The 71306-nt window shown below is 46.4% G+C and overlaps 2 protein-coding genes and 1 long non-coding RNA gene across 3 annotated transcripts; 1 reads left to right on the top strand and 2 right to left on the bottom strand.

The window, feature by feature from the left end:
* Positions 1-504: 504 nt before the first annotated feature.
* Positions 505-24208, bottom strand: LOC122686134. Its single transcript, XR_006338629.1, has 4 exons — positions 21861-24208; positions 19150-19337; positions 15452-15546; positions 505-2003 (listed from the first exon to the last, which is right to left on the bottom strand). It is a non-coding gene; the product is annotated as an uncharacterized LOC122686134 (long non-coding RNA).
* Positions 24209-28133: 3925 nt separating this feature from the next.
* ALG2 (ALG2 alpha-1,3/1,6-mannosyltransferase) lies at positions 28134-32653 on the bottom strand. The gene is made up of 2 exons (XM_043891246.1): positions 32259-32653; positions 28134-29609 (listed from the first exon to the last, which is right to left on the bottom strand). Exons 1-2 carry the CDS (start codon positions 32604-32606, stop codon positions 28707-28709), a joined length of 1251 nt encoding a protein of 416 aa, XP_043747181.1. The 5' UTR covers positions 32607-32653; the 3' UTR covers positions 28134-28706.
* Positions 32654-32742: 89 nt separating this feature from the next.
* Positions 32743-40750, top strand: SEC61B (SEC61 translocon subunit beta). The gene is made up of 4 exons (XM_043891247.1): positions 32743-33050; positions 33229-33326; positions 37377-37478; positions 40471-40750. The coding sequence occupies exons 1-4, from the start codon at positions 33048-33050 to the stop codon at positions 40556-40558; spliced, it is 291 nt and encodes a 96-aa protein (XP_043747182.1). The 5' UTR covers positions 32743-33047; the 3' UTR covers positions 40559-40750.
* The last annotated feature ends 30556 nt before the right edge of the window (positions 40751-71306 follow it).

Genomic DNA, 71306 nt, shown 5'->3' on the forward strand with positions numbered 1-71306 from the left:
TCCCTGCAACAGCCTTAGAACTTTGATACCTGTTTCCTGATTTAAGACATGAAAACACTTCCATGAGGTAGGCATTACTGCCTCCATTTCACAGATGAGAATAATTGAGTCTCACAGAGTCTGAGGTCCCAAAATAATTATGGCAGGATGTAAACTCCTGCAGGAGACTTACCATGCCTTTTCCATGATCCCAGAGCTCAATAATCCAAGGGAGCAGAACAGGGGTCTTCCAGCGACTCAGAGATCACCCCGATCACATCACAGATCCGAGAGGCCGTCTCACATTGCCCATGCTTCCTGTTACCCTGTGCCTGGGGCCTGAGTCTTACCCTGAGCTCTGGGTCAGAGAGAATTGCTTCCACACCTAGTCTCAGATGGGATTGGAATGATGGATGAGCAAAGGATCAATAGCCATCTGTCCGGCTCCACTGATAAGCTAATCTTTTCAGTAAACATTTCATTAGCTCCTGCCAGGCTGCTTGCACCTGCTGACGGAGAGGCAGAACGGGGTGTGTGAGGGGCCTCTGCTTCATCATGGGCTTCATATGTCATGGTGGCGGGGGTCTCCTGGCCCCTAAGCTTTGCTAGAACACTGGTACCATGTACCAGGAGAATCTGAAGCATTCCCAAAGCTTTGGTAAATTCGTGGAGATGAATGTTCTTTTTGTCCCCTTTAGCTTTTCCCCAAGGAAGCTGTGACGACCCACCATCTAAATGAGACCTCCCCGGCCCGTTCCATTTTAAGGTCTTACAAATGCCGTCTTCCCTTCACTGGGCTCCTGCCGCTCTTGTTGCACCTACGGTCAGTTGTACAAACAGTAAAGCAAACCCAGCATCTCGTGAGCACTCACTGGGTGCTGCGCACCGCGCTAAGTGTCTTGCATGCCTTGCAACAGCCCTGTGAGGTAGGGCTATTGTACTTGTCCATTTGGCGGGTGAGCAACGACTCTCTGAGAGGTTAAATGGGCGAGCAAGGCCGAGATCCTGGGTTTGTCTACCTCCAAAGTCCAAGCTCTGACTCACCGTGTCACATTTGCAATTTGTGGAATTATTTGACCAACTTGTGGCTCCCTGAACAGACTGAAAACTCTGCAAAGATGCGGAGCATGCTTGATTGCTTCACCACTGTCCTGAGCACAATGATTTTTAAAAAAGGATACAAGGTATTACACAGAAGTTTGTTTAACTTTTATTGGTGGTGATGGTTTAGTTGCTCAGTGGTGTCTGACTTTTGTGACTCCATGGACTGTAACCAGCCAGGCTCCTCTGTCCATGGCATTTTTCAGGCAAGAATACTGGAGTGGGTTGCCATTTCCTTCTTCAGCGGATCTTCCTGACCCAGGAATCAAACCCGGCTCTCCTGCATTGCATTGCTCCCCAGCTAGTGGAGATAAGAAGCTGGTTTTTATTTCATTTTTTGTTTTATTTTTGCCATACAGATTCCATCTTCACAGCTTCTCGGGGAAGACTGCAAATACCACTGGCTTGGGTGATCCCTCACTTAGCTCCACCCCCTGGCTTCTTAAAAGCAAACTCCATCTGTAAAGCCTCCTCATACTAGCAGATAACTCCTACCTTCCCACTGCAAAAAACAAGCTACTCCAGTTTTGCACGTCAGGGGGTGTTCCTCACTTTCAGAATTACGTTGGCTGGCTTTCTCGGAGGTCTGCAGCCTCTCACCTCCTCACAGTCTCCCCTGTTCATTCTCCTCTATTTCGACTGCTTTGGACAGTTCTTCCAAGTAATTTAAAGTTTGGTCTCCAGTTTCAACAAATATTGTTGCTGTTGGATGACTTTCAGGAAAAGAAAAGGGATAAGGTGACATCATGCCATGGGGTGACTTTATGGGGACCGGGCTGAAGCTTTGTGGGGGCGGCCCCAGCAGCTTGTGGGCATGTAGACTGCAGGCTCCCTGGTACCAGATCACGTGCGTCTTCACACTGCGGGGAAGGGACCACGCCAGGCCTCTCGGTGTCTGATTCTAAAGTCCTTGGTCCTAAACGCTACATCACAAGGTCTCCATTAGCCATGTTGTTGAAAGGAAAATAGAAAACACTGATAAGCTAAATAAACAGTTACAATCACCCACCACGTTTCCAGCATTCTTGCCTGGAAAATTCCGTGGACGAGGGAGCCTGGTGGGCTAGAGTTCACGAGGTTGCAGAGTTGGACGCGACTAAGCGAGTGAGCACGCATGTGCGCGCGCGCACACACACACACACACACACACACACACACACACACACACACACACATCATGTTTCCGCTTAGAGAAAACCACTGTCAGATAAATGACATGGTGGTTAAAAGCACTCAGACCTGCTCTATACACATAAAAGTGAAAGTCGCTCAGTTGTGTCCAACTCTTTGTGACCCCATGGGACTATACAGTCCATTGGGTTCTCCAGGCCAGAATACTGGAGTGGGTAGCCGTTCCCTTCTCCAGGAGATCATCCCAACCCAGGGATTGATCCCTGGGCTCCCACATTGCAGGCGGATTCTTTACCAGCTGAGCCACAAGGGAATCCCAAGACTACTGGAGTGGGTAGCCCATCTTTCTCCAGAGGATCTTCCCCAGCCAGGAATCAAACCCGGGTCTCCTGCATTGCAGGAGGATTCTTTACCAGCTGAGCTACCAGGGAATGAACACGAAATATTATCGTATGAGGCACGTGATTCTGAAACTAGATACTTAGCACAATGTATTTCCATACTGATGAACACAGAGTTATTTACCTTTCAGTGGCTCTGTGGCATATATGCAGGGGTGTGAGTTAACTAGTCCTCTCTGGCTGGGCTCTGCCTCTAATGTTTAACTTTTTACACAGTGCTGCACTGACTATTCTTCAATACATATCCCTGTGTACTTACTAGAGTTTTCTCCCCTAAGTCAGGGTTTCTCAGCAATGACACTATTGATGTTCTGGACCAATAATTCTTATCCTCGGAGGGCTGTTCCGTGCATTGTAGAATGTGTCACCTTTGATTTTTTTCATTACTATCTTACAGTTTTATTATGAGTACAGGTCTTCTGCCTCCTTAGGTTTATTCCTAAGCATTTTATTCCATTTGTTGTGATGGTGAATGAGATTGTTTCCTTAATTTGTCATCCTGATCTTTCGTTGTTAGTGTACAGGAATGCAAGCGATCTCTGTGTGTTAATTTTGTAACCTGCAACTTCACCAAATTCACTGTTGAGCTCTAGTAGTTTTCGGGTAGTGTCTTTAGGATTTTCAAAGTATAGTATCATGTCATCCACAAACAGTGACAGTTTTACTTCTTTTCCAATGTGGATTCCCATTATTTCTTTTTCTTCTCTGATTGCCGTGGCGAGGACTTCCCAAACTATGTTGAATTAAAGTGACGAGAGTGGACATCTTTGCCCTGTTCCTGATGTTAGAGGAAACGCTTTCAGTTTTTCACCGAGAATGTTTGCTGTGGGTTTGTTGTATACAGCCTTTATTATGCTGAGGTAGGTTCCTTCTATCCCTACTTCCTAGAGAGTTTTTATCGTAAATTGATGCTGACACGCACGCACAAATGTCAGTAGCGGCAGCATAACCCTTCTCCCATCTTGACAATCATCATCTCCAGATTGCCAGTGTCCCCAGCTGGCAAAACGCTCCTGCTTGAGAACCACTGCCCGAAGGATAAAAACTCCTAAATCAAAAGGTTAAAGGATATACATATTTTAAGACTTTTGTTACCTATGCCAAATCGCCTTCCAAAAGTTGCATGTCTATCTCTTTACACTCCAAGAATGTATGAGAGTGCTCGATTCATCACTCTACGAATATGAGTGTTATACCCATCATTTAATAATTTATTAAGACAAAGTTCTCTCACTGTTTGATTTTTTATTACTAAAGCTGAACATTAAAAATACCATGTTGATTGTATTCATTGGTTATAGTTTCTGTGGTGAACTATCTCTCCTTATAATTTACCATTTTTTCTTTTGGAATATTCTTTTTCTTTCTTATTTTTCTGTCATTTTTTAATTTATTAAATAAAAAGTACATCCCTTTCATAGCTTGGTGTTTGTCTTTCTGCCTTGATATCTACGGTAGTATTTGTTTTAAAATCCTTAGGAATATCATATGCAACATGACATATTTTTCCAACAAACTGTGGAAAATTCTTAAAGAGATGGGAATACCAGACCACCTGATCTGCCTCTTGAGAAATCTGTATGCAGGTCAGGAAGCAACAGTTAGAACTGGACATGGAACAACAGACTGGTTCCAAATCGGGAAAGGAGTACGTCGAGGATGTATACTATCACCCTGCTTATTTAGCTTCTATGCAGAGTACATCATGAGAAACGCTGGGCTGGATGAAGCACAAGCTGGAATCAAGATTGCTGGGAGAAGTATCAGTAACCTCAGATATGCAGATGACACCACCCTTATGGCAGAAAGTGAAGAAGAACTAAAGAGCCTCTTGATGAAAGTAAAAGAGGAGAGAAGGAGAGTGAAAAAGTTGGCTTAAAGCTCAACATTCAGAAAACTAAGATCATGGCATCTGGTCCCATCACTTCATGGCAAATAGATGGGGAAACAATGGAAACAGTGACTGACTTTATTTTTCTGGGCTCCAAAATCACTGCAGATGGTGACTGCAGCCATGAAATTAAAAGATGCTTTCTCCTTGGAAGAAAAGCTATGACCAACCTAGACAGCATATTAAAAAGGAGAGACATTATTACTTTGCCAACAAATGTCCATCTATTCAAAGCTATGGTTTTTCCAGTAGTCATATATGAATGTGAGACTTGGACTATAAAGAAAGCTGAGCGCCGAAGAATTGATGCTTTTGAACCCTTGAGGGTCCCTTGGACTGCAAGCAGATCCAACCAGTCCATCCTAAAGGAAGTCAGTCCTGAATATTCATTGAAAGGACTGATGTTGACGCTGAAGCTCCAATACTTTGGCCACCTGATGCGAAGAACTGACTCATTGGAAAAGACCTTGATGCTGGGAAAGATTGAAGGCAGGAGGAGAAGGGGATGACAGAGGATGAGATGGTTGGATGGCATCACCAACCCGATGGACATGAATTTGAGTAAGCTCTGGGAGTTGGTGATGGACAGGGAAGCCTGGCATGCTTCAGTCCATGGGGTCACAAAGAGTCAGACACGACTAAGTGACTGAACTGAACTGATCATATGCAGGGCCAGGGACAGCATCCTTGTGTATTTGATTTTTAGGGGCTCTGTGTTCCCTGCCAGTGAACCTCTGACCTGGCTGGTCTTTGCCTGGTAGAGGAGGCCATTTGGGTCTTGCCCTTGTATATTAAAATCTGCTGAATGTTCCTTTTGCGTTTGAGCGAAAAGTTCTTCCTCTGAAAGCCCACTTGTCAGGAGGCAGTCTTGATCTGGGAAGACTGACCTGGGGCTTGACCATAATTAGTTCAGGTTAATTATTGCCGATCTGTAGATTCGCAGCCCAGAGCCTTTCTTCCCCTGAGCTGGGGCCTCTGGAGGTTTCTTTTATGAGCTCTGAACCCTGAGGGAGGACTTAAAGTAATGAATTTTCCTGTAATCAGATTTGAGGGTTTGTTCCCTGAGCTATCCAGTCAATTGGAGAATTGAGCACTGACTGGTTTATTTGGCCAAAGGATGCTGAAGATAAAGCACAAGACATCCAATAAGCAACCTGGTGAGCATACTGAAAAAATGACTTAACAGTCAGAGACGTCTACCTCTTCCGCTTCATGAAATGTTTAGAGGGAATAGATTCATTTACAAGAAGAGGATATCATCTGCGAGCTATTCAGGAAAGACTAGCTCAGGGGTAGTTTTTGTTTTGAGTATCTAATAATCGGACTGAGAGTCCGACTATCGTCCAGTGAAACCTTGCAAGTTTCACCTTAAACTTCTTCACCATGGGAGTAACATGGTTTGCACATGCTTATAAGTATTTAATTTGCTAAGTATTTACTCAGCATTCATTTGTTTGTTCATTCATCCATGCAATCACCAGAAGGCACAGTGGATGTAGAATGCATTATATGGGGTTCCTGCCTGTTTTAAGACACGTACATGCCACTTGTATTACTGAGTGAAAACACACTTTGCAAGGGTTCACGTTATCCACATTCGGGTTCACAACATGAATATCTGCAGAGAGCAGATAGCAAAGTCAGTGAGGCTGGTTCAGGGATCTGGAAGAGGATGAGAGGAGGTTGGACTGAAGGGGAAAGGTGATGAGTACCCACCAGTCAGCCCAGAGGCATTCAGTGGACGTTAGTTCCTTCTCCCAGGAGAGTCTCCCACATGAAGCTCTCAGAGCTGCAACAGCCTCACTTGGTCTGAACTTGGATAAGAGCTCCATGCAGATGGGCTTCCCAAAGAACAGGAGAGGACAAGTCCAGAGTTTTGTGTTGCTTTGAGGCATCGAGGTCAGAAATAGAAGGGAGCTGCAGCGATATCTTCTTGTCCTGTTCAGTTCAGTTCAGTCACTCAACCGTGTCTGACTCTTTGCAACCCCATGAACCACAGCACGCCAGGCCTCCCTGTTCATCACCAACTCCTGGAGTCCACCCAAACCCATGTCCATGGAGTCAGTGATGCCATCCGGCCGTCTCATCCTCTGTCGTCCCCTTCTCCTCCTGCCCCCAGTCAGTGAAGTCCCCACTTCTTCTCAGGAGTTGCTAACTAGTTACAGACAGGAATGTAGGTTATACCACTTGAGGGAAAAGACTGTTTTACATACAAACATTTTAACAGAGAAGTTCATTCTGGAGGGATGTGAAACTCTCAAAACTGTCATTCTGGGTTAATTTAATTCCACAGTTAATTCCAATAAAGGAGAAAAGAGAGAGGCAGCCGAAGGCACAGGCATGGCTGGGCAGGAAGTGGGGCCAGGCTCGAGGAGCATGACTGCCTCGGCCGGAGACGCAGCACGTCAGAGCTGCCGGAGGTGGGCAGGGCCGGGGGCCGCGCTCAGCACGGAGCCGGCGTGGCTGGGCTGCGTGGTGGCGGACACGTCTGCCCAGTCGTGTCCGACTCCTGTGACCCCGTGGACGGTAGCCCAGCAGGCTCCTCTATCCATAGGACTTTCCAGACAAGAATACTGGGGTAGGTTGCTATTTCCTTCTCCAGGAGATCTTCTTGAGCCAGGGATCAAACCCAGGTCTCCTGCACTGTAGGCAGATTCTTTACCAACTGAGCTATCAGCAAAGCCAAAAATCTTTGTGCTCTGTGTGAATCTGAAGCTGCATTTAACAGCTGGGAACAGTGACCTGGGAAACGACGGCTTCAGTGAAACAGGGGTGCACTTTTCCTCGTGGGCAGCGCAGGGCGGCTCCGCGGCCTCACCAGCCGTCTCAACCTTCTGCCCTGCCGTCCTTCCTAAGCGGCTTCCCTCTGCCCGCTCCCCTCACGGCCCGTGGCGGCTGCCAGTGCTCCTACTGGGAAGAAGAAGGGAGCAGGGAAGGGCACAAAGGGTGCCTTCCAAGTTTGTGGGTGCCCTTCATAGAGCAGTTCCCCAGAACCCCGCCACTCGCCCAGTGACTTCCGCGCACTTCTGATGGACCACCCCATCTGCAAAGGAGGCTACGTGTGGGTCGGTCGCTCAGTCGTGCCCGACTCTTTGCAACCTCATGGACTTAAGCCCACCAGGCTCCTCTGTCCATGGAATTCTCCAGGCATTGGAGAATTCTCCAAGAACACTGAAGTGGACTGACATTCCCTTCTTCAGGAAAGGAGGCTGAGACACCAGCTTTGTAGTGTGGCACGAGGCCGCATTCAACAATCAGGGGGATTCTGTTACAAGGGGAGAGGAGAGAACAGACGATGGCCAGGCAAGTAGCACTCTGTGATACAAGCTCAAGGAAGACAGTGAACAAAGACGGCGAAGCGCCCTTCCTCCCCCCGTGACCCAGGGCGCACAGAGCACTGTCACCAGGCAAGAGAAGGCTCCAGACTCGAAGCTCTAACTAATCTGCTCCCATCTTCTTAAAAGGTAAGAGGAAAGTTCAGGCCTAGGGAAGCGGAGGAGATAGAGCATAACTTAAAAGGATTTCAGGTTCTCACCCCTTAGGTGGTTTTAGCACAGGGCAGTGACAGACTGAGAGATCCTGGAGAATCTGACGGAGCAGGGCTTGAGTGGCATCACAGTGTCTGAAGTGTGAGTCACAAGATGCTACTGGAAGTCATTAACACATGAAGAAATGGCTCCCGGGTCAAAACATTTGGGAAGCTCTGGATTAACCTAAGTGAAGCTGTTTATTTCACTGCAGAATATGTTGGAGTCATTAACATGCTCACTGAGCTTGTGATTTTTTGCTTTTCTTCCTAAAAGAGAGTATCTCCAAATTTGTTTGACCATGGAAGTCACTTCTTGCAGAGGGTCCCATGGGATGCATCCAGATTAAATACTGGGGAAATAGTGGTGTGGGTAGAGGCTGCTGCCTTATCTGCTGGGCTCTGGCTTTCTCAAAGTGCCACCGATGGACCACTTAGCCCAGAACCAGCTTAACCCCATTTCAGACCCACTGAATCACAATCTCAGGGCTTTGGCCTGGAAACCTGCATTTTCCCAAGCTTCCTGGATAATTCTTACACTCACTGAAGTTTGAGATCTACCAGATGACAGAGCTGAGCCCTCACTTCACAAAGAGTATGACTTAAATTTACATCCAGGTAGCTCCTCCTGGCCCCCTCAAAACTCATTTCTCTCATCACCATTTGGTATCTGGCTAATTTTCTCAGCTCTCTTCAGAGCAACTTGCATCTATCTTTATTGCCTGTCTCTTTATTGATTTAGGTTCTTCTCTGCAATTCGTCAAGCTTGGATTGTATTTTAATCTTGTCCTCCAAAGTAGCTAAGATCCCTTCCAGCTTTGTATCATGCAGAAATCTGATTAGTTGGGTCTCGATTCCATCCTTCAAGTCATTAATGAAAATATTAAATGGTCCTGGGTTGGTAGGAAGGTCTTCAGGGTTGTAAGTAGATGTATGGCTTCCATATCTGCCACTGGCCTCTGCTTTGTACAGTTATAGGTTGGATCACACCCGGTATTTCAGTTGTAGGTTACCATTTCCTAATTTACAAATCCATGCATGTAATGCAAATCTATGTAGGAAAGAACCCCATTGATCAATAAATATTAGACTAGCAAATGCCCTGAAGGCCTCCTCAGCCTTTCCTCTCACATCAGGGGCATACTGACCACAGGGTGAAGAAGGTTATACCAAATGTGTGCGTCAAAAAGATCAATTTTTATACAAAAGGCAGCTCAGCTCCAACTCCGAGGTACACCATTCCAGGCGGAGGCAAGCCCGTAAGAAGCAGCTTCTACATCATAATGCAGGAGGAGCTCACTTTGCTGAGCGTTTCCTAAGAGCTCTCACCTCTTTACATGTGTTCACCAGCCCCCCTGCGGCCTGAGCGCCGCGGCCATCACCCTTCCCTGATGGGCCGTCTGAGGCATGCCACCCGTGGAACACACAGGTCGTGCCCGAGCTGGGAGCGTCAGAGCGAGGTCTCAGACTCAGGCAGGCCGCGGCTCTGACCCGCCGGCGGAGGGACCGGAGCCGTGCGGGCGTCCCCACGCTCAGCGAGCGCGAGGGAGCGCCGCGGTTCCCCGCAGGAGCTGGATCCCGGGTCGGCCCAGGGGCGAGCTGGGGCGGCTCTGGGCGGGAATCGACACGCTCCAGCTGGCCACGAGAGCACCGCAGCAAACCCGGTGGCTGCTGACCTCGCCGTCAAAAGCCTGCCAAAGCGGCGGGCCGAAGTCACACTTCCACCTCAGCCCCTCAGGCTCGGCCCCTCAGCCTCTCAGCCGCCGCTTCACGGGATGATGTGCATTTCATGAGTCGGTCAAGCTGAGACAGTGAAGACCCGGGCCCCCAGAATAAAAAAAGCCTGCCACCGCCGCTTCCCACCGGGCCAGCGAGGGGCGGCTGGGAGGCTGCAGGGCCTTTGTTCCGCCGGGTCTACGCGGCGCTCTGCCCATCAGCCACCAGAGGGCGACGGCGTCCACACATCAGACATTCCTGCGGGGGCAGAGGCAGCATCCGCCTGGGAGACCTGGGGCTGACGCTAGGGATTTCCTCCAGCCCCTGAGCTGTTAAAACCTTCATGGCGGTGGCGTCCCAATCTCAGGGAGCAGTCTAGTTTAAGAAGGGTTCCTGAGGTTCAGAGACGCTTGATTTGGGAGAACACAAGAGAAGCTGGGCTCAGACCCCAGCTCTGATGCTCAGAGGCCGTGTTTAAGCCCCACCCAGCCTTAGTTGCCTCATCTGCAAAGCGGGGATCACACTGCTTGTCCACCTATCTTCCCAAGCGCTCACAACGTTTCAACGAGACAGAGGAAGTGAAGGAGCTCTGAGCGATATGACTTGTAAAGACAAGGGATTTTGATCAAAGCTGCTGTGTTTGTTGCCAGGAGAGGGAGGCGGAGCCCGAGGAGCCCGCTGCTTGCTCTGCGCTGGCAGGGAGCAGCCTCTGTGTCCTGGAAGCTGGCCGCTCTGGCTAGTGGCACAGTGGTGTCCCTACATCTGAAACATGAAGGGCGAGGGGTGCGGGGCGCCCGGGGGGGGGGGGGTGGTCACAGCGCACAGATGCTGGCCCACGCTGACTCGCTTTGTGACTTAAGGCGAGTCTCGCCATCCACACAGCGGGCAGTAGGATCTCTCTGCCCTTCCAGCTACTCCCAGCCTGCAGCGCCCCCTGAATCGTTATGACACAGCAGGGAAGTCGCAGGGAGAGAAAGGCTGCTCATACTGGGAGCTGGAGGGGAGGGCTGAAGAGCAGCCCCTGATGCACAGGGAACCTTGGGACTTCTCCCTTCTTCTGGGCCTTGATCTTCTCATCTGTGGAACTGGCAGATTGGGCTCATTGATCTAGTCCAACTATTATCTCCCCACAATTGTGTCTCAATAAATACCCATAGAATCCATATGGACTCTATAAAATTCCCTGACTGTGATTCCATTAGGAAAACAGACAAGCAAGCAGACACTTTGCCCTCAGATTGGTCCTGACCTCTAGAGTGCCCCCAAGTGTCCCAGCTGAGCGGAGGCTGGAGAACATTTCCATGTGCACTTGGGGTCCTTCCTGCTGCTATCATTAGAGGGTAGATGCTGGAACCCTGCGTCCCTCTAGACGATGGGCTAACCTGCCTTTCTGATGCTCCAGGCGCGGACGCTGAGCCCCACCTGCAAGCTGCTGCCATGGCTGCCCCGTGCCCAGTCTCTGGTGTCCTCGTTTCCAACAGACGGAGGCTCTGTCAGCCCCACGTTGACGCCTGGTCTTCTTGTGGCTCCAGGGGCTCATGGAACACCGTCACATGGTGTGGCCCGTGCTTCTTCAGTCTTCTAGTGCTTCCACTGATTTCTAAATTCCAGTGCAAAGGAAAAGCCAACTGAAGTTTATGGAATGTAGGAAAGGAGAAGGCATCTAAAATCTCTTCAACTTGGAACTAGGATTACTTCCCCCTACCCCCAAGATCTGCATTTCTACCCTTGCCATCCTCTTTGCTCTATACAAGGCACATTACTTCCCAGTTTCAAACAAGCCTTCCTCGCTGCTGTGCTTACATTAGGACACAGTCCGTACAGTGGGCAGGAGGTAGGAAGCGGCTCCCCGCTTCCCTGGCTGTGACACCAGCGTTAACCTCCTCTAGGCTCCTTTCTAAGATGAAGACTGGACCATCCGTCTCTTGCTGAGAGATACAGGAGGCCCCTCTCTGCCTCCAGGTGAGCCCAGCGCCACCGTCCTTAGGTTGCTGCCACGTAGAAAAATGGCAAAGATCAACTTCCATTGTACTTCCTGCATTTCAGGCTCTCTGCTGAGTGCTGGATGTATTCCACTTCCTGCATCCTCACAGCCATCTTAAGAGGTGGGCCATGTTATTATCCGCTTCTTGCAGATAGGAAAACTGAGGCACTGAGAAGTGAGCCCACCTCAAAGTCACTGAGTCAGAAAGGATGGCGCTGGCATTTGAATCCGGTTTTGGAAGACTGCTGCTTATCATAGTACAATCCCGTCTCATCGTTTTGAGAAGCTTCCTGAGATTACTCTTGAGGGACAGAGTTCAAAGTGTCTTTATCTTTGCCTCCAGGTTTCCTCATTATGATCCCCCTGGAAAGACACTTTGCCGTGTGCCTCTCTGCTCTGTTACTAGACTGGAAACAACTCAAGCAGAGGATGAAGGCAGAGATGCTCAGAAAACACTGGTTAACTTGAACCCTCCTCTGCCCTGGTAGGTTCCCTGTATCACACACCTTTCTTACCCGCTTCCTCATCCTCTCTGCGTTTGGGCTCTGCTTGTGCCTCTGCCCGAGTCTCCAGGGACAGACATCCTCGTGTCCATGTACAGGGTCCTGCCTGGACTCTGATGTCGCCCACTCCCCTTGCCAAAGCTCTCTCCCCCTGCGGTCTCCAGCGTGCTCCCCACAACTGGTCATTTTGCCTCTGCCAGCTTCTCTTCTGTCCCCACCCACAATCCTCCCACCCAAGTCAGGGAGGTGTCCCCAGCGTTGCCCCCACCACCATTACATGGACCCCTCACAGCCCAACCTGGGGACACAGGAGCAGTTCATAAACGCGAGCTGGATGAATATTTAAAGGGAAGTAGTAAGTAGTATATTAACAACTTACGTGGATGTTGTAATGATCCACAGTGAAATATTCCCTCACCTCTTTGCAAAATTATCATTCCAAACCACGGAATACATTAGGTTTTATGATCCACTTGCTTCTTGGGGGAGATATAAATCTTGAAACATCATCTTCATATGACGGGGAAAAGAGTCCCCTGGGACACAAGATGTTTAAGAATGTTAACTGAGAATCAGAAATAGTTTGTGACTAATATCAGGGTTTTGTTTATGGACAGAAATAAATCCCCAGTCTAGGGCTGACCTGTACAAATCTGATCACAAATGATGGAATGGGGGAAACAATCTGAATTTAAAGAGGTGACTGGGGGGGCAGGGTTGCAGTGTTTAGGAGCTAATATTTTCTGACCATAAATCTCTATGCTGTTCAAACATTACAAGTCACCAACTAAAATAAATATGATAGAAACTAGGAATTTATATCGATGGTCTACAGTCACCAAGGTCTGTAAGTAGGTCATATGAAATGAAGCAGTTCCTTTTTCCAGGATCATCAGAAGGGGTCCCCTCACCCTTCAGTGGTACCCCACACAGCAGAGGCAGAGGAGGGTGCACTGGCTTTTGGGGGTCCTCAGGTGGGAGCACGGCTTTGGGAGAGAGACGGCCCATGTTTGCTTCTTGCCTGTTAGACTTGGTCAGGCTTTTTCCCTGTTTAAAGCCCATCACATATGACATGATGTGTAGAAAAGCCTAAGGACTCCATACAAAAACTACTGGAACTGATAAACAAATTCAGCAAGGCAGCAGGATACAAGATTAATATACAGAAATCAGTTGCATTTCTTTATACCAACAATGAAATATCAGACAGGGCATGTTAAAAGAAAAACAGTACCTTTTAAAATTGAACTCCTCAAAATAAAATGTTTAGGAATAAACCAGAACAAGGAGGTGAAAGACTTCTACACTGAAAACTATAAAACATTAACAAAGGAAACTGAAGATGATTCAAATGGAAAAATATCCCATGCTCTTGGATTAGAAGAATTAATATTGCTAAAAGGCCATCCTACCCAAAGCCATATACAGATATAATGCAATCCTTATCAAATTACTCATGATATTTTTCACAGAACTAGAACAAATAATCCTAAAATTCATATGGGGCTTCCCCGGTGGTCCAGGGGTTAAGCGTCTGCCTGCCAATGGAAAGGACACCGGTTCGAGTTCTGGTCCCGGAAGATCCCCACATACCTCGGGGCACACAAGTCACAACTGCTGAAGCCTATACACCCCAGAATTCCTGCGGCACAACAAGAGGGGCCGTGGCAACGAGAGCCCGTGAGCTGCAACTGGAGAGCAGCCCCCACTTGTCACAACTAGAGAAGGCCGCAGCGCTGACACAAACAAACAAAACTGAAGAAAATTCATGCGAAGTCAGGAAAGACCCAGAACTGCCAAAGTAATCTTGAAGAAAATGAGCAAAGCAGAAAGCATGATCCTCTCAGGCTTCAGACAATACTACAAAGCTACAGTAATCAAAACAGCATGATATCAACACAAAAACAGACATATGGATCAATGGAAGACAATAGAGCCCAGAACTAAACCCACACACCCATGGTTAATTAATCTTTGACAAAGAAGGCAAGAATACACAGCGGGAAAAAGTTTCTCAGCAAGTGGTATCGGGAAAGCTGGGACAGCTGTGACATTCTCAGGCTTGTCTTGCTGCTGTTGTTGTTTTTTAATTTGTATTTAAAAAAAATTGAGATAGCTAACATTAGAGTGTCTTTATTTTTGATGATCCGTTTTGAGGAACGCTGGTCAGGTATTTCACAGCATGTCCTATAGAAACTTGCCTGACACATTGAGTTTATGGGTTTGGGGGAGGAAGGCCACAGACGCAAACTGTCTCTCTCATCACGTTATATCAAGAGTGCATCCCAGCGACTTGACCTATCACTGCTGACGCTGACCTTGACCAGCTGGCTGAGGCAGTGTTTCTCAGATCTCCCCTTTCATATTGCACCCTTTATGGGAGGCCCTAAAATTAACAGAGAGAAGTTATACTCCACCTGTTGAGGGTGGTGGGGCGTCTACATAAATTATTTGGGAATTCTTCTGCATGGCTAATTTGTCTATTCTATTTTCCTACTTATTTATTCAATCATTTATCTATCTCAGTCTGGACTCATGGATATTTATTTTATATTTTGGGTTATAATCCAATACTACTTTATTTTCCTGCTCCTCTGTCCCACTGATATACTCCGCATCAATGTGGGTTTAAAAAATTTTTTTTTTTTTAGCAATTTCTTACTTTTTGGCATTATAAGAAGCTCTAGGCTTATCTTGTATGTTTTCCACACTCTCCTAGGCTAAGGCATTTCTCCATGAATCCTTTCTTTTACTGGAATCTGGTATTAGAAACCAAGAGCTGGTACCAGGTTTTCCTATTTCCTGGGCTTTCCTGGTGATCAGACAGTAAAGAATCTGCCTGCAATACAGGAGACCTGGGTTTGATCCCTGGGTTAGGAAGATCCCGTGGAGAAGCGGATGGCCACCCACTCCAGTACTTGCCTGGACAGAGGACCCGGGTTGGCTACAGTACCTGGGGTTGCAGAGGCTCGGACATGACTGAATGACTAACATTTCACTTTTCTTTTGCTTTTTGCTACTGAGTCATTTGTTGCCATTGTCACCTTGCCAGGTGAGACACAAGGTAATATATGTGTGTACACCAACCTATGTATACACATATCTATAGAGGTTTCTTGTGCAACCATCTGTGTCTATATTACATTAAACATGAATTCAAACTAATATCTCCAACCACATCACCATGTTGATCATTCAAAGCCATCTCCCCTTGCTTACCTGAAAACTTCCACTTCAACAAGGAGATTCCTGGCTCCACCATCTGCCATCTATAGACTCATTTGTTCCATTCCAGTGGTTTCAAAATTGTTAACCTGTATGCACACGGAAACAACTTTGTCAACCAGAGTGAAATGCCTATGTGCCTTTGGTTCTGTAGACTCCATGATTTCCAGAGTTACCTGGCTGACTCAATGGAAAAGACCCTGATGCTGGGAAAGACTGAAGGCAGGAGGAGAAGGGGACGACAGAGGATGAGATGGTTGGATGGCATCACTGACTCAATGGACAAGAGTTTGAGCAAACTCTGGGAGATGGTGAAGGACAGGGAAGCCTGGTGTGCTGCAGTCCATGGGGTCACAGAGAGTCGGACAGGACTTAGCGGCTGGACAACAGGACAACGATCTTTTTCCCCCACCCCTTCAGAGCGGTTGTTTCACATATTTGTACAAATCTCCCTTTTCTCCTGGTAGGCAGATTTCAGTCCGTGTAGTCAGCCTCAGACCGTCTCTGGGACTGCATTTTTCTCCTGACTTCCCTTCCTCTCTTCCACCCTTCTGCCCTCTTCTTGGACCCTGATTTCATCCTGCTCCCCTTCACCTGGTGTGGGCCAAGAAATACATATTCGGATTCTATCTTTAGGAGCAAAGGTGAGTTCTTACAATTGGTGGTGATGCTCCATGGATCTCCAGGGGATGAGGTCCATTGTCCTAGGTCCTCCAGAGGATAGAAACTAGGTGCTAACTTAATCACCATCCACAGACAGCGGGGGTGGACAGGAAGATGGGGTGAATAGGGTCAGAGAACACCTGCCACATGCGGGACTGTGAAGACAGGCTGAGAGGCTGGGTGGGAATCAGCCATGTCACAGCCATGCCGCAGTTTCACAGGACACAGATTTCCAAAATCAAGCCATTCATGGAAACAGAATTTCATTTGCCTTTAAACATTTTGTACTTCAAAGGTCTCTAATATGTGTATTTTTAAAAAGTCATCAGAGTATTGGAATACTCTGAAAGATCACCCACTCCTCCTTAAAAGGCGATCTAAACAACATTCTTGTAGTTATAATAGTCTCTGTGGCTCTAGGGTGGTGGGAGGCTGAAGCATCAAGTGACATCCTCATCAGTTCTGTCCCTGGGGATGAGGAGGGAGCCTGACAGCTGAGCACGTCTTGCCTTTGACAAACACCTTTCTTATTCTAATTACACCTTTCCCTAAAGTAACTTTTCCAGCTTACTCTTTCACCCCACTCCTTATATCCCCTGTTTAAAAGGAGCCTATTCAGACAGCTTGTGAACAATGCTGCTTCAGGATGGTTTAATCGGGGGTAAGGAAACCTGTAGCGGGTCTTATCTGGGGTGAGCGTCTCAAGCATCTAAGATTATCTCCCTGTCACCTTGTGACCCGTCTTCTTCATGCTACCTTTTAATTTTGGTAGCAATTACGGTGTATATGGATAATGCCCATTAGCATATTCATGGTCATCTCGTCATATTTATTGTCCACACAACTCATTAATCTTCATCTACTTTGTGTGCTTGACAGCTCAATCTATTTTGCAATCTCTGGGAAGCAGCCATAGCCCCCCAAAGCCTTTGTTTTCCTGTAAATAAACTGTGTTGGGGACCAGAGGACAATTGTGCATCCCGTGGTGATTGACACCAGCCAAGGCTCCTAATCAGGATGGGACTTCATTGCCAGCTGAGTCGAGTGCATTACGGGGCCATTGTTCCGTCGCTGCCAGGGCAAGAACACACACAGACAGTCACCTTCGCAAGATGGGTTGATTGTTCTTCAAGATTAGACCGAAGTGCCTTATTATCCGTCCCAGACAACAAGGCATCTCACCCAAACAGACACATTTGCAGGAGCGGCCAGTACACTGGCTGGATTTGAATTGCTAATGTATAATCTGCCCAGCACAGATGTGCAATGAATATTTGGATGTTGTTTTGCCCGTCAGTCTAGGAGGCTGAATTGATGAGGTGATGAGTATTCAATGATGGGTCTTGGACATTGGCCAATAGCAGAGTTTGAGCACTTGGTCTGGAGATAATCAGATTACCCCCCAAAGTGCCTTTGCAGTAATTCAGCGGTAAATTCTGTTACAGAGGCTGTTTGGTGGGAAGTTTTTTTCCTTTTTTGGTGCAATTAGATGTTTTGTTAGGCTTTTCAGACTTGGGACACACATAGAAGTTGCCTTCTGTCCTTACTTGCTAACTGTGAGGGCTGTGAGTAATATGCAACTGACTGCCTGAGTTTGAATTGGCCATTTTTGAGCCTGTTTTCTCAAGTTTGGTGTGCCTGTTTTTTCACCTGTTAAAATGGGTTGAAAAAGTCTATCGACCGTATAGAGCTGCCATGAGAACTCAAGAATTGATACCCATAGAGTAAGTCCTAGAATAGTGCCTGGCTATAACAAGCACTAACTATAAACATATTATTGGTCACTTGCTTGCTCTTGAGATTACTGTGATCAAATAGGTTGGGTACACTGGAAATAAAAGTAAACCACCTTCAGTATCTCAAGACGTCTCCTGGCCTTCACCATGCTACTTCGCCTAGTCCATTCACAACTGTATGGAACATTTCCCACACGTATTGGACCATGAAACCCTTTTCTCTGGAGCATCTTTTATACCTGATTTTGCCTAGAACACACTATAGGAAAATCTACCTGGAAGATGTTAACACAACAGTTGAAAAGGTTTTAAAAAAAAAAAACAACACATGATTCGGGAATTTTATATAAAATCAAGCTATTCATATGTGAAGGCAATGGGGATTAATTATGCAAATACATATATTCTCTCTGAAAAAAAAAAAGTACTCAAAGTGTATTCTTAGGAAGAGGATGATAGCTCTGAAGGAAGAACTCAAGAATGGCAGACAGAACTTGTAGGAAGTGGTGAGACCAGTTGATTGTATTGAAATAATTCTAAACAACTGCAGCAAGTATCTTGTCAAAACTGACATCAAAAGATTAAAATATTTGGAAGAAATTATTTTACTAAAATAATGGGCTACTGGCATACATCAATGCAGATCAAAAGAATGAAGAAGGGGAAAGGAAAAGCAAGTGTCTTTTATTAAGAAACAGAAAAAGAAGGTACAAAGGATGATGCACTTCTGTTTAATGAAGGTATAATAAAAATTACCCCAGTCATCCTTAACGACTTAAAAAATATATATAATAAATCATTAAAGGCCAATACTCTTAGATCTGAGGTAAAAAACCCTTAAATACAAGGTTTCTCTGCTTATTAGATAAATAAAAATAAAAAGTAGAATATTCAAAATTGAAATGAGTAAAATAACGTCAGGTGTGGCAACATTAATATCAAGCAGTGTAGAGTCAAAGAGTATGAAACTGCTAACTTCATTTCTTTGTCCCCAGGCCCTGCACGCGGTTGGCTGTGAACAGATATTAGCCAGATGTGTTGTGGAAGCGGAAGCAAAGGGCTAAAGGTATATGGGAGGGATAGTTTGTCTGCCAGGGCTCCTTGAGTGTAAGATCTTCATTTTTTTTGCACCTATTTTATCTTCCCAGCTCACCTTCTTCTGGGAACTGCTTCCTCCTCCTTCCTCTGGACCCCCTTGGACCCTTTCTCCCAGCTATGTGATTCCTCCCACTGTGACCTCAGGTCCTTCCCACGGTGGACGGGAGCCCACCTGAGCCCAGCAAACAACAGTACCTTGCCTCCTGACCAGCTTCCTTACTTTTGGGGAAGACATCTGAATCAAGAAGGCTCCATCACTGTCCTTTGATGGTGTCCTTTCACATGCTGATAAAGAAGGCTGGCTCCTCTTTGGTGATGCAAACAGTAAGATGGAGGTTCTCCACTGCTATTGGTGGTCATGTTTCCTGCCATGAGAAACTAGCCTACAATGAAAGACAGTGATGTCATGTATTACGTCAAAACTGGTTTTCAGATAGCACGTGAATTCCTAGTTCCATCTGAACCTCAGGCCTACCATTTCCCACTTCACTTATGCAATTTTTTTCTTGAATCATCTATCCCTTCCTAAATAAATTCCCTTTTTCTGCATTAGCTACAATTGGGTTTCTGTCACTTACAATCAAGAGTTCTAATACAAAAAAAAAAAAAAAAGAGTCCTAATACAGTTACCTTGTTAAAGTTTTATCTGTGTTAAAAAGACATTGAGTGGTATGTCCTGACGTATGATATCGTACTAGTTCAGTTCAGTTCAGTTCAGTAGCTCAGTCGTGTCCGATTCTCTGCGACCCCATTGACTGCAGCGTGCCAGGCCTCCCTGTCCATCACCAACTCCCGGAGACTACTCAAACTCATGTCCATTGAGTCGGTGATGCCATCCAACCATCTCATCCTCTGTCGTCCCCTTCTCCTTCTGCCTTCAATCTTTCCCAGCATCAGGGTCTTTTCAAATGAGTCAGCTATTTGCATCAGGTGCCCAAAGTACTGGAGTTTCAGCTTCAGCATCAGTCCTTCCAATGATCATTCAGGACTGATTTCCTTTAGGATGGACTGGTTGGTCTCCTTGCAGTCCAAGGGACTCTCAAGAGTCTTCTCCAACACCACAGTTCAAAAGCATCAATTCCTCAGTGCTCAGCTTTCTTTATAGTTCAACTCTCATATCTATACATGACCACTGAAAAAACCATAGTCTTGAAAAGATGGACCTTTGTTGGCAAAGTAATGTCTCTGCTTTTTAGTATTAGTTACTGAATTGCTAACTTAGGTGTCCAGGTCCCACAGTGAAAGGGAGCATATAATTTGGCTGAAAGCAAGGTGGACAACAAGGTAACTCAGTTTGAAAATAAACATCATCAGTTAGTGATTTTGTTTTTGAAAATTTCTATCTTTTTGTATTACTGAAGTTTTGCAACCTTTTCACATGCCTACTTTTTTCTGATTTTCCTTGTTTTCACTTTTAAAAATTTTAATATTTGCCTTTAGAATTTAAAGTTAATAATTTTCTTGCTAGGTTGCTTATAGTAGCAAACAACTGGAGCAATCCTAATAGTAAGGAATTAATCAGGACAAACGATACATCCCAAATAGGGCAACAGTTGGAAACACAAATGTCTAAAAATATACTGTAAGAACATAAGTGACCAATAAGATTTTATGTTTTCTTTTATATTTGAATTTTTTTTAATCTTATGAGAAAATCAGCTTATGGAGTATCAGAAAATACAAGCAAACAAAATAAGATTTTAATGCCTACTGATTAATCACACCCATCTGATTGCTGGGAAAAATATAAACAACCTCAGATATGCAGATGACACCACCCTTATGGCAGGAAACGAAGAGGAACTAAAGAGCCTCTTGATGAGGGTTAAAGAGGAGAGCAAAAAAGTTGACTTAAAACTCAATATTCAAAAAACCAAGATCATGGCATCCGGTCCCATCACTTCATGGCAAATAGATAGGGAAAAAGTAGAAACAGTGACAGGTTTTATTTTCTTGGACTCTAAAAATTACTTCGGACAGTGACTGCAGCCATGAAATTAAAAGACACTTGCTCCTTGGCAGAAAAACTATGACAAACCTAGGCAGTGGATTAAAAAGCAGAGATGTCACTTTGCCAACAAAGGTCCATATAGTCAAAGATACGGTCTTTCCAGTAGTCATGTAGAGATGTGAAAGTTGGACCATAAAGAAGGCTGAGTGCTGAAAAATCAATGCTTTTGAATTGTGGTGCTGGAGAAGACTCTTGAGAATCGACTGGACTGCAAGATCAAACCAGTCACTCCCAAAGGAAATCGACCCTGAATATTCACTGGAAGGACTGATGCTGAAGCTAAAACTCCAATACTTTGGCCTCCTGATGTGAAGAGTTGATTCACTGGAAAAGACCCTGATGCTGGGAAAGATTGAGGGCAAGAGCAGAAGGGGGCAACAGAGGATGAGATGGTTAGGTAGCCTCACTGACTCAATGGAATGAGTCTGAGCAAATTCCAGGAAATAGTAAGCACAGGGAAGCTTGGCGTGCTATAGTTCATGGGGTCACAAAGAGTTGGACACGACTTAGCAATTGAACAACAGTATAAATAACACATACATATACATTCTCACATTTATTCATTTACAAGACTTTTATTTTCTACAGAAAATGGGACAGCACATGTGCTTTTTAAAAGAAAAAATCAACTTAATGACGTATAACTGACATGCAATAACATGTGCTCATTTTAAGCATACAGTTGATTAATTCTGATAAATTTAGAGACCCTTATAACCACCACCATAATAAAGATATGGGACATCTCCATCATGTCAAAAAGCTCCTGTTGTGCCCTTTCCTAGTCAATCTCTCATCCTGGGCCACAGGCAGTAATCAGCTTTCTGTCACTATAGATTAACTTTGCTTTTTCTTTGCTTAAGGTTTCATATTCATGGAATTATACAATACAAACTGTTTCTGTGTCTGACTTCCACTTAGCATACTTCCGAGATTCATCCACACCGCTGGGCTCATCAGCATTTCGTTCCTTCTTCATTGCTGAGAAATAGCCCATCCCATGAACGTACCACGATTTGTTTATCTGTTCACCGTTTAAATACGTTTTCACTTATTTTAGACAAAATTTCTAGAAGTGGAATTGACAGGTTGTATGGTGTCACGTCTGACTTTGTACAGAACTTTCAAACTGTTGTTCTGAGTTGATTCCATTTTCTATTCCTTCTCACACCAATGTGTGAGAAGCCCAGGAGCTCCACACTCTCACCAGCATTTTTACTGAGTCTTCAATTTTATGGGTGTGCACTGATACCTCACTGTGGTTTTGATTTGCACTTCTTTTAGAACCACTGATGTTGAACATCTTATCATGTGCTTACTGGCCACTTGTAGAGCTTCTGTGAAATGGCCCTTCAAATCTTTCCCTGATAAAAACATGTGGATTGTTTGTTCTCTTGTTGTGAGACTTCTTTACATATCCTGGGTGCAGGTCTTTATCAGATATATAAAATATTTTCTTCGAGCCTGTGACTTTTTAATTTTTTTATACATCAGTGTCCTTTGAAAAGCAGTTTTTAACTTTGATGAAATCAACTTACCAATTTTCCCTTTTATGGTTTGTGCTTTTTGTATCCTATCGAAGAAATCTTTGCCTACCCCAAAGGCTGTGGAGATTTTCTTTTCCAACTTCTTCAGTCTGGCTTTTATGTTTAGGCCTATGATCCGCCTCAAGTTCGTCTCTGCATGTAGTATGAGGTAACGGTTCTTGGCAGAAATTCACTGACCCCAGGTGCAGATATATTTTAGAACTCTATTCTGTGGCAGTCTACAGTTTACACGTCAGCTTCACATCCTGAGTGTCGCTGAATCATTTCATTCAGTCCTCTGACCCTCTTCACAAGCACATTATGGGGTGGGCTTCTGAGACCTGATTATACCCATTTTATAGATAAAGAAACCTAGACTTGAGGACTGCCACCTTAGGACACCTTCTCAATAGCTGTGGAACCCCGAAATTCTGGCTTTAGTAATAACAGAAAAGTAAAGGCTGACCTGGAATCATCACTTAGCAGTCGGTCCTAACTCTGCCTGTCCATTTCTTGGGTGAGTGATAGGTCACAAAGGTAAATCACAACTGTGCTATGCCTGTCCCCCGCCAGCCCCCCACCAAACCCCAACACACACAGATACGCACATACATACACACAACCCCCGAGAGACGTCTAGGCTGTGTTTGTCTCAGAAGACATCAGTGGCTGGTTAAGAGATGGTGCTTCCTACAAAACCGTTCAGCACTTGCTTCTGGTCCTGTCTCTGGATCACCAGGCTGGCTGACCCTTACTGTGAGCTCCACCCAATGCCCGTCCTCTGGGCAAGGACAGTGCTGGCTCCGGCAGCCAATGGCGCTGGTAACATCTCTGCCCATCCCCGCCCTCCAGGGCTCCTGTTTAACCAGAGGACAGCAGTCACGAGCTCAGCCCCCTGCCCCTCGGTGAGCAGGCACGGGAGCTCTGGTGTCGGGACGGTGACAGCCTCGCAGGCCGCTGGGGCTACGGCTGCGGGGCACTGAGGCTAGGCATGTAGTACGGAGTTCAGAGATCTGAGTAAGGGGCTTCTGACGGCGGACGAGGCGGGAGGCGCTTGCAGAATGAACTTAGAGGAGGGCTTCAACGGTCCCCGTGTGACTTCAGGCAGGTCCCGTGCTCTGGGGGCCGGTATTCCCACCCACGGAAGAGCACGTTAGGTTGGGGGATTTCTGGGGTCCTAGTCAGCTCTGAGTGGACGTGATCCTGGGACCTGGATATGCAAAGAAAGGAGGTCCCACAACAGTGATGCTGGTCGAGGAGGAGGGAGAAGGGCTGATGATCAACAGGGACGGGGGATGAGCAGAAAGCAGGGCAGGGAGGTGTACAACTGCCTCATTTCCTTCAAGGAAGAAGACGGTGAAAGTGAAACTGGCATCCTGGGCTGGGCAGAAGGTGGCAAGGCACCTACTGATGAGGCACCCACAGCACAACTGAGAGTTCTCGACCCGGCCCAGGGCTTCAGGGCTGCAAGCCTTGGCTTCTCCACACGGAGCAAGACTACAGCATCACCTGGATGATGCTGAGGAGAGCTCTGCCACCACCTAACCCCACAAACACAGTATGCTTAAGCACACAAATACTCTGTAACTAAGCATCTTAAATTCTATTTTTCCATGTTCTAGAAGTAGTTCAGTTCAGTTCAGTCGCTCAGTCGTGTCCGACTCTTTGTGACCCCACGAACCGCAGCACACCAGGCCTCCCTGTCCATCACCATCTCCCAGAGTCTACTCAAACTCATGTCGGAGATGCCATCCAGTCATCTCATCCTCTGTCGTCCCCTTCTCCTCCTGCCCTCAATCTTTCCCAGCATCAGGGTCTTTACCAATGAGTCAACTCTTCACATCAGGTGGCCAAAGTGTTGGAGTTTCAGCTGCAGCATCAGTCCTTCCAATGAACACCCAGGACTGATCTCCTTTAGGATGGACTGGTTGGATCTCCTTGCAGTCCAAGGGACCCTCAAGAGTCTTAGCCTCCAATTAAAATAAATAAACTTACAAAAAAAAAAAAAAAAAGAGAGCTCTGCCAACTCTAAAGCCTTCCCTAACAGGACTTCAGTATCATTAGTCATTAGATCCTTTCCAAACAGGAAGAACCACAATACTGCTCCCCCTTAGCTGACCGAGTGGATATCTTCTCTACGTACATGACTGGACACCCACCTCCAACTTGCGTGTGTGTGTGTGTGTGTGTGTGTGTGTGTAGAAGCTGAGCTAACTGGTAGAGATCCATGACACCCACCTCCAACTTGCGTGTGTGTGTGTGTGTGTGTGTGTGTGTGTGTGTGTGTGTGTGTGTGTAGAAGCTGAGCTAACTGGTAGAGATCCATGACACCCACCTCCAACTTGCGTGTGTGTGTGTGTGTGTGTGTGTGTGTGTAGAAGCTGAGCTAACTGGTAGAGATCCATGACACCCACCTCCAACTTGCGTGTGTGTGTGTGTATGTGTGTGTGTGTGTGTGTAGAAGCTGAGCTAACTGGTAGAGATCCATGACACCCACTTCCAACTTGCGTGTGTGTGTGTGTGTGTGTGTGTGTGTGTGTGTAGAAGCTGAGCTAACTGGTAGAGATCCATGACACCCACCTCCAACTTGCGTGTGTGTGTGTGTGTGTGTGTGTGTGTGTGTGTGTGTAGAAGCTGAGCTAACTGGTAGAGATCCATGAAGGGCAACAGGGGTCAAGAGTTGCATCCACGTGCATATGGGAATGAGCCGACATGGGAGAACAGTCACCGCTCTGAAAGAGAGTGCCTGAGAAAGACCTTTCATCTCCCATCACCCAGGCTCGGGGAGCAGGGGGACGGCATGACAGTATTTTCTGGCATGGATTCTTTCAAACACCCAACTCTTAAAACCCTCTGAGTGACCTCGCTGGTGGTTCAGTGGCTGAGAATCTACGCAGGATTGCAATGCCCAGGATGTGGCTTCCATCCCTGGCTGGGGAACTAAGAGCCCACATGCTGTGGGGCTGCTAAGTCCCTGTGGTAACTCCTGAAGCCGGTGCTCTGGAGTCCACAACTAGGGAGTCTGTGCCCTTGCAGGAACCATCCCGCATGATGCAACTAAGGCCTGACACAAGCAAATAAATAAAAACAAACCAAAAGACCCCAAATCTTCTGAGCTACACCAGCCTGGATTTCTGCTTTGGGAAAGCAAATGACCCTGATAACTCCACTAGGACTTTGAATGACCCAGTGTCAGTCCGTGAGGGCTACTGAGCAGGGTTCCTCATGGGGCTGGCAACGGGGTGTGCGTGGGACACCAGGACCTCTCTTAGGTTCAGAGCATCAGTCTGAAGACAGAGTATCCTGTCCCCCAGCTTTGCTGTGAGTCAAAGAATTCTGTACTTATTCTGAATTTCACAAAGTATTAAAGGTGATATGATATTCATGCTTGTCAAAGGGGAGTTGGCTGAGAGATTCTGGTACAGTGCCATCGTGGATGGATCAGGTAATCGGGGTCGAGTCCCGGTCTACTCACTTTTCAATTGTGCCTTTCAGCAAGTCTTTCATCTCTCCGAGCTTCCTCGTGTATAAAATGACGGACAATCATATCCACCTCTGAAAAGGGAAGATGAGCGACAAAGCCTTCCTAAACCTGCGGAGTGAAGGGCCGTGCCTGCAGCAGGGTAGAGGACTCCTGACCGTATAAACGCACGCGGGCTGGGGCAGGGCGGAGGTGCGCTGAGGAAGGTAGAGTGGGTGGACTGAGCTATCAGAAAGCCTTGAGATGCTGCCCATCTCTCCAGGCTGTGTGACACAAGCAACTGCTTAACCATACTTCTCTCTAAAGGGGAGAGCACCGAAACCTCACAGAACTGTCAGGATTAAAGGAGCTGTCTGAGACGGGCCACAAGTAAGTGTTAGAATGACTAATGTTAACATCCTGGCAGTTTACTCCAGTCTTCCGTGCTTCTCTGCTCCTTAATTTCAGCTTAGTTCTGGAAGCTGTGAATACTACTCCTATGGGCAAAGCTCCATCCTAGGTCCAGGAGGCAGGAGTTAATATGCCAGAGGCTGGGAGCTCAGGCTGGGCTCTACATCCTTCCCAGATCTGTGGTCTTACTGTCACCTGCTGCGGCTTAAGACAATGAAGGGAAGTTAAACTTAAGACCCACAGACTCATGTAGTCCACTTTGGAAGGATCTGCATAAAAATGGCCAAATAGGCAAAAGTTTTAGTGCCTGGAATCGGTGAGCATCAGTTATGTCTCAGAGCATGACGGAGTCTATCTTTCCTAAATCCAGTGGACAGAGTCATCAGGTCTTTCTGGAAAGGCTGCTCTTCCCTGAGAAACACATGTACCAACCACACAAGATGGAATGATCTACTTTACCAGATGGCAAGCTTTCACAACACCGAACAGAACTCAACTGAACTTCTCATTCCACAAGACTCAATAAGCCTGACACTCGTTTTAGAGAACTTCTTGCTGGTACAGTCATTTCATTAAAACACTTCTGGCATATAGACAGACATGACAAATCACAACCTGAAACTCCATCCTCTGAAGAACCTCAAAGAACAGTACAGTGGTGTAGCAGAACCCAGGTGGAACTTCTGTAGTAATTTCTGATATCCCCAAAGTGCAAAAATAGCTAGCATTTACATAGCCCATACTGTGTGCCAACTACTATTTTAAGTACTTTACATATATATGATAACTCATCACAACCCTATGAGGAAAGTACAATAGTTACTCCATTTACAGACGAAGAAGCTGAGCCAGAGATCAAGCAATTTGCCTAAAGTCACATCGGTTCCTCAGGCTCTCAGGTCTTTGCTCTTAGAGTTGATTAATGTGGAGCCTTTGGCCAGTGATCTTTATTATTTTTTAAAAATGAATTTTGCTTTAAAGATACACTGAAAGCTGCTTTGTTTATTTGTACTTAGGTGGTGGCGTGGTATCTGGCTCTTGCAACCTCATGGACAGCAGCCCACGGGCTCCTCTGTCCATGGGATTTCCCAGGCAGGAATACTGGAGTGGGTTGCCATTTCCTCCTCCAGGGGAACTTCCCAACCCAGGGGTCGAGGCTGCATCACCTGCACGGGCAGGCAGAGTCTCTGCCACTGAGCCGTCCATCATGGGAGCCCCATGCACTCAGACCAGCGGGTAAATAACCATCTTTAAGACTGCTGAGTGCTATGAGAGCGTCAGAAAAGGTGGACGGGGAAGGCTGCTTCCAGTTCGGGAGTTGGGTGGAGCATCAAGGAAAGCTTCCCAGCAGTGGCATCTGAGCTAGGCCTTGAAGGATAAAAAAACACTACTGCCTTACATTCAGTAGGTGCCTACTTAATAAAATACAAATATTAATGAAGCTGACGACTCAGATGACACCAGGAAACAAAAGTCTGTTACTCGCTCAGTCGTGCCCAACTCTTTGTGACCCCACGGACTGCAGCGCCCCCAGGCGCCTCGGTCCATGGGATTTTCCAGGCCAGGATACTGGAGTGGTTTGCCATTTCCTTCTCCAGGGGATCTTCCTGACCCAGGGATCAAACCCAGGTCTGCTGCACTGCCCTAAACAAAATATATACCACATGCGTGACAACAGCCATTCATTCCAGTATCCAGTTACTCTAGTTTCTGACTTAAGGCTTGGCTGTCTACATTCCTAATACAACACAATAGATCACGGAGGCTGAAATCTAGTATTTTTTTCTCTTCCCATGATAAATATCTTTTAATATCGTATCTGTGTGCAAAACACAAATCATCTTTGTAAAAAGACAAAAAACACAGCGCATTCTTGCTATGGATCCAGGCAAAGGTATGACTAACAAAAATTTCCTCACAGAGGTCACTGAACACTGAGGGGGACTGATTCTGGGAACTACAGTAATTGTCTTCTCATGAAGCCAAATTAATCAACCTTGATGATACACTTTAAGTATTAAAACCAAATAAGGCACAGTATGACTCAAAGTTTGTAAGTAGACTAACAGTAATCTAGAGAACATGTAATTAAAATATTCTGCTGAACAAGGAACTGTACCACATTGGTAATACTCAGAATTATTATAGCATAAAAGATATTGTTTTTCTGAAAAAGTAGTCTGGGAGGTATGGGGTAGAGGAAAGTGACTCAGATTCAAGTATATTTAAAAAACTTTTCTTCTGTACTAGACACTAGGTTTTTTTCTTTGGTTTCAAAACTGGGTGTATCACCTTCAAATGTGATATTAATGAATACAGCATAAAGACTTAAAAAAAAACACGATTATACCAGCAGTTTGGTGACATACTGGTAAAGCTGTTCGGTAAATGCCTCAGGGGAAAACGTCTCTTTCACCCTGTTTCTCCCAGCTAGTCCCATTGTGGCTTTTAAGGAAGGTTCATGGATGAACTTTTCTATTGCTTCTGAGAAGTGCTCTGGGTCAGGGTCACACAGAAATCCTGTGACACTGTGGACGATGGACTCCAAGGGCCCGCCTGAATTAACAGCGATGACTGGGCACTGCATGTACATGGCCTCCAAAGGAACGATGCCAAAGTGCTCATTGCTCGGTGTGTAAAGCACACACGTGCAGCCTCGGAGGAGTGAGATTTTCTGTTCGTCGGAGCAAGACCGTAGGAAGGTCACACACTGACCCAGGTCAGACTGCTGGGCCATTTTCTTCAATTCCTGGTAGTGCTGTACGTTCTCCGGGACTCTCTCATCATAACCACCGGCAATGATCAGATGAACTCCGTCCCAGTCTTGGGACGTCAATCTTCCACGCAGCTTTACAAGGGCTTCTAGGGCCAAAGTCAGATTTTTCTTCCTTTCATATCTGTTGATGGAGAGGAATATGAATTTTTTCCCCTGGGGGACGATGTCATCAAGCTTTTCAGGAATAGCAGAATCAAAGCTGACGACATTCAGAGATGGGTAGAGGACGGCAGGGTCTATGTGAGACAGGGACTTGAACGTTTCCTTGAAAATGGCAGCTGTGAATCGGCTGTTGACCAAGATGCAGTCTGCCATGCCCGTGGTATACTCCTCTATCCAGTCAATCGGGGCCCTGTATAGGCGTTTAATAAAAGAGTCTCTCCTGGTGAGAAGCAGATCTGGGAAGTGACAGTAAAACAGGATCTTCTTACGCCGTCTGGCCAGCTTGAACACGGGGATGCAGGCGGACACCTAGCCAAAGCAAAAATCAGGAGATGAAGTGACCGGCCAACTAAACTTCAGCCAAACCAAACGAACAGATGCCGGCCCTGCCGCCTGGTTCATCAGCCCCTTGTAGGCAACGTCCGCTTTTGCTTCGCATTCCCCCAGCCTCTCACCTGGGACAACGCCTGGTGTGCAGAAGGCTGCGAGACATTTTCTGGACACATGCTAAATATTTAAAGTTGCAAGTCCAGTGGTTTCCTCTAGAACAACACTGTCCAATGGGGATAAAAAAGTCTAGTAACTACGCAACAACTTTTTAAAGGTTAATTTTAATGTATCCTAAAATATTATCACTTCAAACATAATCAATAGTTAAGAAGTTAATGAGGTCTTCTATTCTTTTTTTCACATTAAATATTTAAAATCAGGAGTGTATTTTACTCTTAAAATACATCTCAGTTCAGACTGGCCACATTTCAAGTGTTTAATAGTCATCCAGGGCTAGTGGCTACCACACTGGAGTCACTCCAGAATCTACCTCCTCCTAAGGAACTGAATGAATGAACTATAGTTTAGTGTAGTTTAGAGTGGAATCAAGATCGCCAGGGCCTGAATTTCAGCTCTGCTAGCTAGCTGTAACTTACCTCTCTGTGGGCCTTCTTCTGTAAGGCGGTGACAATCATAGTTTAAAAACTATATATCGTTTTTGTCATTATTAAGTGCACTGGTGTTATGTAAAACCTGTAGGAATTTAGCACACACTCTGTGCTCTGCTGCTGCTGCTGCTGCTAAGTCGCTTCAGTCGTGTCTGACTCTGTGTGACCCCATAGACGGCAGCCCACCAGGCTCCGCCGCCCCTGGGATTCTCCAGGCAAGAACACTGGAGTGGGTTGCCATTGCCTTCTCCGACTACGTGCTCAGTACTTACTGAAATGTTAACCATAATCGTCACAAGAGACTTTCCTTCCTGTTGAGTCATCTTTACAAGTCACTTAATCTCTAGCTCACTTAACACCTGAAAAAGGTGAGCTTTATGGATATTGAGAGATTTATCCAAAGCTACTTAGAAAGCAGCAGATATGGAACTAGAATCCAGGCTGGCCAAGCTGTTTATCCACTACAGTCTCAGCTGCCCGATGCTTACTGACTAGCTTTATGGATGTGGATTGCTTGGCAAATGCCCATGTTTCTCAAAAGGAAGTAACCTGCACATAAGCCAGGATGACAAGAGTGACCCAGAAGTAACAATTAACACAGACACAGACATGGGGCCGTTTCTACCTGTCAGTCTGGCAAAGATTAAAGTAGTTTACAACAGCCAGTGTGGGGGAGAGCAGAGTAAGAGGCTCTATCACCGCGGGAGGCCGGAATGACACAGCCTCTCGGGAAGGCACATTTGGCAAGCTACTGTCATCTAAGACACACAACCTCTTGACCTACCAGTTTTATTTCTATGAATTTCAAAGACAATGCCTGCAGAAATACAAAAAAATAAAGATATAAGGATGTTTATTATGTTTACTACAACCCTGAACTGGGACTTCTCGGTGGTCCAGTGGTCAAGACATTGCTCTTTCAATGCAGGGGGTGTGGGTTCCACCCCTCGTCAGGGAACTAGATCCTACATGTTGTGCAGTGAGGCCAAAAAAACACACAAAAAAGCCAAAACTGATTTATTCACACACAAAAAACTGGTCACGTTGCTACTGTCCTTTAGCAGAAAAATGTATAAAGTATGATACGGTCAAACAAAAGCAAATTTTCCAGTCATTATGAAGAATGAAGTGAATCTGTAATATTGATGTGTAAGGATGGCCTAAGCAAAACTTCTTGGTGAAAAAGAGTAAGCTGACCAAGAGTAGGGTGTGTCATAATCCTAGTTATAAACAAAAAGATGCCTCTATAAACAGACATCACATGCTAGTACAGCCACAATTTCTGAATGCATACGGAAACTGTTAACAGTGTCTGTCTTTAGGGAGTGGAACCAGGGTGGGGTTTTTACATTAGTCTTTCACGGTATTTGAATTTTCAGTCCTGAGTAAATGTTACTTTTTAAAATAAAAAAAATTTTTTTTGGGGGGGGAGACATAAAAAGGGTCTAGAATAGCTAGAGTCCAGATCCAGGTAAAGGGCTTGGACTTTTCTCCAAAGGCTAATAAAGTTTTAACAGGGACATGACATGTTGAGCTTAGGGTGTTTAAACACATTACACTACTGAGGAACAGAGTGGCTTGACAGCGGAAGTTATAACGGGGTGTGTGTAGCCTGGAGGTGGTGTCAGCAGGAATAATGCCAACAGGAAAGGCATACAAGTTACTGAGAGGTAAAACTTGACTGAAGGCTGGTTTCTAACATTTGCGTTTCTTAGAGCGAGCACCAAGGCCCATATGCTTCACAATCACCCGATGATCCAGTGAAAATGCACATTTCGGGGGCACACCTCAGGGGCCCAGGATGAAAACTCCAGAGGGTGGGGCCAAGTAATCTGCCGCTTCAGCACGTCCACACTCAAGTTCAAGCTCCATGGCGTCACTCCCACGCTAACCTCTCCAGATCAGTTCCCACCTCTCCGAACCACCGGCCGAGAGAGGTCAGCAGGGGTCCAGGGGGGCGGGGGGCACCTGGCAGGTGTGAGTCAGCGGGAACCGCGAGGGTCGGGCGTGGCCGCCTCACCTGGTCGCACACGACCACGTCGAACTCCTCATCGCCCAGGAACAGCACGTAGAGAGCCAGGAAGATCATGCGCACGTAGGCGCAGACGGCGGCGCCGCGGCCGCCCCAGCCCAGGCTGCGAGGCAGCCAGTCCCCGGCGCAGCGCACCGGCAGCTCGCGGCTCTCCGCGAAGCAGTGGCCCGGGTCGTAGTGCGCCGTCCAGATCTTCACGCGACACCCGCGCGCCTGCAGCGCCAGCGCGGCGTCCAGCACCAGGCGCTCGGCGCCGCCCACGCCCAGGTCTGGGTGCAGGAACAACACGGTCGGCTTAGGAGCCGAGTCGGCATCTTGGCCCGGCTTCTCCGCCATGGCCCGGAAGCCACGCCCGCGCCACCAGCCCTGCGAAGGGCTTCCGCGCAGGCTCCCTGGTCCGGCTTCCCAGCCGGCCCTCGCGGCGCGTGCGTCGGTTAGGCCACATCAGCGCCAATCTGTGGGTGTCTAGTAGCTGCCGGAGGAAACGTCTCGCCTGACCATGGCTAGATCTTCCCATTGGCAGAGACCTGGTTCTAGGAAGGACGTTGTGACCCACGGGGAAAATACAGGAGGCCTGCAGTTCCCATACGGCCGCTCATCAACCCTCTCGGAGCAGAACTGCTGCGGGCATATCGCGGGACAGCCCAGGCGTCCCTGGACTCAGCGAGGGCCCCGCCAGCAGGTCTCGGGGCGGGACCTGGGTTAGCTCTCTGGCTGCGAAGCTCTGCCGCTCCTCCGCAGTTCACTCCAGCTCCCGGCCGCCCTCCTGTCTTCAACATGGTATGTGGCCCCAGCCTCCCTCCTTGTCCCGCTTCCTCCCGGGCGCCCCGGTTCCTGCCTCCCGCCGTTTCCTCGCCTTCCCCAGCGCCCCCGTGCGTGTCCCGGCCTCGGCCGTCAGGGCCCGGAACCTGGGGGCTGTCCGGCCGCGCTCACCAGCCTCTCCTTCTCTTCCCTGCAGCCTGGCCCGACCCCCAGCGGCACTAACGTGGGCTCCTCGGGGCGCTCTCCCAGCAAAGCGGTGGCGGCCCGGGCGGCGGGCTCCACGGTCCGGCAGAGGTGAGGATCTTTGCGAACTTCTCGGCTGCGGGCTCCTAGGGATGGGGCCCAAGAATTCGTTGGTCTTGAGAAGGAGACCCCGGAATGTTAAGATCTATCAGGGCAAAACGAGCTTCTTGTAATGTGGCCATGCGGGTAAAAAAGTTTTTGGTCTTTAATGTCTCGAGAGAGAGACAACATTTTCTTTGCTCAGTTTTGAGGATCACTCTTGAAAAAGGAGAGTTAAACTGGAGTAAGGTCACAGCGTTGAGAAAACTGACGTCCTTAAACTGGTATCTTTAGACCTGAGCCTGGCACGTTTCTATCTGGAAGTCCCATACACACCCAGTCAAACAGACTCGTTCAGCGCGCAGTTCAGCCTCCTTTCACCTCAGCTCCCGCCCCTAATTATGTCTCCCTGCGTCCTTATGGTACTTTTCGCCCAAAACCAGAACTTCAGCATCATCTTGGATTTTTTTTAATGCTCAGTCTTTATTCAATACATTTATATTGCACACTAAAACCTTCTCGTCAGTTCTTTGCTTCTCCGTTTTCTGCTGCCTCAGTTTAGCCCTCAGTTTCTCTCATCTAGAGAAATTTTCCGCCTAACTCGTCTCCTCTCCAGGTAATTTGCACTCTGAAGTGTCCTCCTCTCTGATTCTGTCACACTGTTGATTAGCTTCAGTGTTAGTTTCTTGTTGCTTAAACACTGCAGGGGCCGGGGAGAGGGTTACCAAGACTCTTTGTGGTGCTTTTTTTCCCTCCAGTCTAACTGATTCTCTTCTTTCTTTATTTATGATCTAGCAACAGTGAGTTATTACTGTTTTCTGAACTCACTGTACATCCATTCCCACCCCCCCTCCGAGTTTCTGTATATCTTGAAGACCAGGCTCAGAGGTTATTTCCACTAGAGGCCTTCCTAGCTCCAAAGGCAACAGTAGCTGCTAGTCTTCTGTTTTACTCCCAAGCATTTTGTTCATGCCCTTCTAACAGCATTTGTGTTTCCATATTTATCTCCTGCCTTAGACTTTGATAGAAACTGCCTGTTGTCTCTGTCTTACCATAAAACAACAGATGAGTGAAGGAAGGATTCACACCACCCTGTAGTCTTGGGATTTTTTTTTTTTTTGGAAGGGGGGTTGTTATCTAGAGAGGAAAAGAACTTGAACAGATACATGAAAACTGTCCTCAAGGAGGTGACGAGGGATGAGGCTTTCCTTATTGACTACAGTAAATCTAAAACTGATGATATGAACTCACCTGAGACAGATTTCATCTTAGAGCAAAAAAAAAAAAAAAAACTTTAGTGGAACTGTCAGAAGTGCTAAGATGATCCTGACTCATTGTGCCCCGTCATCAAGATGTTCACGGCCAGGCAGGGACGGACCAGCTGTGCTGTGGGTTATTCGGTCCTGGGGTGCTGTCTTGTTTCCACCCTGGGTTTCCGAGAGTCTTGGTACTGGAATGGAAAACATGTACGGTAGGTACAGTTCCTTGGGGAATGGGTCTAGTTAATGAGAATTAGTAGTATTGTGGCAGGGAAGTTGGGCCATCTGAGAACTTTCATAGGGCAAAAAAAAAAGAAATCATGTACTTATTAAATACAACAAAATTATTTACTTAACAAAAATGAAATAACTGCTGCACAAGTGAAATGGAGAAATAAACATTGGAGGACGTATGTCGCCTATGAAGTTGTGGGTGTTGGTGTCATCTTTTAGAATTCCGTGTGGCTGGTTCCAGTGTAACTAGACAGACCATGGTTGTATTGAGAGACCCTACAGAGTTCCCTGCTAGAATTTTGGTACTCTTTTAAGTGTTACTTCATGAGTGTGATATAATAGATATTGGCTGTCTATAAGTCTGTTCCCTTTTTGTGAGTTTGTAAGAAAAAGTTGAAGCTAATAGTAATAGTGCTATGCATTAGATAGCTCCCAGATTTGCAGTTGGTCTCCATGTTCAATGAGGTAATAGAGGTAGTACCTTGGAGAAGAAACTCTGGGATTTAAGGTCAGGACAGGGTTAGAGTCCTGTCTCTGTTGTTACCATATAAAAGGAAGTTGCTAGGATGAAGAGGAACAATAATGCATTACAAACTGTGAAGCTGTAGAAGCTACGGTATTCAGGATTATTGGGAGTCAGGGATAGTAAGATGATGGACTGGCCAGGGGTATTAAGGAAGTGATCACATGGATACTTGAGGGTGCATGCCAGGCTCTGTTCCTGTCATGAGGCTGCATCTGTGGAGAAGCTAGGTAGGGTTTGACCTTTGAACCTTACATTCCAATGTAAGAGACCATAGCCAAGGCACATAGATAATTTCAGGCAGTCGGGGCAAGAAGAAAAGTTGGGTGTAGAATAGAGAGTGGGAAGGGATAGGGTGTTCAGAGTAGGTGACACGTGACTTGAAACCTAAAAGAGACGAGGGAGGAGATGATGCCCCGGAACAGCCAGAAGACCACCAAGTTAGAACAGAGTGTGTTAAACGCTGGTGACGGAAACCATTGTGTTAGGGTATAGAGGAGCCAGTGACACAGTGGCCAGAAAGAAAGGGTAAAGTAGACCCCAAAGAAGTTTAGTTTAAAATTAAAGTGTCCTGTGTGCCAGCAGATGTAAGAAATCTTCAAAGAGGCTAGACTGATTCCATGAGGGGGTGGGGGGCTCCTTGAGATGCTGAAGACAGGAACTGGAATCGGGGGGAAGTGGGAGCCGTAGAAAGTACACGGGTCCTAGTCTTGGCTCAGTGGAAGACTTGTCAGGTCCACATTGGGTTTCTCATCTTGTTCAGATTTCAGGTGCTTACTCCACCGAGTAGATGATGTGTATCTGTATGTGAAAGATCTTCTGGGTATGAATTAGTCTGTAAATCCCTGTGTAATTATATTTACAATCAGTTTTGCCGTAGAAACAGTCATACAAATGGAGTTAGAACTTCGCAGCTGACCACATGGCCCATGATTGACGTGTCTGAAATACAGTCTTTTGAGCACAGTGCGCCTACATCACTGTTGTTAGATTTCTAACATGAACGCAGCTCTTTTTGCCAGAACCCGCGCTGGAGCCGTGACTCCATCCTTCACTCGGCGCCGCAGGGCCGGCTCCCAAGTGCTTCCTGCATTCAGAGTGTGGGGTGAGGTCCATGGTAGGGCGAGGTGGGAGCAGGATCGGAGTTCGGAGGACAGTGGGAAGAGATGGTGGGGGTAGGGTGTTCACTTTTGGTCTCTCCCTGTATGCCCGTCTTCTCAAAAGTCCAGAGCCAGCAGCCCACAGATAACTGGAACAGGATTTTGAGGATTCGGTTAACAGTGGGGGCAGTGATAAAACAGGGCTTTCTCTCTCTCCTCTTCCTCTCGCCTTCCCTAGAACTTAGAAGTTGGTGATAAATGGGCTGAAGAAGGTTTCTTGTGACCTCTCTCACACTTACTCCCTCTTTTCAAGGGGTCCCACTCTCACTCTGGAGTGGGGATGGAAGTGGAACTGGAGGAGGAGCTGCTGGGGAGGGTTTCCAGCGCCCCGGGCGGGGCGGCGGGAGTCCCTGGTCCCTTCCAGCCGGTGGCGTTGGTGCTGTCCACGCTTCTGTGTGCTGAGGCTGCCCGCCCCCCACGGCTCACTTCACAAGCCTGGTGCCCCTTGGGGGGGACGAGCTCTGGTTGGGTATTTCCTGCGTTTTTCACATCCTGCCTCTGTCTGAGATCTGTGATCAGTATATCAAAATAACAAAAACAGACTACAAAATAAATTTTCAACAAATGTGTGCTCTGTTTTGAGACCTGGATTACAACTTTTTTTTTTGGTCTCTTGTAGAAAATACAGTAATTTGAAAAGATTTTAAAGCAGTCATTTTTAAATCTTAATAGTTTTCTGGGTTATTATATGCATCAGCCTATGGCAGGCACTCAAATTCTTAATGGTTATCATGATCAGTGGAGTCAAAGCAAAACTTCGGAAGGTATTAGCAAAGAAAAAGTTAATTTTTTGGTTCTTTAAAAATATAATGGTAGCGTATGCCATAATGTTCTGATCAGGGTTTCCAGGAAAAGGCCGTCCGTAACGTACTTTTTTCTCTCACAGGAAGAACGCCAGTTGTGGAACGAGGAGCGCAGGCCGCACGACCTCGGCGGGCACCGGGGGGATGTGGCGATTCTACACCGAGGATTCCCCAGGGCTCAAGGTGTAAGTCTTGGGAGCAGACCGTGCTTCTGTCCGGCATCGCAGAGCCTTTCGGCGGCGCTGTGTCTCTGCCCCCAGTGGGGTTTGCTCTGATGAGGGTGATGATACGCAGCTGCTTTCTTTGCGCCAGGCGGGCTGGGTTTGGTTTGTTCATGTACCGGCCAGTTACTTTAGGGCTCAGAATGACATCCGTTCACGAATTGAGTGAGAGCAGGGGGACACCTTCATGTAGCTCTGTCAGAGTAAATGATGGGAACAGGGAGAACTGGAGGGAAAATGGCTTAATTAGATGAAATTGCTCTTCATTTGCTGTTCTTGTCCCACACTGAGAAATAGGACTAACCATCTGAATAGGAGCTGGGTGATTTTTCAAAGCTCTCCTGGAGGCATAAGCTGATATTATTACAGCCTAATGGGAGTTTCTGCATTAGGTTGTGCTGAAAAGTTCTTAGGCCTCCTTGCCTTTGGTGGGTGGTGATTGGACCCCTGTCACTTTCCAAGTTCTTATGCCTGGGACTGCTCCCCACGCCTTGCTCACTTCCCTTTCTGGTACCTTGTGGCGGACCTGACCCCGCAGGTGTCTGACCGGGTGGACTCCTGGGCCCCGCTCTCTCTCTCTGTTAGTAGCTCAGTCGTGTCTGACTCTTCGCAACCCCATGGACTATAACCTGCCAGGCTCCTCTGTTCATGGGATTCTCCAGGCAAGAACACTGGGTGGAGTAGGTTGCCATTCCCTTCACCTGGGGATCTTCCCGACCCAGGAATCGAACCTATACCCAATCTCGCACATTGTGGGCAGATTCTTTACCATCTGAATCATCAGAGAAGCTGTTTCCTGACTAAATTCAGGGGATGAGGAATTGGAATAATGACAGCAACTCCCATTTGTATAGATAGCACCTCAGGTTCAGGGAGGCAAAGCTACTTGTCAGAAACCAGCAGCCAGCCAGAGATGGAAGCAGCTCTTGTGACTATTAAATTCCATGCCATCTGTTTGGCAACACAGAAGACAAAAATCAGCTTTATTTGGGTTAGTTTATTTAACTGGACCAGTAGCTTGACCTGGATCACAAATTTAATTTAGGAAGACTTCCCTAGAATTCTTGAGATTTGGTTTTATTTATCGAATTTTTTTTTTTTTCTGTTACGATGAAGACTTGTGAGAATGTATTTTAAGGAAGTAATTTCTCGAGGTTGGGGGTATGTGAATTCTGGTCCTTGCTAGAGGTAATTTTTCTGAGCATTTCAGAGAGAGAGTTTGAAACCCGTTGCTCTTCAGGGTATCCTTGGTATAACATTTTAACCCTTCTCGAGGAGGTAAAACAACTGTCCTTACATGGGTGAGTCTGACTGATGCTTGCTTTGGGCTCTTGTGCAGTGGGGCTTGCCGCTGCTGTGAGTCCTCCCGGGGAGCGACAGAAGCCAATCCTTTGAAGTGTCATAAACCGCAGTGTTGTCATCCCACAGAGAGAGGTTTGTGGTGAAAGGACACAGATCCACATCTTGGAGCTTGTTGGCTCTTCCTGGGAGTTAGGAATTTTTTCAGGTTGATAATGATGGCATTTCCTGGGAGCTTACTAGCAGCCTGACTGGTGTATGAATGTATTTAATAGCTCAGCAACCCTATGAGAGAGATGCTGTGACTATCCCCACTTTACAGATGAGGAAACCGAGGCTTGGAGAAGGTGAGTCACAGGGCCACAGTCGCAGCTTGTGAGGGCCAGAGCTGGTCTCCTGACTCCAGCGCCCGGACTGTGAGCGCCGCCCTCTCAGCTTCACGCTCTCTGGCTGATGTTACTGTAATGGCGCTTCATAGTGAGGGAGTGTGATCCAGCGCATGGTGATGGTGATGTCTTCCTATGGACTTTTAAAATTGCTTACTCTCATAATTGTACAAATTTTGGAAGAACAACATGGTGTACCAAGGACTTGGATCCCTGTGCATTGATTATTGTCCACTAGTGGATTGACGTTAGCCTGCTGCTCCGCTGGGTTATTCTGCTGCCTTCATTATAAAGATTCCTGGGGTCTTTGTCCACCACCAGCTATATCTGGGAGGTGAAGTGACATCTTGAATTCTCCAAAACTGGTGTTGACAAGAAGAGTCAAAAAGGCGAGGCCCTTAACCTTTGACTGAAGTCAGCATTCACAGCTTGCATAAAACCAAGGAGTTCTATCTTTAAGAAACCCATGTACTAATTCTTAACCTGAAAAACATTTGATTTAGGGAAGGGCTGATGAGTAAAATCTGTTGAGACTTCCTTTCTTTATGGTAAACTAATAAAAGTCAAACTTTTTATGTTGCCTAGAATGTTTGTTCCTTAAATATGGGAACCTTTTTAAAGCAGTAAAATGAGTGATGTATGGAATCAGAAAAGCTGAGTTCAGATCCCTCCTTTCCATTCTGGCTCTGTTTTCTGAGGCAAGTAATCTCTCTGAGCCTCAGTTTTTCTTCCTTATGAAAAGAGGTGAATATTTGTTTCGCCTGTGTCTTGAGTTTGTTGATCATATGGGATCATATATTTAAAAATACTTCATAACTTACAATGTGATATTCATCTTTGAATGCCTAGTTTATTATACTTAGACAATGAAGGTTGTCTTTATTAATTTGAAATAATAGTTTGATAATTGGCTCATTTGCACTTAAAGAGTTTGCGAAAATTGTTAAATTACTTTTAATTATGGAAAAATATCAAATGCACAAAATCAGAGAGACTAGTGTCTCTGAGACAGATCCTTTTATCTGTATATATTTTAGTATGTTTTATTAAAAGATCAGGATTCCTCTTTTCTAAATAACCACAATGCTGTCACCATACCCTCAAAATATCCACAGTAATAATTTTTGGAATATTTTTAAATGATCTAAATTATATTCTTCGCTGGATCTTGGGTGCTTTCCGCTCCCTTTTCCTCTGGGCCGTCTTTAATATTACAGATATTATAATGTATTACTGCTGAAACTAAGCATGCCTTCTTTTCTTATTTCCAGGGGCCCTGTTCCAGTATTGGTGATGAGTCTTCTGTTCATCGCTTCTGTATTTATGTTGCACATTTGGGGCAAGTACACTCGTTCATAGATTCGGCTACATCCATCTGTCTGTCATCTGAAGAAGAAAGGAAAAAATCCCAACATATTTTGGACCAAAAACATAGTGATTTTCTGTTCATGAAGAAGAAATTTTCTTCAAGCTTACTGTTTTACAGGGAACTTAATGAGAATTAAAGAATCAATTTTTTTTCTATGGCTAATAAACTTTTTAATTCATTTATACCAAGTCTTCATTGCTGATGCCTGACGCTAGGGCACTTAGTCAGTCTGCCTTTAGATTTACAAGTAAATACGTAGAAATCGTTTTGTGGAGTTTTTTTTTTTTTGATTGGATTGACAGTTTCTCACATGACCATGTAGTCATTCAAATCCAAGATGCTGTAATTGGCCTTGGTTTGTTTTCTTTTAGGTATTTCCGTCCTGATGATTGTCATTTTGAGTGTTCTGTGGTTTTCAAGGAGTGTGCCTATGACTCCATCAGGCAGATCTGTGTTCAGAGGCAGCTGGTACCCAGCGGAATCGTCATAGAAATCATCCAGAAATCTTGGATGAAATGTTTGCTCATTCTGTTCTTTGTCTTTAAAGCCACAGATAATGTTTTTGCCTTTTCTTTCTTTCAGTTCTTAATTCTGTGAGTCTAGATGAGGGGCTTCAATCTATTTTATCACTTGTCGATAAGCCCCTTTTGAAATAATTCATTTGATAAATTGGATTTCTCATATAAAATTTTGTTTCATTTTGAAAATTAAAGACCTTAATAATCAGTGTGAGATACCAGAATTTCTAAACTGAGTTCTTACGATTCTAACCAAAAATGAAAATTTTTGAAGTGTCACTTAGCTTATATCACCTTCTGGCTATCAGCCTTCAGTTTCTGATGGACCCTAGGAAATACCAAGAGTAGCTCAAAGGTGTACACTCCGAGTCTAGGACTCTAAGCCAGAATTTCTAAAGATTAAGAGATCCGTGTGAAACACCCTAGTTGTCCAGTAGAATGTAAAACACCCCAGTTGTCCAACAGAATCACAAAATGATAAAGAAGTATATTCGTTTTAAAAAACTGGTAATTTGGAAAACATCTTTCTCTAAGCTTATTAAAATTTTTTTAGAAGAGGTAAGCAGTTTCATAAGTGTTTTTCTTAAATCCTGGCTGAAAGTAATTTCAGGTCCAAAGTGCCAAATTTAAGTGGTGAAAGTGTATATCTTTAAAAATGACTTCCTCAGGCGATACATAGTGAAGTGAAGTCACTCATTCGTGTTCGACTCTGCGACCCCGTGGACTGTAGCCCACCAGGCTCCTCCGCCCATGGGATTCTCCAGGCAAGAATTGCCATTTCCTTCTCCAGGGGATCTTCCCGACCCAGGGATTGAACCCAGGTCTCCTGCATTGCAGGCAGACGCTTTAACCTCTAAGCCACCAGGGAAGCCCTTAGGCAATACATGGGTGAGTGTAAATTCCCAGGTGGCTCAGTGGTAAAGAATCCTCCTGCTAAGGCAGAAGACACAGGAAGCAATGGGTTCGATCCCTGGGTTGGGAAGATCCCTGGAGAAGGGAATGGAACCCACTCCAGCATTCTTGCCTGGGAAATCCCATGGACAGAGGAGCCTGACAGGTCCCCCTAGTCCATGGGGTTGCAGAAGAGTCAGACACGACTGAGTATGTGTGCATGCATACTTTTGTAAATCCTAACAGGTGGCAAATTGGGAAAAAATAATGAAAAACTGATTCCTTCTGATCTTGGGAATTGATTATTGCACGAAATAAGCATCTTCATTTCGAAAGTAAGAGGAAGAAGTCTCAGTTTCATTTGGAAGAAATGAAAGATGATAGGATCTATAGTGGAATTTTTCTTTTTCTGATATTCATGTTGACAGTACCATTAACAGTTAAAAGTCACACATTTAATTTGGAAAAGAAATCTGTTCCTCTTGTCTGGAGGATTTTCTCTGGGGGAGATGCTAAAGCCACTTGGGGGAGCTGTTTGGTTGTGAGGGGTGAATTCTCTGCACAGTTCTGCTGTTGGCCACCTCTGCAGAGGGGTGGTCTCTAGTGGACTGATTACTGAAAGTCACTGACTTCTGAGCCGGTGATTTTTAAGAAAATACTAGTTTTCAGTGGCACAGCAACATGCTTCCTTCAACAGAAGGAACAGTGGGGGTTGGGCATAAAGATGTACAACATCTATTATGTAGCTGTTTTTGGCTCTGATGATACAATGCTAATACCATAGCTGAGAGTCTTAGTGTTCAAGCTGTTCCTTTTTCTTTTTTTCCAATTTTAAAAATTGTGGCAAAATACACATAACATAAAATGTACCACATTGGCAGTTTATAAGTGTGCGAGTCAGTGGTACTGAATACATTAACATTTTTGTGTGACCATCACCACTGTCCATCTCCAGAACTCTTCCATCTTGCAAAATTGAAACTCTAAACCCACTAAATAGTAACTCTGCTCCCCCCACCGCCCTTTCCCTCAGCCCTGGCAACCACCATTCTACTTTCTGTCTCTATGAATTTGACTTTCTAAGTACCTCATGTGAGGAGAATCATACAATATTTTGTCCTTTTATGAATGACTCATTCCACTTAGCATGATGTCCTCAAGATTCATCTGTTTTAGCATATGTCAGAATTTCCTTCCTTTTTAAGGCTGAATAATATTCCATTGTGTGTATATATCACATTTTATGTTCCTTTCTTTTTAAATAGGGATGCTTAGACTTGTTTCTTGAGTCCTAGGGGATCATGAGCCATTTACAGTAATTTCAAAAACCTAACAGATTGGACGTTTACCTGCACTGAGGCTACCTTGGCTCCCCAGATCCTCAAGCTTTCTTGACTATGGGATAGAATTCTAGCCTTTACTGAATAGACACAGCCAGTACATGCTGACAGAAGCTCTTGAGTTTAAAACTGGGAAAGTGAATTACATGATAACTGCGATTTGAGCTGAGCATTTTAAGTCATTGGGGAACAACCATGTTAGGAAAAGGGCCCAGGAGTCCCTAAGGCTAGTGAAGGAAGGAGAGACTGAGGTTTCTGGGCCCGACAGTGCCTTGAATGCCTTCCAGTAAAACAGTAGATGAGAAGAAATCTATTCCTGGGATAAGAGGCGAAACATGGTATATAGTTTCTATTTTCACACCTGTCTTAGTCTAGACGCCACTTTTTTTTTTTCCTCCAGGTGCTAATATTCTCAAAGGAAGAACTGGAAAAAAAAATTCTGAAATGCAAATGTTGGCATCAAGTTAAAATGACTGAAAATGTCTACAAAGCTATTTCGGCAGGAAGCACTGTACAGTGTGTGGAGTTCCTGGGCACGTGTTGCCTCGCTCTTGATCCTCTACGCTCCTCCCCGGGGAACCCCAGAGCTGCACTGCCCTGTCCCTCAGATGCTGCAGCAGGCGGCTTCCAGTCAGGACGAAGCTTGTTCCACTCTCTGGGGGGACTCCTAGGGCTTCTAAATTCACTGTGCTTACTGCCCCATCTTCCAGGCTTGGCAGTGCTTCTGACCGGGGTCCACCTGCTGGCCCTGCCATTTATCAGAGGGGAGATCATGAGTATCTCTCTTGTCCTGGGGGTCTGTCTCATTTTCCTTAGCTGTAAATGACTAATGTAATTCCTACCAAAGAGGAGGTCCAAATGAGAAGGAAGATCCAGTGGTTGCTTTGTTAATTAGCTAACAGTTAATGAGTGCTCATTCTCAGTAGTTTTAGAATTTGGTTTTTTAGTTAATCAACAACCTAATGAGGAATTTACTATTTGCCCCATTTTACATAAGGGGAAACTGAAGTTTAAACCATTCTACTTGTAAGTGGAAGGGTTGGGATTTAACTCCAGATCTCTGACTTACTGACAAGAGTCACATAGATAGGATTATTAAGTACTTGGGTTGAGGGCCAGGGAAGGGTATCACAACAGAGCTTTCACACAGAGCTCTTAAAAATAACAGAATCTGGGGCTTCCCTGCTGGTCCAGTGGTTAAGAATCTGCCTTGCAATGCCAAGCGACACCAGTTCAACCCTTGGTCCGGGAAGATCCCACAAGCTGCAGGGCAGCTAAGCCCATGCACCACACCTGTCAGCCCAGGAGCCTAGAGCCTGTGCTCCTCAACAAGAGAAGCCACCGCAGTAAGAAGCCTGCATCCTGCAACTAAAGAGCAGCCCCTCCACAACTGGAGAAGGCCTGCATCAGCCATGAGGACTCACCCAGCAGACAGAAAAATAAATCTTAAACAACAACCCACAATTCCAAGAAAGCACCCACTATGATTGGGTGCACTCCAGGCGTTTCCCAGCTTCAATTCTGGTTCTGTGGAAGTTGCTTTCTCTGCTCCTGCCCTGAACCCTGCTCATTCTCTGGAACTCTTGCGTGTACAGAAAGCATAGTGTTTATTCATTCAACAAACATGTACTGATCACGGTGTGATGTGCCTTTCAACTGGGGTTTCAGAAGTGGTGAGGCAGCTCATTGGGCATTTGGGTGTTAGGACCCCAGTACCTCCCGGGGCCCCAAGTTCTACAATAGCTGTGTGATTATGGATAAAACAGACAGGGAGTACCTTCAAGGGCCTCTCAGCTACTGGTGAAATCAGTAGTTGGGACCACAGCTTAAGAACCAGGATGCTCACTGTGTGGGCAATGGTGTCAGAGACTGCAAAACTGGAACTGGCTTCCAGGAAATCTACACTGTGTGGTCACTTGTCTAACACAGGAAGACGGGGATCCCTGGGATACTCCAGCTGGAAGCTCTGAGAGCTGTGTTCGCCTCATCCCACAGCAGAGTTCTGAGGCCCCAGGGAGAGGGGCTCACCCGAGACAGTGCAGGCGGTCTAGCAGAGCAGAGGCCAGAGCCGGGCTTCCCGCTCCGGGCCCAGGCTCCCGCTCCGAGCAGCACTGCAAGCCCTGTCTGGGTCCTCTGCATGAGCCAGCTGACCTGTCTGCAGGCTGGACTCTGCGACCGGGTAAACCCAGCGGTGGGCTTTGGTCAGTGGGCAGTGTGACTCAGAGGGAAAGGAGTAAAAGCAGCAAGGTCAGCTACTGAAAAATAATGCTGGTAAATTTAGGAGAAAGTCAGCAAGTTCCTAAGACTTGACGGAGAGACAGAAGAGGGAGAAACAACCGGTAGAACTGCACTGTTCTGTGTTCCCGTGACCGAGGATGTGTGAGCCAGAAACACAGCAAGACTGACCAAGCAGGGGTAAAGGAACAGCTGGACTTTTAAACACTACTCCTGGTTGCTCTGGCAACTCGGTCCCCTTCCCATGCTGAAGATAAAATATGCAAATTAAACTAAATAGGGTTCAAAGGTAGTCATACCCAGTCTAGACGGGTAAGACCTTTTGGGAAAGGTCTGGAAGTCTGTACCTCATAAAGCAAATGAAGACATGAGAAGAACTTGAATTACACATAAAAGTGTTAAATTAGTCCTGTGAACATACTTGCTTTTCTCCCTGTTGACTGGTCTTAGGCGATGCAGATGGTAAATCCTGTCCTTGCTGGTTCCTATGGTCTCAGCTATTCTACTGGATAATATACATAAGGTGTTAGTGAGATCCCCTGGAGGAGGAAATGGCAATCCACTCCAGTACTCTTAACTGGAGAATCCCCATTACAGAGAAGCCTGGTGGGCTACAGTCCGTGGGATTGCAAAGAGTCAGACATGACTGAGATGACTTAGCATGCTAGTAAGAGAATGGAAGCTCATTCTCCTAGGGCCCAGTCTAAATTGATTTGGGGTATAGAATTTAAACAGGGGTTCTCAGAGTTTTGCGTGCACTGGAATCACCTAGGGGGAACCTGCTTCTGCTCCCTGGCAGGTCTGGCCTGCCTCAGACCGGGCGTCCTGGCTCTGTAAAACGGGGGTCACACAGTGGGGCCCGTAGTTTCCTCCAGGCCCAGCTCAGGTACCAGTGTATTAATTGAGTCTCCCTTTCTCTTTGAGGCTTCAGCCACAGCACTGTTTGTTTTGCAGCCTCTGCGCTGTGTCTGGGGAAATTCACCCTGCCATGGGCGACTCTGCGTTTTGCGTGTTTGTGATCTGGCGGCATGCATGGCTGGCTGGCAGTGGGGTGGGAGGCCCTGAGGACCCGCAGAGTCTGGCTCTCCCTTTAGTTCTCTTCCACTCAAGGCAGTACCTCTTTTTATAGAGCACGTGTTGCCTGAAGGAGCAAACACTGGTCAGACTTCCTTTCGCAGTAGCAGTGCCGTGCTGAAACCCTCAGGCGGGCCCAGGAGGCAGTAAAACCAGGAACAGTGCCTCAAGTATTTCATGACTGTGCTGGCGAGGATGTCTTTCTTGGGTGGACCATAAATACTGGCATGGCGCCCCTCCCAATCCGTCCTGATGGTGGAAAAGCAGGGAGTCACTGCTCAAGGAGCTGTTGGACCCACCAGACTTGCAAACACCTCAGTGAGATTCGAGTGACGGTGTGAGGGGCCGGGAAATGTTTGCAGTAATGTGTGCATATCCTTTGCACTTCCTGTTGGTGGGTTTAGTAAACCCAGATTAAAGCAAACTTAGGTGAGCTGTCATTCCCACTCATCTCTGAACCTGCCGCCAGCTTGGTGGTCTGACACCTTGCTCACTGCTCCTCCTCTTTCTTTTCCTTCTTTCTCCGCTTCCCCTGACCCTCCGCCTCCCCACTCCTCTCCCATTATGCTCATCTGTTGTACACAGCTCAAATATTCCTGGACTATTGTTTGCATAAATAAAAGAAAAGTGTGCTAAGAAACACAATCCTGTAATGAAAGTTATTTAAAAGTAATTCTGATTTTCACTTACATTTTCCCAAGTTGTTGTGTTGAACTGTGTGCTCCAAAATTTATACACTGAAGTCTTAACTGCTAATACCTCAGGAGGTGACCTCGTTTGGAGATGGGGTCCTTATGGAGATAGTAAAGTCAAACTGAGACATTAGCATGGTCCGTAATCTGATGTGAACTGCACCCGTCTAAGGAGGAGAAAGGTGGACACAGACAGCCCCACAGGGCGAGTGCCGCGTGAACCTCGGGACACTCATCTCGCAAGCCAAGGGCAGGGGGCTGGCACTGGCTCTTCCCTCATGGCTGAGCCTGCCAACACCTTGACTCTGGACTCCTAGGCTCCAGAACTGTGAGGCGATATGTTTCTGTCATTTAAGCTGCCCCTTTGTGGTTCTTGTTATGGCAGCACTGGCAAACCAGTACATATTAAAAGGGAAGCCAGCTGGGAATTCTCAGAGATGTTTTTAACCACCAGCCCTCCTCCTGTCTTCCTAGTCCTCTGGCGTCTGCAGCTGCTATGGAACCTCTTCATCTCTAAGCTCTAGAAACCCTGCCCCACCACTAGCCTATATTTTCCTAATGCCTCTCCTGGGGAGCAAGAAATCAGCAAACTCTGACTCACTACTCTGGTATCTTAAGAAAGGTGGTACCCAAACTGGAAACACAAGCATTTTGGATCACTGGAAGTAGATATCCCTAATGTAAATGTAAATGTGGCCTATGTCATGCATGAGGTAAGCATGATTTCTATTTGGATTGGGACTTGTTCATGTCATGGCTAACTGAGAAAACCCCAGTGTTCTGACTCAAGAACTGACTTCCAGTTCAGTTCAGTTCAGTCGCTCAGTCGTGTCCGACTCTTTGCGACCTCATGATCCACAGCACACCAGGCCTCCCTGTCCGTCACCAACTCCTGGAGTCCACCCAAACTCATGTCCATTGAGTCGGTCATGCCATCCAGCCGTCTCATCCTCTGTCGTCCCCTTCTCCTCCCGCCTTCAATCTTTCCCAGCGTCAGGGTCTTTTCCAATGGGTCAACTCTTTGCATCAGGTGGCCAAAGAATTGGAGTTTCAGCTTCAGCATCAGTCCTTCCAATGAACACCCAGGACTGATCTCCTTTAGGATGGACTGGTTGGATCTTCTTGCAGTCCAAGGGACTCTCAAGACTCTTCTCCAACACCACAATGGTTGGTGGTAAATTCTTGGCAGGGAATTTGGTAGCAACTAGAGCTCGTTTAGCAGAGTGAATGGCATTCATGCAGTAATCATAAAGCCTGGACCAGTGAAGGCCTGGAACAGCCACTGGGATTTGAGGCTATACACAGCAGCTTGGGGGTCCAGATTCAAGTTTTCACTTAGGTGTATTTTCCTTACATTCCCGAATGAGCTCCACTCTGTCACTGTGATGAAAAGAGTTATCATAGCAGGTCAGACACTGCTAGTTTTGGAGAGGTCAGTTTGCAAGGGAGGAGCCTGACTGGTGGTCTGCAGATTTGGCAATTGAACTAACTGATAAAGCTGACTGATGGTGTGGTTTCTCTCGTATACGAGTTCTTCTTCTAAGAGTCTGAGACTTCGGTAGTTGCCAGGCAGAAAATGCCTTGGCAACCACTGACAATAAAATCCTGGGGCCCCGAGTCTTTAACAGGCTTTCTGGGCAGAAACTTGGTACACACGGCTGCATTCTGCACTGCTAGACAAGGGATCATGCTTGACGTGTCCCTCAGAGGAGGGAAGGGCTATGGGAAGCCTGCGTGGGTCCCTGCAGACCTCACCTGTGTCTTTCTCCCCCTATGACCCTATTATGTATCCTTTCACTGTGATAAACCTCGGCTGTGATGTGAGCACAACTATGTGATGAATCCTGTGAGTCATTCTAGAAAATCGTCGAACATGTGAGTAGTCTTGGGGAATCCCTGAAAGAGTCACGGTGTTTTACTTCTTCTTTTTTAAAACATAATTTTATTATTTAGTTGTGGCCGTGCTGGGTCTTCACTGCTGCAGGGTCTTTCTCTCTAGCTGTGGTTCGCAGGCTTCTCATCGCCATGGCGTCTTGTGGAACATGGGCTCTAGGTGCATGGGCTTCAGTAGTCTGGCATGGGGCTCAGTAACTGAGCCAGTAGGCTTCACACCTCGGAGGCAGGTGGGATCTTCCCGGACCAGGGACTGAACCCGTGTCTCCCGCACTGGCAGATGGATTCCTTACCGCTGGACCAACAGGGCAATCCCTGTTTTACTTCTTAGTATGTTGTTGGCTTCTGCTTGCTAATATTTTACGTTTTCTTTATTCACCTTGTTCACTTCAACTCCCATTCATCAAGCTTTACTTCATGCACGTTGTTCTAGACATTGATACATGGCAACTTCTTGAATCTTTTGCGGTACCCAGGACAGCTCCTTTTGTAGGTAAGAAAGCTGAGGCTCACAGAAGTGGAATGACTCACCGGCGTCATGGAGCCCCTGACTGCGCGGTGGAGCTGGGAACCAGGGCACCCCGCCTCCATGTTAGTGAGGCCAGCAGCCTCAGCGTGCCCCCGACTGAGGGCTTCCTGCAACACAGCACTCGGAGTTCTAAAACTGGGGTGGTCCTGGGCGAAACCAGGACACCTGGTCACCCTACTTCAAGTCCACGGCTCTTTTATACTTTATCCAACTGATATTTCTATTTTCCCAAGGGAGAGCTTGTCCCCATTAGGAGGTGGCCTATTTAGACCCAAATTGAGCCGGACACCTGGTCTCGCAAGGAGACCGGTTTCCAAAGCCTTTCCTTAGTGCCAGACCCTCTGCCCCTCCCGACCCGCTTTGCTTCTCTGCTCTCTTCCTCTTCCCCACAAAGCTTACCCACCCTAGCCCCATCTCTGCCCACCACATTTTTCAGCATTACTGGTTTTAATTTCCTTCGCCATCCCCTTTGCAAAAACTTCTTTCCTGATTTAATTACTATTTCTCTTAATTCAATTCCATTCTCTTGACTGTCCTTAAACCCCTAAACTTGTTTCTCCAAAGAATTTAATGGCAAGGCCCCGTGTTTAGAGATTAATTGTCGCCATTTTGCCTTCAAACATAGGTACTTTCTTACTTCTCTTCAATTATCTCTGGGAGAAAGGCAAGTGACCATCCTTCTTCCTAGGGCCTCTGTGAGAACAGACACCGCTGGGGGCTGCCTTGAGAGAGACAGAGAGAGGGAGGGAGAAAGAGAGAGAGAGGGGGGAGGCCAAGTCTCTTAAATTTCTCTCCCACCTTCTACTGGCTCTAACCTCAGGGTCTGAGAGCAGCCAGGGTCCAGGTGACGCAGGTGGGCTCTGAGCAGGTGAGGGGGGTGGGCTCTGGGGGCAGCAGCTCGGGCTTCAGAGATGTGCGTGCTCTGCCGTGAGGGGTTTGGGATGCTGAGGAGACGGACGAGGGCTTGGCTCCAGCCCCAAGCATCTCACTCAGCCAAGGTCTTTCAGAGGAACTAAGGCTGTGGTCAAAGGAACAGAAACACTTTTGGCTAGAATCTCCCTTCCCTGGAAAGCCCCTCTCAGGAAACCAAAGCTTCAGGGCTCTCTCCTCTGGTTAGCGTTCCCACATTCTCAGTACAGCAGCTTTTGACCTTTCAGCCCCAAACCCCTGTTTTCCTAGTTCCATCACCCAGAGTCTGCGCTGTCTTTGTGTACAGACCTTGAAAAATGGTTGCTAGGGCCATCCTGGTGGCTCAGCGGTAAAGAATCCACCTGCCAATGCAGGACACACGGGTTCAACCCCTGGTCCGGGAAGATCCCACATGCCGTGGGGCAATCTAAGCCCACAACTCCTGAGCCTGTGTGCCTAGGGCCTGTGCTCCTCAACAAGAGGAACTACTGCAGTGAGAAGCCTGTGCCTGCAACGGGAGGGCAGCCCCCGCTCACGGCGACCGAAGGAGGGCTGCATGCTGCAACGAGGACCCAGCACATCCCCAAATCCATCCACCAATCTTAGAGCAAAACGGCTGCTGGAGGAGAGATGGTTGCAGGTGGGGCCCAGACACCTTCCTGCCTGGGTCAGTTACTGTGTCCCCTGCCCCCTGTGTGGGTGAAGCACCCTGGAGAGGCAGAAAACACACGGTCTGGGGCGCTCAGACCAGGGCCTGGGGTCCAGCCTGGCACGGAGAGGCTGTGTGACCTCGTTCCTCCAAAGCCCCGAGGCTCAGCGCCCTCGTCTGCCGGTATTCAGATACTGTAGAGCGCCGTGTAAAAGGGGTGCGAGGCTACCTTTTATGTCAGGATTAAAGGAAAAGAACTCAAGTGAAGCGTTCAGCACGGTGCTTGGCGCACAATAAGCCTTAAACAACAGGCAGCATTATTCACGCTGAGAAGCATTTGGTTCTGTGTGTCACAGAAGCCCCAACTCCTAGGACTGGAAAGGAAACTGAGCTTTGAGCCCTCTCGTCTTCCTGCCCATTTAATTACGAACCCTTCTGTTTGGCCTCTGACTCTGCCTGGGTACCTCCTGAGATGGGGGGCTGGCTCACTGCTCTTGGGGAGTCCCTGCCTTCTTTGGGCTCCTCTGTGGATGTCTCTGAGGATGTCTGTTTACAGGTGTGATGGACTTAAACCACTTTCCAGTTGCAGGGAATGGGAAGCTGTCCCCCATTCAACTACAAAAACGTAGGCTGCCAGAAAACAGGATGCAAATTATAGCTTGGAGGATAATTCAGCAAATAACTCAATGACATACTCACTGGTGAAGAAATCAGGCTCTAGATGCTTCCCTTTACCCCTGGAGTTCATGGTGCTCCAGTCCAGCTGAAGACAAGGTCCTGAGGATGAGGAAGAACCCAATTAATTTAGACACATTTTATAGACCAGGCATCAAAGATCCCAAAGGAAATCTGAAATTACCCCTTTCTTGGGTTCACGGGGACTCATAAACAACAGCGCCCATCCCTGGTTATTCATGCTCATTAAATGTCAGAATAGAGAGATAAGAGCTCACAGAGGTCCCTCGCCTCTACTCTGGGGATGCTTGCCTGCATTTATGATGAGAAGGCCCTGAGCTGTTTAATAAACTACCTCATTTGTCTAATATAGTCCTCCCAGGGCCTTGTTGATGTCCCCAGCTCCACACCACACATTCTGATATTGGGATAATATCAGAATGTATTTAAAATTCCCACTGTGTCTATTTCATCCTTATTTAAAGGAAATGAATTTCAAGGTTTAACGCAGATTTTCTAATGTAAATGTACCTATGCACCTAGGAGTGAGGAGCTGAAAATATCACTATCATATGTATCAAGACAGTAAGGGAAGGATTACAGCATAGGAACTGTACTAGACATTCATGGCTCATCTAAATTGAGATCCTGCTTCTTGAAGAATTGCGCTTTGTGAAACAATGGATTCTCCTCCTTAGGAAGTACATATTTGTATAAAGCTGAATTTATTCTCATTTAGGGTTTAATGGATTTAATCATCTCTTAATGACATATTTTATATGGACTATTAAGAGGTTTGGATTTGACCTTAGAACTTAATTTGACCAATCCCTCCTGTTACAGATGAAAAAACTGAGGCCCGGAGAAGTTAAAAGTTTTTCCAAGAGTCACACAGGTATTTAAGTGTAGGGCTAGGATTCAAATCCAGATTTTAAAAATTCAAATGGTTCAAAACTCACCCCATGTGTTCTGAGATAAGCATTTTCAGCAGTCTCTTTGGCATAAAAGGGAAGTGTTAACGTTTCCTCATCCTCTACACCCAAGATCCTATTTACTTGGAATTAGCCTGGTGGAGGAATCACCTTGTTCTTCCACGGGTGCTGCCCCGGCCTCACACCACACTGACAAGGAACCGCGCCCTCCCCTGACGCCCCGCCGCATGCACACACGGCCCCTCCGAACGTGCCGCAGGCTTTACAGGAGACCCGAGGAAACGGAGACTTGGGTCACCGTGTTGCTTGCTTCTCCTTCCTTTCAGAGCGCCTTTCTGCAGAATTCATCCCAGAAATTCCCTGTCCCTCACTTCAAAAAGAGAATAGCTTAGTTCATCAATTCTCTTTCACTTAGGGCTGTGTTTTGCTGCAACAGAGGCCTGTAAAGCAACGCCTTACATCATTTTTCTTTCAGGTTAAAGACGTCTGGAGGTGGGCATTCCAGGGCTGGCGAGGTAGCATCACAATCTCACCAATGTCCTAACCTACTTTCACTTTTCCATTTTGCTACCCTTCGTACAAGCCTGTTGTCCTCAAGCAAGATCACCTTAGGACTGCAAAATGGCTGCCACGAGTCACCACATCCACGTCTCAGGGGAGGAAGACGGAGGGCCGACAAGGGGCCGGCCAACAGAGCCAACGCCCTTCTCAGGGGGCGTTTCCGGAACTCTTACACGGCAGTTATTTTCTTCATTCAGCTGGCCAGAAGATACTCACGTGGGCACTCTTCTCCAGAGAGGAGGCTGGGAAATCTAATTTTTCAGCTGGCACACTGCTGCCTCCAATGAAATCAAGGACCCGTGTAAGAAGAGAAGAAGGCATTTTGGGTAGGCAGACACAATGTCTGCCACAATCCCCAACTCAGTTTTGGGCCTACAGCCAATGACTGGTTATTCTGTTAAAGCGAAGAGGCCATCACAGGGCTGAAGGGAGGGAGCTGGAGGAAAAGCAATGGCTAAGTCTTTCACCTGCTGTCTTCACTGACAAGTCTCTCAAAGTGGATCGGGACAACAAAGAGATTTATTTGGGGGCAACAAAGAGATCTGCCCACTGATGTGAAATTTACCACCCTCCTTAGAAGGCAGAAGTGGTTACAGTTGCCTTTTGTTTTCTTGTTTCTACACCCAAGGTTGTTGTGAGAATCAGAAGACAGAGAGGGGGAAGCACGTTATAAACCATAAGACGCTACTCAGTGACAGCAGCGGTCGTTCATCATCATTACGAGTGTGGTCACATCTTCCAAAGCGGCGCGATCAGCTGAAGAAAAGGATTTTCTGATGCAAAGCAAGAATGAGAGCCAAAGAGAGAAGGAGAGAAAGAGTGGGGGTTGGGGGGGCAGGGGCAGGGGGGCAGAAGAGAGGAGAAGGGGAGAGGCAGGGGAGAAGGGAAGGGCGGAGAGAGGAGCGGAGGCCCCTTTTCCATCAGAGGCAGAACAAAAATATACTGACCTAACTGAACCCCATGTCTGACCCAAACACATATACAGCTACCCGGGAGCCAGCATCAACGTTCCTTGCTCAGGGTTTTCTATCTAAAGAGTATGCCCTTCATTTTTGTTTTTGTCTGTTGCAATCAACATGTGCGATTTTAGGTCTCCGACCAGGATCAAACCCACATTCCCTGCTTTAGGAGCTCAGCGTCTCAACCACTAGACCCCCAGGGAAGTCCCATATCCCTCATTTTTAAGCAATATATATACACTGAAAATTATGTGAACCATATGAAAAAGCACAAAGAAGTTTTTTTTTTTTAAAACCCGCTTTATTGATGTATAACTGACATGCCATAACGATGCACATTTCAAGTGTATGATTTGACATATTTTGACATACACGTACACTCATGAATCCATCACTACCATCAATGTAATGAACACATCCAGCACCCCCCCAAAGCTTCCCCATGCTCCCTCCTTCCTGCCCCTTACTGGCCAAACCCCTTCCTGCCAGGAATCACTGATCTACTTTCTGCCACTCTAGATTCCTTTGCATTTTCTTGAATTTTATACAAATGGAATATAAAATTCCATAATGTCCTCTTTTTTGCTTAGCTTCATTCACTTGGCATAATAATTTGAAAAAAAACCCCACAACTTATAGAGAAGTATAATTAATGATGTAACATAGATTCTCCAGGACTGAGAACAGATAATTAGCCATATTTGCTTCAGCTCTCCTCTTGTTTTTCCAATGTGATTTATACAAGGAAAAAAATTGTAAAAATTTACATAAGTCAATAAATAATTATAAAGCAAACCCCTGTGGGCAAGAGATGAACCTTGCAAGCCCCCTGTTATCTTCCGCGTCCCCTCGCTGACAACTGCTTCTGCCTTCCCATTCCAGGTCACCACTATCCTCACTTTTGGGAGAATCACTTTCTTGCTTGCCTTTTTGGTTTTATGACCTATGTACGTGTCCCAGTATGCTAGAGTTGAGCCCCCTGTTTGTGAATTTTATATGAATGAAATCATGTTGTTTGTCTTCTGTGACTTGTGTGTTTCACTCTTGTGTTTGGGAGATTAGCCATGTTGTGCCATGTGGCTATGATTTGTTCATTTTAATGGCTACAGAATATTCAGCTTTATGAATATCCTATGGCATGGTACGGCCCACACCAGAAAGAAATCTTTTAAATATGATCACCATTGTTTGGCTTGCACTGGCGCCCAAGCCTTGTGCCTATCAGTCATCACAGGATAGAAACAGGAGAAACACCCTCACTCCTGTGGTCAGGCCCCTGACCCCCACCCTGTGTCCGTGGAAGGTGAATCCATTAATATTCACATGTGCAAATCATAAACATTTACAACAATACCTTCTGACATAGTATTCTTTCTGAAGAAGCGAAGCACAAAGTAGTTTAAAAAAAAAAACTTGAACTTTATGTAATTTCATTAAGTCACCCCAGGCTAACAAAAAAGTGCCAGAGACTGGGAGGCTTAGACAGCAGATCTGTGCTTTTTCTCACGGATCTGGGGGCTGACAGTCCAGAATCGAGGAATCAGTAGTCTTGGTCCCCTCCGAAGCCCCTCTCCGGTTGGCAAAGATCTGCCTGCCCCTGCATCCTCACACGTCTCCTTCTCCGTCTGCTTCACCGTCTTCTCTCCATACCTGTTTCCCAACCTCTTTAAATGCCTCCATCAGATGAGGTTAGGACCCATCCCAGTGGCCACAGTTTATCTGCATCCCTGTTGCAAAGCCCTGTGTCCAAATACGGTCACAGACTGTGGTGCTGGGGGTGAGGACTTCAACGCCTGAATTCTGGGGGAGGCGTGATTCGGCCCCAAGCAGTTGTGTTGACCTTAATACAGCTAGTTGCGTTCTCCGTGGGAGAAAGGGAAACAAGGGTGAGGTCAGACACTCTCCTTCTACAGCCTGCTCTTCCACTTTCACTCTTTTCCTCGGGCCTTCAATCGAGAACATCCTGGCTCCCTGCTCCTACATGCCATTATTCCCACGCTGCTTTAAAAGATGTTGTTGCTATAAATTACATAGGAAATACAAGAAATCAAAAGCTAGTTTTATGTTTCTTCATGTATAAGAGGGACATAGTAAGAGCCGCTGAAGTCAGTGCTTGCAGTCTGAGACTTTTTTTTTAAAGGGTTCAGTGCATTATTCAAGTTGAAAAAATAATGATTTGGACCTCGGCCTGCCTCCAGCAGATGGACCACGTTGCCCATCCCCAGCCCTTTTTTAAGAAGCCCCCTTTATTCTGTGATACCCAAGTGTCTGCAGGCATGGTGGCTTACAAGCACCTTCTCACATGGCGCATAACTAGATCCTAATCACCACCCAGGGCAGGAGAGAGATCGTTTGAACCCCTGTTGTAACATGGGGTAACGGGAGCGTAAAGGAGGTGGGTTTTCAAGGTCACACAGCAAGAAAGGCATAACGCCAGTTTTCCTTTCTCAGTTCAGCTCATGTGAATCCTACAGTTCTCTGTCGCCTTCTGTCCCCCAAAGTGGCAGGACGTCCACCATTGCTCTGTCTCACTTGGGGGGCACTGGTGCTCGTCATTGGGAGGGGGGGCAAGTGCAAGCATGATGCTGACTCAGCGATCAGTAAGAAAATGGACTGTTCTCAGGGAAGCAGAGGCGGGGAAGTGGTCAGCTTCTTTCTTCTAATAACAGGCTGTATGTTTTGTTTTTCAGTTAGCACGTGTCCTGGGTCCCTCTTACCCTTTGTCTTTCATGCTTTCGAAGCTTCCTTTTTCCTTCATATTCCAAGCCCACAAGTATTTGGGGTTTTTTCCTTCATTTCACCTGTATTTAAGTAGTTGTTGTTCTACTGCAAAGAGGTACTTTCCTCTCTCCTCCATCAGTTTGTATATTCACTTATTAACTCATATCACTATGGTCTCATGGATTCTTGTTTTATTTAATGAGTTTTTGTTTTATTCCATGGGTTTCAAAGACCGAACTATATATTTGTTTGGTGGGAACGGCTTCATTCGGGCTCCTGGGTGCTTTTGACGTGTTCCCATAACTCTGTGAGCATATGCTTGTTGTTGCGTTCAGTCGCTAAGTCATGTTTGACTCTTTGCGACCCCAAGGACTGTAGCAAACCGGGCTTCTCTGTCCGTGGAACATCCCAGGCAAGAACACTGGAGTGGGTCGCCCCTTCCTTCTCCAGCGCATCATCCTGGACCAGGACCCGCACCCAGGTCTCCTGCAGCGACAGGGGCATTCTTTACCACTGAGCCCCCAGGGAAGCCGGAGCACATCCCTACTTGGCACCAAAAGGTGTTTCATATTTTTCTTCCACTTTCCTTGCCCCCACCTTAAATTCACTGTATTTCGAGAATTGGTGGGTACCACCCAGTGTTAAAAACTGAAGTCTTCAGCCATTGTACGAGCCAGAGGAGATCATGATTTCTTCTCAAAATATGACCCTTCTCTGCCTTCAAATGAAAGGAAAAAGAGGGTGACTGCCCCCAAGAAGGCCTGTGTTTGCAATTCATCCCAAGGGTAAACACATCCACTATCTGAAGTTTCTTATGGCATCCCTTTCCTGGAAGAGAATTCCAAACTTTGTCTCAGACGACACTACATAGGAAGCAGGAGATCAAATATGTGCGACGGGGTAACAGGAGATCAACATGGGATGTACTCCCGCCCTTGCTAACAGTGCCGCTGACCCACGCAAGGCTGTCCTCCCAGCCTACAGGGCAGCCGGCAGAGCAGCAAACCTCGGGGCACAGAGGACCTTGTCACTCCCGACTCCCACGTGGTGAAAGGTGAGCCTCTGCTGGGGACCCCTGAGTGGCCGGGCTGTCCTTTCCACACTCACCGGTGCGGCCAGAGCCTACTCTCAAGACAGTTTTGATCATGGCCCCTTTTCTATTAAACATAAATTCAATCAGGAAAGATTTCAAACTTACAGAAAATTACAGAGAAGCATGTCAAAAGGACCAATGTGCCCATCGCTAGATAGAAGAAATGTTAACATTCGCCTTAGACCCTTTTATTTTATTTTATTTTATTTTGCCTTAGACCCTTTTAGAAAGAAAGTAAAACTATAGGTAAAATTGAAAACCAATTGCCCTCGCTCTCCCTCCAGAGGTAACTCTCAAGTTGGTAGGCAGCTTCTTAGTGCTCAATATTACTTTGTTTTTATGTGAGTAAACAACAATGTGTAGTATTGACTTGTACATTTAAAATATTTCATAAGCAATACTCTTAAACATGCTATGCATCTCAGGCCCCAGGCCCCTATTTTGTGTGTGTGTGTGTGTGTTTTTTCCCAATCTTAGAGGCTAGTTTTGTTTTAGGAACGGGACACCACAAAGGTCCAAGACAAACCCAGAAACAGAACAAGCTAAATCCAAGAAGGCAGGCAAAGTAGCCTAAAGGTCACCGCTTAATGTACCCTCGATTTATCTCTGTATTTCCATGGCAACCCCTGAGAGGGGAGGGACACTTACCCTGATTTCTCTGTGTCTGCTTCAAAAGTACTTCGTGTTTGGCAGAGATGCTCCGGGGCTGTACTTTGAGAGATGTATAGTGGTCAACCACTGGAACTCTCTCAGAAGACCACGGGAACGCGCCTGTGCGGATAAACCAGGGGGGTTGTCCTGGCATTACCTTTGCTTCATTTCCTTGCTAACTAAGATCTCCACCCAAAGTGGGGGCTGAGCTCTGCTAGACTCGATTTGTGCCACGTGCGAAGAAGGATGGAAGATTGCGCATGCTCTGTCCGCCCTGGGGAATCTCTGCAGCTTTCCCAGTGCCTTATCTGCCTCCTAACCCTCTGAGTTCCCTCACTCCCCACTCTTTGGGAAGAAGGTGCTTTAAGGGTGGGAGCTTCCCTTCTCCATCTCTGACCATTGAGTAAAAGCCTGTTTTGCTTGCACCAAACTCAATTTCATTACTGGCAGAGCAAACCTGGGCGGAGAAAGAACCCCCTGACTGATGGGGTATGTGGTGGGAGGGGAGCTTTGGTTCAGCTGGGGCAGCAAGAGGAGTGTTTCATGTCTAACTCAGAAATAGTATCATACTGCTTGTATCTTTTTTCGGTTGGCTTCTGATTTTCACCTGAGATTTAGCCATGTTAATATTAACAACATAGATCTTGTTCATTTATTTTATCTGTTAGATACTATTTTGTTGTATGACATTCCTATAATATGTGCATGTGCCTGCTAAGTTGATTCAGTCGTGTCCAACTCTTTGCGACCCCATGGACCATAACCCGCCAGGCTCCTCCATCCAAAGGGTTCTCCAGGCAAGAATACTGGAGTGGGTTGCCATGCCCTCCTCCAGGGGTTCTTCCTGACCCAGGGATCGAACCCGTGCTTCTTTACACCTCCTGCATTGGCAGATGAATTCTTTACCACTAGCCCCATCTGGGAAGCCCTTGTAATGATATGATATTGCTCTTATTAATTCCTAATGCTTTGTACATTCTCTTGGATTTTCTTTGACAATAATAAACTCACCTGGAATAGTGACAGTTTTGTTTCTTTCTATCCTTAAACCTCTTATTTCTATTTTTAATATAATGCTGAATAGGAGTTCAACTGGAGATTATTTTGTTCTTTTTCTAATTAAAAGGAGATTGTAAGGGTTGCATTTTTAGGTATGATGCTTCTGGTAGGTTTTGGTAGTTACCTTTTTATCAGGTTAAGGAACCTACCTCTTAGTACTAGCTTTCCTGGAGTGGTTTTTCCCAATGTCCATTCATGACTGGCCTCATTACGTTTCTTCTTCTGAATCTACTGACACCAATTATATAATCTTCTCCTTTTAATTCCCCAATTTAGTTAATTACATCATTGGATTTACTAATGTTAAAGTATTCTACTTTTTTTAAGGAGAAGATGAGATAGAGGGCCAACCTCTATTTATTTGGTCAGGATGTATTTATTTTTAAACACAGCTCAATTAAATTTGCTATCCAGCTGTTTGCTGTCTACATATCTATTTTAAAAATTCTTGTATTTTTGTACGTTTGAGGTGGGGGCTGCTGTATGTCTTTCTCCCCTGTCTGGTTTATTATCTAGACTATACTGGATTCATAAAATAAGTTGAGAAGTTTCATCTTTGTTTACTGTCTGGAAGATTTATATATAGTTGGAATTATCTGTTCTATGAAAGTTTAAAGGATCCACCTGGAGAACCATCTGTAACCCATAATTTCTTTGTGGGAAGATTAAAAAACTATTAATTCAAGTTTTTACATTGTTATAAAAGTACTTGGGTTTTCCATTTCTTCTCAAATTAGTAATGGCAAGTATAGTATTTTAGATTGGGGTAGATAAACTATGGCGTTTGAGCCAAATGCAGCAACTTTTTGTAAATAAAGTATTATTGGAACTTGGCCATGCACATTTATTTACATATTGTCTATGGCTGATTAGGTTGTGTTCTCCTAATCAATCCCCAGTACTTATCCTCTGTCTCCCTGAATCTCATAGCTTTTCTGTCCTCAGTAGAGATGAAGAATTTAAAAATGGAGTTTTCAGTTCACTTCATCTGACTTAGGCGTCCATCAGGCCTATTCAGTGACTACCCGGCGTCCACATTCCCAGTACTATTTTAAAAGCACTGGGGATCTAGCAATGAACAAACAAGTCCAGGCCCTCATGAAGCTTATGGTCAAGGACGGGAGTCCCAGACAATAGACATACATACATTGTGCCTGGTGTATTCGGGAGAAAAATAAAAAGTCTTGGCTACTATTTCCTTTTCTGTAACATTCTTTGGTCTATTCAAGTTATTCATTTATTTTGTATCAATATTGCATTTTCTATATATTAGAATTTATCAATTTCATGTAGGTTTTCAAATTCATTACTATGGATGGTTTCATGCTTCTGTTTTCAACTTTTTGCGTCTTACTGTCTTTGTAGATAACATAATGTTGAATTTTTTTAAAAAGCCCAGTCTTACAGTTTTTTTCTTTTAATTAAGACATTTTCTAATTTATATTTATTTTATATTTAAACTCAGTTTCCATTTTATTCACATTTTTCATTTATTTGCCTTCTTTTATTTCTATGCTTGCTTATCACTGGATATGAGCAGGTTTAAAAGTTATACTCTATTTTCTGCATCTGATGATTGCTTTAAACTTAGGACTAATATATATTTAAAAATTTCTCCAGTTAATGTATCAAACTTGTCAGAATTTATGTCTTTCACCTGAAACATCAGATACTTCAGTCTGCTGTCCTGTCCTTCAGTGTCTTCCCCACCCCTATTCCAATGCCATCATTACGTGAAAATGATTTATTTTCTTTTTTTCAATCATGCTATATTTTTAAATTACTTTCCCAGATTTATATCTCTTAAATTTTGACTACTTTTTCTAAAATTATTTTCAGTGTGTGGTAACCCTTTTTGTATCTTACATGCCTGAGAATTTTTTTTTATTACCCTCCATATTTTAATGCCAATTTTTGGATATAAAGTTCTACTTAGTAAATTTTTGTTTCGATTAAAAAATTACTTCCTACTTCCTGTATCCTACACTTCTTTTGTAAGGACTAATGCCTCTCTGCCTTTCTCTGCAGATAGAGAAAGATACTCTTTCCCTCGGTATTTCTCTGCTTTCTCTAGCTAGGTATTCTCTAACCACGAGAGTCTTTTCAAATTTTACCTTTGCCTCTGGGACAATAAAAAAAAAACAACACTACAATCTAAGTATGGGTTTTCAGTCTCTACTTTAAATGTGAGGTCTTTCATCTTTTCTTAATTCTAGAAAATTAATGTCCATTTATTTGTTCAAATATTTTCTCCTTTCTATTTTCCTTTTTCTCTCTCTTGTTAGAACTCCTATTATTTGGATGTTGAAAATTTTACTTCTAATATCTTTACTTCTTAGATTTTTTTTTTCCTTTTGTGTTTCTTAAGGATTTGTTTTGTTTTCTGTTGCTGTCTGGGAGAATTCCTCAATTTGATCTTTCAGCTCACTAATAAATTCTTCATAAATCTGTCCTAAATATATGAATATATTCTTCAGCTAAATCTGTCCTATCATTTATCTACATTTATCTGATAAAATGTGAATATTTTCACTTGGGTTTAAAATAATTTGCAGTTCTTATCTCATAATCCAGTGATTTATCATGTTTACTTTAAATTCTTGGCCTAGTCTTCTGTTTCATATAATCCATGGTGCTTCATTTGCCATTTTTATTGTAATTTTTTGGATAGTCTTACTTTTAAGATGCCTCCCCCACCCCGCGGTGTACTCACACTGCTCCGGTCATGTATATTTGGGGATTTCCAAAAGAGAGTGCTAGTCTGTGTCTGTCCTTGTGAATATAAAGTGTAGCTAGTGGAAAGTGTCCCCACAGGGCCACTATTGATTACTTCTGATTGCTGACTCCCCGTAAGGCAACCTTCTGGTTCAGGATTTCAATTTAAACTTTCAAGGACTAGATGCAACATAGTATCTTGGATTGGATCCTGGGAAAGAATAAGGACATCAGTGGAAAAAACCTGGCAGAATATGAGTGTGGTTTTTGCTATTAATAATGTACCCATGTTAACTGCACTGCAGTTATGTAAGACATTAACATGAAGAGAAACTGGATGAAGGGTGTACAAGAAACCTTTGTGCCATGGCTGAAACTTTTATGTAAACCTAACATTGGTGGCTTAGCTGCTCAGTCATGTCCCTCTCTTGCGACCCCATGGACTGTACCCCACCAGGCTCCTCTGTCCATGGGATTTCCCAGGCAAGAGGACTGGAGTGGGATGCCATGTCCTTCTCCAGGGGATCTTCCCAACCCAGGTATTGAACCAGGTCTCCTACATTGCAGAAAGATCCTTTACCAACTGAGCCATCAGGGAAGCCCAAACTTGACATTATTCCAAAATAAAACATTTTTATAAATATTTTTGATAAGTGAACTAGACACTCATGTATAATTATCTGTAGGTATATTTCAGTTTAAATAAAACATTTTAAAAGTGTAAAACACACACATGCACACACACACTTATACCCCTTAAAAACCCTTTCAGTCAAAACGCCAGTGAGAAGACAGGATTGCCCTTGGTTGTAATCTCCCTGCTTTTGAAGTTCTGAAAGGGAAGGACTGGAAAATTAAAACTCAAGGCCCGCTGATCCAGTTGTTCCACAGTTCACTGATGCTCTTATTTTGAAAGCTCTATTTTCTCTCTGTTTCATTTTGCATAGATGTAATTGTTTGGCTTTCAAGTTCACTGATCTTTTTTTCTCTACTGTCTAATCCACTGTTAATCCAATCAGTGTATTTTAAAATCTCAGACATAATTTTCATCTCTAGAAGTCTTATTTGGGTCTTTTGTATATTCTCCACGTCTGCTTAACTTTTTAAACACTAGGAATGCAGTTACAATACCTGCGAAGGTCCTTCTCTGCTGATTCTAACATCTGTGTCACTTCTGAGTTGGTTTTGGTTGGTTGGTCTCACTATGGGTCAATTTTCCTGATTTTTTGCATGCCTGGCAATCTTTGATTGGATACCAGACATTGTTAATTTTGCCTTGCTGGTTTTGGACATGTTGTATTCCTATACATCTCCAGTTTTGTTCTGGGATACAATTAAGTCCTTGGGAATGCTGTGATTCTTCCAGGTCTAATTTTTACAACTCACTAGGTGAGTCTGGGGCTTCACAGGTGGCTCAGCGTGGTCTGCCTGGTGGCCGTAGGCACGGTTCCCAGCGCTGTGTGAGTCTAGGGCGTTTTCCCTCTCAGCCTTTCAAGTGGGTCTTTCCTCCACTTTACGTTTCTTCACATGACCTATAGTTGATGGGTGCACGGGAGGTTCTATGCAGATTTCTGAGATCCTCTCACTGTGTGAGCTCTCTTCTCTGGAGCTCTGTTATGAGCTCTGGCTGCTTTGGTCTTCCCGGATCCTCAGCTCCGTCTCCTTGACTACTGGAGTCTGCAGGCTCTGCCTCGGTTGTCCCCCAAGTGCCGTAGCCAGAGAATTCTCTTGAGGCTGCACACGGCACAATCTGCTTCTGGTCCCTGAGGCACGGTTGTCTTCTGTCTTGTGACTTCTATGTCTTGAAAAACACGGTTGTATGCATTTTTTCTTTCTTTTTTTTTTGTTATTGTTTTATAAAGTAGGGTAAATTGGTCCCTGTTACTCCATATTACTGGAAACAGAAGTCTCACATCCTTTTTTTTGTTGTTGTTCCCTACATTTTAATGGTGTGTTGAGGAAGGTTTGTGTAGTGAGGGCAAAGAGGGGCCAGGACAGCTTTCCCAGTTCCAAAAACGTGGCTCCATCTTCCACTGTTACCATGAAGAACTCAAAATGTGGCTTCTCTGTGTAGACACTTAGTCTCTCCGAGCTAAGATTTCTGCCTCCAGACTGTGCTTCCTAGAACTCTCCAGGCCGTGCTCTTCACGGTGGGCAGGACACCGGTTTGTACAAATAGGGAAAGCAGTCGGCTGTATTGAAGGGGCATGTTTGTGGAAAGGCGGGATCAAGGGAGACAGGGCAGGCGCACAGGTGAGGTGGGGGCAGAGGCCGAGGTCAGCCCGACGGAGATGCCAGCCAGGGTCAAACGCAAGGCCACGTGAGCCGTGTTAAGGGAGAGTCCCGCATTTACACACTCCACGTCTGGGCAGGGGCAGGCACGGCACGTAAGCCTGCCAAAACAGAGGGGGAAGTCATGTGTAAGAAAAGGCCCACATGTGTCTCTGCAGGATGTTGAGCGTTTGAGAAGAGCTTGATGCTTGAAACACTTCCATGGCAGAGATGGCTGGCTGCCCCCTGAGGATAACTTCTTCCTTCGAAGGGCTCCCAGGATGGTCACCATGGAGAGGCTGCCTGCTCGGGGATGACCTCCCCAGTCCCCATCGTAGGCTGGCATGAGGCTCAGCGGCAGGCCAGGCGAGTGCCAGTGATGTGAGTGCCGGTGATGCGCACCTCCCACTCGGTCTAATCCCTGCGCTTCTCCACTTACCGCTGGTTGGCATGGAGACCCTCAGGGCAACCTTGAAGCCTGCACTATCTCAGGACAGCCTGCCTAACTAGGGCATGGACAATTTTTGCTGTCATGGTGGTGAAGCTGTAACGTTGTGTTAAGAACATTTTCAGTAATGAGGCAAATTGATCATTTGGCAAACTGACCTTTGACAATCCAATTTCCAGCAAATTCTTTCTTGAGGGGATATGGAGATATATATATATATGTATGTATGTAGATATGTATATATATGTACATGTATATAAGACTTGATATGTAACTTGATATATACAACTTGACTTGCTTCCTTTGGAAAGACCAAGTGGTGTTTTGAGTAGAATAACACACCATTCTTAGCCGAGAGCTGATTTTACTCATAGATGTAGATATTTTGTAGATGTTACACCCTGCGGTCAGATGGGGAAAGACTTGCCTTCGTTCTTTTCCCTCCATTCACAGGATGCCAAGCACCCTCTCGGGTGCCCTCTGCTCTTATGAGGCAGAAGATTTAAGAGGAAGAAACCAGGGGACCTAGAGAGAGGGACAGAGAGAAGGGAAATCACAGAGGACACTCCTAGACTCACACAGACAAGAAAGACTCGAGGGGAGAGAGAAAGGATGTGTTGCCCACCCTTGTGTGTGTGTATGCATACTCGACTGCTGAATTACTAGGATACGTCCAGAAATGTTCTGCCCTTCTTAACGCCAGAGACGTGACAATGGACTTACAGGTCTGACTCCTTTATTTCACAGATGGACAAGCTGAGACCCATAAGGGGACACAGGGCTGCTCAAGTCACTGTTTATTAAGCTGAAGAGTTGGGATTTCCCAAATTCACTTGATTCAGAAATCTTATAGAGGCCCTCCTCCCACTCCCAGTGCCCAGATTTACCTTTGAGCCGCGGCTCTCGCCTTCCTGTGAGTTAGTGAAAACCACAGGGCGAGCCTGCAGGGAGATAAGCGCCAGGTCCTGGCTCAGCTGCGGCCCAAACAGACCACAAAGCAACAGGGCGGATGACGCGGCAGAGAGGAGTTTCCCACGCGGGGTCCCCACCCAAGCCTCCCTCTTTCGCGGTGCAGGGGAATCCCTCCGGCCTCCAGCTTGCAGCCTCGGGAGGCGAATGCCTTGAGTCACTCCTGCTGCAGTGCTGGGCTGGTAACCACAGAGGGTGACCACAGGCCCGGGGAGCTGGGACCGTCTGGGAAGCAGTTTCTCTTCTAATCTCGCTCTAGAGGTGGTGCCGTCTGCCCTTCCCCGGCCCCTCCCGGTCTGACTGCTCCAAGCCACACGGGAGCCCTGTCTCCCCGAGAGCCCGTGGAGTGGCACGCAAACTCCGTTTCGGGGAATCCAGCCCGGCGTGGCCGCCTCTGTGCGTCGCTCATCGTGGGGACCCTTTTGCTCCACCCAGAGAACACCAGCTGCTTTCAAACGCCTGTGCTTTAGCACAAGATGCTCTTCTGCCTAGACTTCTCTCCCACCTGGACTGCTTAGAACACTCCTTCCTCATTCATTTTTTTTTTCCACAATAATTTATCTTTGAAATTGGGTAAAATATATAAAACATAAAATTTAACATTTTAACCACTTTTTTAACAGGGTACATTTCAGTGGCATTCGGAACATTCACATGGTTATGCAAACATCATCACCATCCATCGCTAGAACTGAAACGGTCTGTGTGCTAAATCACTTTGGTTGTGTCCGACTCTCTGTGACCCTATGGGCTGTAGCCTGCCAGGCTCCTCTGTCCACGAAACTCTCCAGGCAGGAATACTGGAGTGGGTTGCCATTTCCTTCTCTAGGGGATCTTCCTGACCCAGACATCAAACCTGGGTCTCCCATATTCGGGCAGATACACTCCTGTCTGAAGTGATGTGGGAAGCCACATCACTTAATAACTCCCCATTCCTTCCCCCAGCCCCTGCGGTTCTACTTTCCGCCTCTATGAATTTGACCACTTTAGGTAACTCGTAGGGGCGGAATCATACAGTGTTTGTCCTTTGGCGACTGATACTGCTCCTAGCATGATGTCTTTAAGATTCATCCACGCTGTGGCATGTGTCAGAATTTCCTTCCTTATTAAAGGCCGAATAGTATTCCATTGCATGTATGTGTCACGTTTGTTTATTCATTCATCTGTTGATGGGCACTAGGGTGATTCCACATGTTGGCTACTGAGACATGATTGCTGGCCTAACATATGGTCTGTGCCGGACAGTGTCCCGCATGCACTCAAGGAGAGTGTTCTGAGTTAAGTCTGTTAGATCTAGTTGGTTTATGCAGTTGTCCCAGTCCTCTAGTTCCTTACTTATCTTCCATCTGGTCATTCTACCCATTACTGAGAGTACAGTAGTGAAGTCTCCAACAGTTATTGTAGAATTGTCTCTTTGTCCCTCCAGTTCTATTGGTTTTTGCCTCATACATGTTGGTGGTCTGTTATTAGGCATGTAAATGTCCCTCCTCGTTTCGAAGCCTCTATCCAAACGCTCCCTCCTCTGGTGGGAGCCTGCCTCCCCCAACCCTGGGGAGTTACTGTCTGTGCTCTGCACTCTCGCTGTAACTTGGCTACACCTCTGTGACCCAGGTTCAGCAATGGTGAGTCATTTACATGCCTCTCTTCCCAGTTAGTTTGTCTTGGAGGGCACAGAATTTTGTCTTCTTTATGTTTGCATCTTCAGAATCTGGCATAGTAGGAATGTTTGTTGAATGGGCATTTGTCCTGGAATGCAACGGTTGTGTCATCCATGTTCTTCCTGGGATAAAAATATTGTAGTCAGAAATTCTCAACACCATTGCTTTTGTATCAGTAATGTATAGCTTCCAAAGTGCTTGCTCTTCTCCCTAATTTGATCCTTATCACAAACCTATAAGGGTGCCAGGCTCCACTTTACAGGTGAAGAAAACTGAGGATCAGAGACTTGGGTTGAGTGTCTTGCTAGAGGTCAAGATAGTAAGAGGCACAGCTGGGACCTGAGCTCAGGTTAGTCTGGCTCCCAACCAGACTCCTTTCTCTGTGTCCACTGCCCTAGTGGGCCTGACTCTTTGTGGCTGCTCTGCATGGGATCACAGCCTCTGTGTAGAGGCTGAAGCTCTTTTCTCTTAGGGCATTTGAAGCTTGCCTTTGGATATGTTACAAGGAGTTCTGAGTGAGTCTCTGAGATATACCTCCCGAGATCATTTGAGAGATAGGAAGGCTGGTGATTGCAGCCATGAAATTAAAAGACGCTTGCTCCTTGGAAGAAAAGCTATGACCAACCTAGACAGTATATTAAAAAGCAGAGACATTACTTTGCCAACAAAGGTCAGTCTTGTCAAGGCTATGGTTTTTCCAGTGGTCATGTATGGATGTGAGAGTTGGATTATAAAGAAAGCTGAGCACCGAAGAATTGATGCTTTTGAACTGTGGTGTTGGAGAAGAATCTTGAGAGTCCCTTGGACTGCAAGGAGATCTAACCAGTCAATCCTAAAGGATATCGGCCCTGAATATTCATTGGAAGGACTGATGCTGAAACTGAAGCTCCAATACTTTAGGCACATGATGCGAAGAACTGCCTCATTGGAAAAGACCCTGATGCTGGGAAAGATTGAAGGCAGGAGGAGAAGGGGACGACAGAGGATGAGATGGTTGGATGGCATCACCGACTCGTTGGACATGAGTTTGAGCAAGCTCCGGGAGTTGGTGATGGACAGGGAAGCCTGGTGTGCTGCAGTCCATGGGGTCACAAAGAGTCGGACACAACTGAGCGACTGAACTGAGCTGAAACTGAAAGCTGAGTGGGACCTTCCCTGGTGGTCCAGAGGGTAAGCCTCTGAGCTCCCAGTGCAGGGGGCCCAGGTTCTATCCCTGGTGGGGGAAATGAATCCCACATTGCCTCATCTAAATATCCTTCGTGCTGCAACCCAGTGCAGCCAAATGAATACATAAATAAATATTTTGGGGCTTCCTTGGTGGCTCAGTGGTAAAGGATCTGCCTGCCAATGCAGGAGATTTGGGTTCAATCCCTGGGTGGGGAAGATCTCCTGGAGAAGGAAATGGCAACCCAGTCCAGTCTTATTGCCTGGAAAAATCCCATGGACAGAGGAGCCTGGTGGGCTACAGTCCATGAGGTTGCAAAGGAACTGGATATGACCTAGCGGCTAAACAGCAACGAAGAACTCTGGGTTCCTTGCTCACTGAGGCACAGGTGGGAGCTGGCGCTCCGGTCTGGGCTTCCCTGATTATAAACCTGATGGGCTTGCTGTTTGAGCGAACGCACCCTGGGCAGCCCTGGGAGAGTTCAGGAGCTTTTTCATGGTTTGAACGAAAATTGGCCCCGTGTGTCCACTCGGACTGCTGGAGCCCTGCAGGGTGAATCTGCTCTCTCTGCTCCCGACACCCTTCCAGGGATGTGCGAGCGTTTCCCCACGGTTTTTCCTCGGGCTAGAGGGCTCCGGGGCCTCCAGGCTCCTCCCCTGCTTTCCCAGGGCTCCTTCGCTGGGCCATCTCTGCCTGACATGCTGCAGTTTGGCCATTGGCTGGGTCTGAGTGACAGGGACAGCACACCCATAACAGGGCATCACCGCGCTGGCAGGGAGGAAGACTGCGGAGGCTCTAATTGCAGTTTCCTCAAATGGACAGGCAGCTGGCTGTCCAGCAGAGAGCAGGACCGGATTGGGGGAGGGGGAGGGAAAGAGAGCCCTGGCATGTGTGATGGAACAGAAATAGAGGGGCTGGCGTTACTGCGAGCCAAGCTCCTTCCCAGCACGTGTTTGCAGGGAGGCCGGTTCAGGTGAGTCCACCGGGCCTGTGCTGGTTGCAGGGTGAGTCCCCTGGGCCGGGGGAGCGATGGATGTTTCCAGGCCGTTCCCCTGCAGCGGCTGGAGTGGGGTGTGGAATGGCGACCACACTGTGGTCCTTGAGATCTTGGATTCTCCATGGGAGCCTCTGTTTATGACTCCCTTCCGTTCTGCTCCCTGGGTCCTCTAGAGATGGCTGACTTCACTGGTCCAGCGACTGACCTTGACAGTGAGGGGAAAACAAGGGCAAGGAGTGACTAGCGAGGGCCCAGTGAGGCCGCCTGGCTGATGTTCACGCAAACGATGATAATAATGGCACAGAGGACTGCTGAACTGCCTTTTTAAAGAAGTTCAGCTGCATACATACATGTACACTATATATATGCTTTTTAATAGGTTCAGCAAGTGTGTATATATAGGTGTACATACATACACATATATACACTTTGTGCAACCCCAACTCTGTACAGGGAAACTGCACTTAGCACTTGGTACACGTAACATTCACCCCGTGAGGGCACCTGGCGGCTCCTGGCAACGTCTCCCTTGTGACCCTTTGGGGGCCAGAGTGGGGTCTGTCACCTCCACGCTCCGAAAGCGCATGTGGGTTGAGAACTAGACTGGAGAGCAGGGCTGGGTTTCAGTCCTGGCTCGAAGGTGCTGTGTGACACAGGCTGAGCTCCCCCCCTTCTCCGGGCCACGAAGGACTTGGGCTAGAAGACTTCTGAGGTCTCGGGCCCACAGAAGCTAGGGGGTCTGGGCCATGGGGCAGGGTGCTACCTTGCCATGTTCTGGACTCTTTAGGGAAGGGCACCTCTCTCCACTCTGCTCTTTGCCGAGCCGGTCCGCGGGTTTCCTAGCCAGGCCCGGCAGCCCTCGAGCCTGGCCTGGAACTGGAGGTCCCGAGGTTGAGCCTGTTTCTCCCTCGGCCGAGGGCAGGCACCGGGCCCAGGCCTCCCCGCTTCACCCGCAGACGACGCCCCGGAGAGGGATGCTGCCTGCGTTGCTCTCAGCGCCCTTGCCCCACCTGCCCTGGGGACAGCCCGAGCCATGTCCTCAGGTCACAGGGAGAGCTCAGCATGTCCTGTGTGACACACGGCCAGAGGGCAGTAAAACCCAAGCCCTCCCGGTGGGCAGGTGATCTCCGCAGA

Source organism: Cervus elaphus, chromosome 29 (genome assembly GCF_910594005.1).
Source record: "Cervus elaphus chromosome 29, mCerEla1.1, whole genome shotgun sequence".
Lineage (NCBI taxonomy): Eukaryota > Metazoa > Chordata > Mammalia > Artiodactyla > Cervidae > Cervus > Cervus elaphus.

Coding starts and splice junctions, on each gene's coding strand:
- ALG2 (XM_043891246.1), bottom strand. CDS start 32,606: ATGGCGGAGAAGCCGGGCCAAGATGCCGACTCGGCTCCTAAGCCGACC. Junction 29,610..32,258: donor ACGTGGTCGTGTGCGACCAG/GTGAGGCGGCCA, acceptor TGCTTTGGCTAG/GTGTCCGCCTGCATCCCCGT.
- SEC61B (XM_043891247.1), top strand. Junction 33,327..37,376: donor GGCTCCACGGTCCGGCAGAG/GTGAGGATCTTT, acceptor TTTCTCTCACAG/GAAGAACGCCAGTTGTGGAA. Junction 37,479..40,470: donor GATTCCCCAGGGCTCAAGGT/GTAAGTCTTGGG, acceptor TCTTATTTCCAG/GGGCCCTGTTCCAGTATTGG.